At 37.7% G+C, this 72,089-nt stretch overlaps 2 protein-coding genes across 2 annotated transcripts; one reads left to right on the top strand and one right to left on the bottom strand.

The window, feature by feature from the left end:
- Positions 1–43,846: 43,846 nt before the first annotated feature.
- Positions 43,847–44,800, bottom strand: LOC141660487 (ubiquitin-like-specific protease ESD4). Its single transcript, XM_074467473.1, has 3 exons — positions 44,744–44,800; positions 44,322–44,594; positions 43,847–44,143 (listed from the first exon to the last, which is right to left on the bottom strand). Exons 1-3 carry the CDS (start codon positions 44,798–44,800, stop codon positions 43,847–43,849), a joined length of 627 nt encoding a protein of 208 aa, XP_074323574.1.
- Positions 44,801–48,717: 3,917 nt separating this feature from the next.
- LOC141724637 (alanine--glyoxylate aminotransferase 2 homolog 2, mitochondrial-like) lies at positions 48,718–53,292 on the top strand. Its single transcript, XM_074526851.1, has 9 exons — positions 48,718–49,057; positions 49,546–49,776; positions 49,922–50,092; positions 51,146–51,289; positions 51,390–51,569; positions 52,225–52,450; positions 52,534–52,647; positions 52,749–52,835; positions 52,926–53,292. The coding sequence occupies exons 1-9, from the start codon at positions 48,815–48,817 to the stop codon at positions 52,967–52,969; spliced, it is 1,440 nt and encodes a 479-aa protein (XP_074382952.1). The 5' UTR covers positions 48,718–48,814; the 3' UTR covers positions 52,970–53,292.
- The last annotated feature ends 18,797 nt before the right edge of the window (positions 53,293–72,089 follow it).

The following is a 72,089-nucleotide window of genomic DNA, read 5'->3' as shown; positions in this document are numbered from 1 at the left end:
GTAGCATCTATCAATGTATTTATCCTTGGCAACGGGAAACAGTCCTTAGGGCATGCGTCATTCAGATCGGTGAAATCCACACACATCCTCCATTTTCCATTAGCCTTCTTTACATCACAGGGTTCCCTAACCATTCCGGAAACTGTATCTCTTCAATGAAACCAGCCTCCAAGAGCTTCTCTACTTCTTGTTTAATAGCTTTTTGCCTCCCTGGAGCAAAGCTTCTTTTCTTTTGCTTCACAGTCTTTCGATTTGGATCCACATTCAGCTTGTGAGTGATCAGTCCCGGATCTATACCTAACATATTAGCTACCGACCATGCAAATACATCACTATTTTCTTGTAAAAATTTCACCAACTTCCCTTTAAGGGGGTCCTCTAGTGTTGCTCCAATAAAAGTCACTTTTGCAGGATCCTCGGGAGCTAAAGGAATCAGAACCAAATCTTCTGCTGGCTTCCCTCTTTTCTCGTCATTCTCCCGGATATCGAGGTCTTCAATAGGCAAAACCTGCCCCCCAACTCCATCTACCCTAAGAGAGGCCACATAACAACTGCTTGCCATCTTTTGGTCTCCTCTCTCTTCTCCAATCCCATTCCGGGTGGGAAACTTCATCACTGAATGATAGGAAGAAGGGACTGCCTTGAAGGCATGTATCCTTATTCTTTCCATGATCGCGTTGTAAGTTGAACTAGCCTTTACCACCACAAAGTCCAATATCTGTATCGCTTGTCTTGGTTCATGACCTATGGTCGTTGGAAATTTAATTATCCCTTCCATGGGGCACTCCACTCCTGCGAACCCATATATCGGCATATCGGTCGGGGTTAATTGAGAATTATTGTAACCCATCCTTAAAAAGGTATCACGGAGTAAGATGTCCAACGAGGCACCGTTATCTACAAGGACCCTCTTCACCGGGCTGTTCCCTATTATCGGTCTTATGACCAGCGGGTCGTCATGAGGAAATTTCACACCTTACAAGTCAAAATCATCAAATGCCATTGTCACTCCCGTCCTAGCCCTCTTTGGGGCTTCCCCAATAATATGCATAACTTCTCTAGTATATGCTTTCCTTGAGTTCTTGGATGAGCCAGTAGCAGTTGGTCCTCCAAAGATTGTATTTATCACAGGCCCTCGGGGTCACGGTCCTCTAAAGATCATATTTATCATCGGTCCCCTAGGCTAGGGATTTCGCCCCTGATCGTCTTGATCTCTCCTTCGATCATCAAAGTTCTTTCTCCCAATGTTATTCTTATCTCCTCCATCTCCAGTGTATTTGCTCAACCTTCCTTTTTGAATGAGAAACTCTATTTCATCTTTCAATTGTCTACACTCATCAGTGTCATGACCAGCATCCTTGTGAAATCTACAATATTTGCTCTTATCTAGTTTGGTAGGATCGGTCTTCAGGGGTTTAGGCCAACGAATATCTCTATCTCTCTCAATTTCTATCAAGATCTGGCTTTCAGGAGCATTCAGCTTAGCATACTCAGTGAACTTTTGTCCAGGTCCTCCCTTCTTCGGGGTTGAATTATTGATTTGCTCAGTTCTAGGATACTTGTCCTTGGCAATATATTCCAGATCAGTCCTTCGCTTCTTGCCACCAGTAGGCTCATTATTAACTACCATTTTCCTCATACTTTCCTCTACTTTGAAATACTTTCCGGCCCTATCTTGGAGCTATAACATGCTTTCAGGAGGGCGCTTGGCCAACGACATCTTGAAGAACTTATCCCTAGTTCCCTATTGCAGTGCTATCATAGCCACCTTGTCATCAAAATCCGGGACCTTCAAGGCTTCCTTGGTGAAATGATTCAGATAGTCTCTCAAGGACTCTTTTGCTCCTTGCACAATGCTCATGAGGGATACTGAGCTTTTCTCGTGCACTCTCTCACTGATGAACTTCTTAATAAAAGCCTGACTTAACTCTCTGAAAGACCCAATAGAATTCGGAGGCAAACGGTTATACCATCTTTGAGCCATTCCTAACAGGGTTTGAGGAAAGGCCCGACACTTAATAGTGTCGTTCACGGGCTACAACAACAGTGCATTAGAGAACGTCCTGACATAGTTAGCGGGATCTCCAGTGCCATCATAAGATTTGATGGTGGACATCTTAAACTTCCTTGAGATATGGGCATTCATTATTTCTTCAGTGAATGGTGGAGTAGGATCATCAGGATCTCCCAGGGGAAGAAGATTGCTTAGATCAGCCCTTGGGACAACAGTTGTAACGCCCCAAATCCGGGGTCAAGATTTAGTGTTACTTAACCATTATTACATAAAGTAAAGAAATAAATAAATAACCCCTTGAGTCCGGATCTTTTACAGGTCATGGTATGAAACAAGAATCTAACCTTCTACAACTCACTTCAACTATAATACAAGTATATATACCTTTGAACTAATGCTCTTGTCACATTCTTCTAACACCTTCAACTTCTCGCAACGGAAACTTCTCTAACTTCTGCTGTCTATTAAAGCTATTCACTTTAATCCTTATCTGTTTCTGGCAGAAATAAGAATTGACAAAGCAAGAGTGAGCCAAAAATGCCCAGCAAGTATATATTTTGAGTTTCAAGCATTAAAATCAAAGAAAACTTCCGGATAAAATCTCTGAAATATTTTAAAGAACGAAACACGAAATCATTTAAAGGATATACTTTATCAACTTAAAATCAATTTGATTTGCATTGCTATAAATCACATAGGACATAATGACATTTTATAAGAACTTCAGAGATCGCGTGTTTTCAAAATAGCTTCTGGTAACACTTCATACTTGAGCAACGAATGCAATAACTATTCATAGAACGACGTTCAAGAAATTCCTAACTATTCAGTATCCATCATTATCGACTAAGTTTCCATAGACTTAGCCTGCTAAACCAGCCTGATAAGGATGGGTTGAATAATTAAGAAGATCTCAATTCATTCAAGATTCTAACTATCACTGAGCAACTAATGCTGCAGCAACAATCTGAACCTCGAATTTATTTTGAAACATTGTAATTTTTCCGAAACTGAGTGTTAAGAAAGAATAACTTTAATTCATAATCACATTTTTCTTTCAAGAAGGAATGCCATTAATGGCGAACAACAATAAATTGGACTGAACACTAGAAACCAACATATGCACTATAACCTGCTGATCAGTCAGGAGATAGTGTGGATCTATACCCAACTGCATAGACCCAACCAACATATGGGGCACCCAGGCAACTATGGCCTAAAGGGTCCGGTCCATCTCCGGCCCATAGGATCCAGCTCATCACTGGTCCTCATAATAATCATCCAGCCCGTAGAGTATTTTGATATCAAATCATTCTGATTTCAAAACATCCCATATTAGGGTTCGCAAATAACCCGAACGAATGGGTATTTGCTCAAGAGAGCAATCGAATTATAGGAACAAGAATTTAAAAGAACTGGCATAATAAGAGTAATTGCAGCGAAATATAAAACAGTTAACTATTCTGAACTTAGAATAGGAGAGAATAAATATTTGCAGTATTTAAGGAGAAAGGTTAGGAATACTTGCCTCAATAAGCTTTAGCCGTTATTATTGGTTGACTTTGGTTCGACTTTGTCGTCCACCTGCTATTCTATTCTCAATACGATCCCAACATTCAGACCCTTTGGTTTGAACTTCGTTGATCTCGATGTCTAATTTTCTAGATCATTCCTAGTCTGATGTCACGTCTCGGGTCTTCCGTCTAAAACCTACAGGGTTGAAATACCCTAATTCAGATAACCGCTTAAACTTAACATCAAATTGTCATCCTATTCTACCCATACGATTTCATAACCGAATTCATATTTTTATGTATTATCGAAATACTCATAGCAGTTATGGTTCACATCTTCGAAATTCGGTTCGGTATTTATTTTCAGAAAATACGTATACTCGTCGTTTTGAAAACAGGGTAATCGATTATTTATAAATTATCTTGTCTTAATCGCAGTCCAGTTCATATAATATAATTGTATATGATTATTCGACGTCTCCGATAATTATAGGTTACGTTCCCGTATTTTCGGAATTAATTTCCCGAAAATCGGGCAGCGTTTCCTTTGTTTATCGGCCTACCCGTCGAAATCAAATCGACGTCCATCCACAACAACAATCCAATCACAACAACAATCACAACATAATTTAATCCACAATCCAATTACCAAGTCCCAAACTCCGATTCGCTTAATTATTAATACTATTTGTATTTTGCATTTTCATTCGTATTTTTATTTTATTCCCATTTTCGTTTCACAACTAATTTACCAACTATTTTTATTTAATTAATAACGTAGGACTCAGATAAAATCATCATCGCCCACCGTCGGCTCGCCGAGGCTCATCGCCGACGGTGGTAAAATTCGTCGGTGCCCGATAAATTCGGGTTTCCATACGAATTCCACCGATTAATCATTATAATTCCGTCCGAATTTACTTAAATCACGAAACATTAATCAGTTAATTCCTGCAGAATTAAAAATGATAAAATTTAATCAATTCGCACAACACCGTATCAAGCAACATTATCAAAGCCAGACATGACTCAGGCAGGGTCACCGGAAAATACACCGGTGGCCGGAAAATTGCAACAACAACAGCTGCAACCACACGCACACACACAGGATTCACACACGCACGCACACGACTCACACAAAACGCGTACACACATACATAACTACGTATACATACAGATACACACACGGAGTACTCACACGCGGCCTTTGGCCGGAAAAGCCGAGACAACGGCGAACAGAAGGCAAGAAAACGGCGGGGTGGCTTACCCGAGAGAGAACAGCCAAACACGAAGCAAAGAAGGGGAAAGGAGGAGGGAGAGAACAAAGATAAGAGGAGATGAGAAATCGTGAGAGAGAAAAGAAAATAGAGAGAGATCAGGGAAAGGTCGAGAGAGAGAGATTGAGTGAGAGAGATGTACATAAAGAGAAGAAGAGGTGGTGCTATGAAATAACAGGGGAGAAATCAATTGATAAGAATAAAACCCTAGCCTGATTACTAACCCGAACAACTGAATTTTGTATCGCAATTTATCGATTCAACGAGTATTAAACGGGTAAAATAACCCGAGAATTTATCTGAACATATTTTCAAAATTCTCGAAATAAATTAAAAGTTAATAGAATCGAAATTTCCATAATTTTTAAAGCATTTTCGAATTAATTACTGATTTTACAATTTAATGAACTCAGAAAATCATTTAAAATTAAATAATTAATAAATTAATTTCTAAATTTTTATAAACCCCTAAAAATAATAAATAAAATTATAAAACAATAAAAATAATTTTAGAAACAATTTTAGCATTTTTAAGAATAAATATCCAATAAAATCACTTTAAAATGAATTAATACATACATCTCGGTAATTAATTATAAAATTAATCTTCGCGTCCAACAAATCACAAACAATTAATAATACATCCATAGTAGCCGACAGACCCATCACATCTTTTATTTATTTAATAATTTGATAATTACATTTACAGATCGGTTCCGAAAATAGGTTACTTAGCCGCTAAGTAACTGAAAAGACGATACCATTTTAATACCAGAATTAGATAATTATCAAAACAGAGCTTCCTATAAAATTCTTTATACGAAATTAAGGTAATAATGTCTCGCCTTTTGAGAATAAGGGTTCTTATCGATATATAAAATGATTTGCGTATCGAAAATTTCATACCGGTACTCCTACAGGTCAAATCGTAACCCGGATCGAAAAAGTTAAAACACGGAAAATGTTCGGAATTACCAGATTAGGTTAGGAAGGAGTTTTCGGAAGAGTTTCGGGTTGTAAAAACGCAAAAACGATTGAAGTCGGACGATTCCCGGCTTTATAAAATAATTTTTATAATTAATCAGAAAATAATTAATAATTCATAAATCATCATAACATCATTTAACATTCCAAAAATTTTCCACAAAAATTCCTTAATTATCTATGTTTTATTCTGCATATATTAAAATTAACATACTCGCATCTTATTACATACGAACATCCAAATATTAGTATCAAACACCAAATAATTCACCAAAAATTCATATAATATTCACATAATAATCATATATTGATATAAATAATTACACGATATTTCCCGGATGTTACATCCTTCCCTCCTTAAAAGGATTCTGTCCTCAGAATCATGCTAAAGAACAGACACTGATACATTTTGAGTATCTACTTAAAATTTCTTAGGACTCACTACTCTAATCTCGTTTCAACGGTCTCCTGCCGTCATCAAATTTATCAGTTGCTTATGCAACTCCTAATTCAATCTTTTATTTCTCACATTGAGAGCTAAATTACTCTTCATAGTCATACACACATGAATGCCTTATAGATTCCTTATACAAGTGACAACAAGACCAACTCATCCACACTCACTCTATCTATCTCATTGCCTCAAAGGACTAACTTAATTCACACTAATCTTCTTCTTCTCTTTCCACTTCTAATAGTTCGTGTTCATGAATTTTCTATTTTCATTGACTGTTCTATTCTACTTTTCATGTCTCCTTCTATTCGATTAGCCTGGCCTATGATCGTTTCTAATCGTATTCAAGAATCTTTAATCGGTTTCTTGCATTTCCTATTCGTCTGCACCCGATGTCCTAGGTTCATGACATCTGATGCTTCGGAATGTTCTACCTCTAATTTGGAAACTAAAAAGGAAAAATCTCGACAATTGCATCTACTCACCATCTGGTAGCATACTTTTATTTCTTTCCAATCACTATCGAGTAGATTTATCGAGCGAGAATCTCTTATCTGAAGAAAGTACATTAATTTGAAATGGAATGAATCATAACTTTATTAAAAACCCGGTCTCTTGGTACTAATACTCATTTTGTTGTCCTATCAAATTAGATATCAATACGAACTTTGATACTCACAACGTTTCCTACTGAAGTTAACATCACTCATCTGCATTAATACCACCTTTGATATTCAACAACAAAGTAAGTATCAGCATAACCCAGAAGACGGATTAAAACTTATTCTTTAATTTCTAACTTTTCCAATTCTTTTAACCATTTCTCAACAATCTTACTGGTATTTACCCTTTTATTTCTATTTGAAACATCTATTCTTAAATGGACCTTTCCTGTTTGGAGTTAACCACACACCGGAGCTCATAATCAATTATAACCAGAATTCATATCTTTGAAGCTGAGAATCCAGCTGCTATTTCTCAATTCTTCGCAAGCATATCTTCAGGCGTTCAACTTGGTCTTCCTCAGTCCTTGAATTAGCGAGGATGTTATCAATAAATACAATCACACTATCCCAATACTCCTGGTACATTGTGTTTACTTAATCTTCAAACTTACAATTTCTGATAATCGACGCGTAACCTCATATCTCCATTCTCTTTTCCATGACCGCTTTTGTGCACGGCGCAAAATACTCTTTATTTCATTATTCTTTTTTTTACCTTTCTGAAGTTTTCCTTCACTTATTATCTCATCCCTATTAAGTTATACGATACCGGCTTTTGATATCAGCATGATTCTGTGCAGTCACTGACGAGAAATTCTTACCTCATTCCCTGAGGTAACCTTGGTAAATCATTTGTTCAAACCTCCGGGATTTCACTTTAATTTGAAAGAATTCTGACATGAGATTCATTGCAACTTTCTTCTTCAGCAGTTCGCAATCAATACCTTGGTCTAATCATTCCTGTTTACACGCATTCCTTGACTGAAATTCCATCTTTAATTATCGACATTCCACTTCATTTCCCAATCACTTCTGGCCCAACTGCAATTCATACCTTGCATAAATCTTGGATTATTTTATAAAATTTCTTTATCATCCTTTTGATTCCACTTCCTGTCTTGATTAGTTCTTCATTTTTATTATTTATTATCTCTCTTAAACATAACGATTTCTTAGTAATATTACTCTGTTTATTATTGGATAAGTCATTTCTGCAGTTCCCACAGGAATGAAGCCTTTTATCTGTACTATCTAAATTCTTACTAATAGAATTATCGAATTTCCTCGGTAGCTAGTTTCTTAACCTTGCTTGGCGTATCACAAATCGCGTGTTTGACTTCTCTTCATTGATTATCATCTCTTTTCCTGAGTTCACATGCGGACTTCATCAATCCCCGTCATTTATTGGATGCCTGAATTTGTGAGCTTTCCATTATTCTGCAGCAACTTCTATTCAACTGCCATTCAAAAGAAGTGTACATTCAAATATTTTATTAATTCGTCATTCAATATGGGTATACGCTCAAGTTCTTCCTGGAACGCTATTGCAGATGAAATATTTTCTTGGCTTTATCTCATACCTTCAGGTCTTGAAATATTCTTCTTACTAGCATGAACCAATAACTTCTTATTCTTTTTATTCATCAAAAAGAGCATATTCTTCTGGATCACACCTTGCACCTGATTACAATATCATCATGCTAATTGAACTAGGCCTTTTAATTTACGTTAACGTCATTACTTTCCAAATTTCTTATTGCTTTGATTTCGGAGCTGGAAATCATGTTAGAGCTTGACTCAATTTAATTGGAATCGATTTCCATTTAACTAACCATTAGTTGGCAAAGTGGTTCAATCAACTCCTTTAAATGATCACTTAAACCAAGTGATAACTAGTTAACTGGAATCAAAGACCAATTACATAAAGTCAGTTTGGTCATAACAACTTTCTCAAGAACCGAGATCACAATTATTTGGAATACTGACGAGAACGACAATATACTTCTTTGTTCTTAACTATAGGGTAATTTCTGAAAATTTAGGCAGCACTTTCCCCCCTACACTATTTACTACCATTCGGACTCAAGCCGACACCATCAATCAACCAAGTCATCCACAATCATATACGTCCACTTCCATCAACCAAATCATCAATTCTCACAATTCACCTTTGATCAGCATCTAACTAGTATAGCATATCTCTTTTTAATTGGGATTGGATCTGAAACCCACAATGATTAATATAGCCATACCTTTCTCAATTTTTTTTTTTTTTTTTTTTTTTTAGAATATTACGAATTGTTCTTAATGAATTTAAGGTTTGATTTCATGATTCTGTTAATTTATTTCTGACCATTATTAATCGGTTTATCTTTTAATAACTGCGCATGGTCTCCATTATTACAATCACAATCTGGTAGAAACTCAATCGTTAGATTATTATTTCTTGAAAAGTTTCACAATCGAGTCATCATTGCTTCATCTCTATTTATGGCTTCACATCGAACTTCCGTTACTGACCCGGGTATGAGCATTGGATTCATCATCCCTTACTTACGTAAATTAGAAAATTTTACAGTTTCTTGAAGAACACGTTCGAAGTTTGATTACATTTAAGATTTCTTCCATCTTGAGTCTTCACAAACAGTATCTTCCAGCGACGAAGGAATGTTTCACGTCGTAATTACATGTCTGAGTCATTGTTCGGAATTTCCTTGATCTTTGATTATCGTCCCGATACTTGTTTGCAGCGTCTGACGCACATAACTTTGCTTCCTTATTTTGTAATTAATGTACGATTCACTAACCATTCATTTCGCGTCGAAATCCTCTAGTTTGAAGTGCATTATTTATCAACTTACAATCATATTCTCCCTTGACACGTAATTCTACCTGTCGCACTGACTATTCTATTTCTTTTGGAATCGTCAAAGAACAGACTCGATGCAAGAGGAGAGTTTGTAAACATGATTTTGATTGAAAAACGGAATAAGGAATAACAATGCGACAACTGATTGAAGGAAGAAAATGAGTGAAGAATGAGACAACCATATTCATACTCAAGATGGCCAGTCTTTCATACTATATGGCATACAGCACATGATTAGGTGGCGTCCCACCCGACTTTTCGTCATTTCGACAAAACGTCATATCACAACACTGTTGTCTCAATCAGAAATCAATAGTTTGAGAAGAGAAACAATTCAGAAAGGATACAAGGATGTTCTTTCATTTTTGCCTCATATAATTTATCAACAGAAGAAGCTCCTACATATTCAAAAATCAAGAAAAACATATACTGTCGTATTAGAAGAAAGAATGTCAATGCCGATCACCTCCACGCTTTACTTACGTATGCCTTTAGGATCATGCGGATACAGGTTCACGATTCAAGTCACATCATTGTTTTGGAATGCTTCCTGGAATTGCCTTCACATCAATTACTTCAATAATTTAATCTTAATCGCGTCATTCCGAAGTTAAAATCACGGCTTCAGATTTCATCTATGACGTGTAAAATATCCGTCGATCACGCAATGCCTCAATTCCGTCGATAGAATATGATTCCTCTTTCACCATCTAGAAGATTCTGCCATTTCCTTCAATCATCCTTCATTCGTTCGATTCACGAATCTTGTTAAATTTTAGTAATCTTATAAAGTGGGGAAATAATATTTTAATACGTTGATTCAATTATTGATTTTATTAAACAACGTTTACTTTCATTCTTCACAGCAACCTTAAACCTTCTTCCTGCTGATGGGTCTACTTGGCCCTTTGAATAACAACACTGAGTCTAATTCCATTCTTCTTTTTAGATCATTTTCTCTTTATAATAACAAGAACATAAGTAGTAGTTTGACAAATCATTTGTAAAACTCATTTCATGCAAAAATCTTCTGAAAGTTGATTAAAAAAATCTTTTCCGAAATCTCATTTTTTAAAGTTTTGGAAATCAATTATTTTGGTCGTCATTACTATATACATTACTTGCTATTTTTATGGTTTACCACTAAAATATCTAATTGAAAGAATGTTCATATAAAGGTTCTTCTACTTCGGTACGCCTTCTATACTTTTCCTTCTATTCGCATTTCTTAGTCGATGAAACCTCATTTACCGTTGTATATCATTTTATTCATAGATCGACCCCAATGCTAACGCCTGTCCTGGTCTTTCATATTCTTGTCATCGTCCTTGACGTTATGCTTACAACCACGCATGCAATTCGAGGTTCTGTCTATAGATAAGGGCGCACCTTCTTGCTAGTCTTACCTTCATCTAGTAAGGTAGATATTATTCCTTGCGCAGTTTCCGATAAGTGATAAGAATCTTCTCGCAACGGTGGTGCCTTCGAAATGCGCAACATCATTTCTTCATCAGCTTCCATCAACTGGTTGCCTTTGACGTGGAACTCGTCCTAATACCTAAGTTAAATCGTGGCTTCTCTTACACAAATTCTCACAAGAATAGATCGCATATTTTTCAAAACCACGTGAAAAGTAGGGTAACATACCCAGTCTCCGTCGATCCGTCGATTTCTCATTATTGTATGATCTGAGGTTTCAATATACCTATGATGTTGTGATATTCGCCTTACACTTTCTCATCAATCCTATCTTACCAACTCCTTATCGGATCTGCTAACCCTAATTCGCACTCAACTCAATTTGTCCTGAATATACCTAGGGACTTTCCTATCTTGTACGACCTATCATTTCTATCCTACTCTCACCTATTCTTATTTCAGTGACCAATAACCTGCAGCTCTGATACCAAACTGTAACGCCCCAAATCCGGGGTCAAGATTTAGTGTTACTTAACCATTATTACATAAAGTAAAGAAATAAATAAATAACCCCTTGAGTCCGGATCTTTTACAGGTCATGGTATGAAACAAGAATCTAACCTTCTACAACTCACTTCAACTATAATACAAGTATATATACCTTTGAACTAATGCTCTTGTCACATTCTTCTAACACCTTCAACTTCTCGCAACGGAAACTTCTCTAACTTCTGCTGTCTATTAAAGCTATTCACTTTAATCCTTATCTGTTTCTGGCAGAAATAAGAATTGACAAAGCAAGAGTGAGCCAAAAATGCCCAGCAAGTATATATTTTGAGTTTCAAGCATTAAAATCAAAGAAAACTTCCGGATAAAATCTCTGAAATATTTTAAAGAACGAAACACGAAATCATTTAAAGGATATACTTTATCAACTTAAAATCAATTTGATTTGCATTGCTATAAATCACATAGGACATAATGACATTTTATAAGAACTTCAGAGATCGCGTGTTTTCAAAATAGCTTCTGGTAACACTTCATACTTGAGCAACGAATGCAATAACTATTCATAGAACGACGTTCAAGAAATTCCTAACTATTCAGTATCCATCATTATCGACTAAGTTTCCATAGACTTAGCCTGCTAAACCAGCCTGATAAGGATGGGTTGAATAATTAAGAAGATCTCAATTCATTCAAGATTCTAACTATCACTGAGCAACTAATGCTGCAGCAACAATCTGAACCTCGAATTTATTTTGAAACATTGTAATTTTTCCGAAACTGAGTGTTAAGAAAGAATAACTTTAATTCATAATCACATTTTTCTTTCAAGAAGGAATGCCATTAATGGCGAACAACAATAAATTGGACTGAACACTAGAAACCAACATATGCACTATAACCTGCTGATCAGTCAGGAGATAGTGCGGATCTATACCCAACTGCATAGACCCAACCAACATATGGGGCACCCAGGCAACTATGGCCTAAAGGGTCCGGTCCATCTCCGGCCCATAGGATCCAGCTCATCACTGGTCCTCATAATAATCATCCAGCCCGTAGAGTATTTTGATATCAAATCATTCTGATTTCAAAACATCCCATATTAGGGTTCGCAAATAACCCGAACGAATGGGTATTTGCTCAAGAGAGCAATCGAATTATAGGAACAAGAATTTAAAAGAACTGGCATAATAAGAGTAATTGCAGCGAAATATAAAACAGTTAACTATTCTGAACTTAGAATAGGAGAGAATAAATATTTGCAGTATTTAAGGAGAAAGGTTAGGAATACTTGCCTCAATAAGCTTTAGCCGTTATTATTGGTTGACTTTGGTTCGACTTTGTCGTCCACCTGCTATTCTATTCTCAATACGATCCCAACATTCAGACCCTTTGGTTTGAACTTCGTTGATCTCGATGTCTAATTTTCTAGATCATTCCTAGTCTGATGTCACGTCTCGGGTCTTCCGTCTAAAACCTACAGGGTTGAAATACCCTAATTCAGATAACCGCTTAAACTTAACATCAAATTGTCATCCTATTCTACCCATACGATTTCATAACCGAATTCATATTTTTATGTATTATCGAAATACTCATAGCAGTTATGGTTCACATCTTCGAAATTCGGTTCGGTATTTATTTTCAGAAAATACGTATACTCGTCGTTTTGAAAACAGGGTAATCGATTATTTATAAATTATCTTGTCTTAATCGCAGTCCAGTTCATATAATATAATTGTATATGATTATTCGACGTCTCCGATAATTATAGGTTACGTTCCCGTATTTTCGGAATTAATTTCCCGAAAATCGGGCAGCGTTTCCTTTGTTTATCGGCCTACCCGTCGAAATCAAATCGACGTCCATCCACAACAACAATCCAATCACAACAACAATCACAACATAATTTAATCCACAATCCAATTACCAAGTCCCAAACTCCGATTCGCTTAATTATTAATACTATTTGTATTTTGCATTTTCATTCGTATTTTTATTTTATTCCCATTTTCGTTTCACAACTAATTTACCAACTATTTTTATTTAATTAATAACGTAGGACTCAGATAAAATCATCATCGCCCACCGTCGGCTCGCCGAGGCTCATCGCCGACGGCGGTAAAATTCGTCGGTGCCCGATAAATTCGGGTTTCCATACGAATTCCACCGATTAATCATTATAATTCCGTCCGAATTTACTTAAATCACGAAACATTAATCAGTTAATTCCTGCAGAATTAAAAATGATAAAATTTAATCAATTCGCACAACACCGTATCAAGCAACATTATCAAAGCCAAACATGACTCAGGCAGGGTCACCGGAAAATACACCGGTGGCCGGAAAATTGCAACAACAACAGCTGCAACCACACGCACACACACAGGATTCACACACGCACGCACACGACTCACACAAAACGCGTACACACATACATAACTACGTATACATACAGATACACACACGGAGTACTCACACGCGGCCTTTGGCCGGAAAAGCCGAGACAACGGCGAACAGAAGGCAAGAAAACGGCGGGGTGGCTTACCCGAGAGAGAACAGCCAAACACGAAGCAAAGAAGGGGAAAGGAGGAGGGAGAGAACAAAGATAAGAGGAGATGAGAAATCGTGAGAGAGAAAAGAAAATAGAGAGAGATCAGGGAAAGGTCGAGAGAGAGAGATTGAGTGAGAGAGATGTACATAAAGAGAAGAAGAGGTGGTGCTATGAAATAACAGGGGAGAAATCAATTGATAAGAATAAAACCCTAGCCTGATTACTAACCCGAACAACTGAATTTTGTATCGCAATTTATCGATTCAACGAGTATTAAACGGGTAAAATAACCCGAGAATTTATCTGAACATATTTTCAAAATTCTCGAAATAAATTAAAAGTTAATAGAATCGAAATTTCCATAATTTTTAAAGCATTTTCGAATTAATTACTGATTTTACAATTTAATGAACTCAGAAAATCATTTAAAATTAAATAATTAATAAATTAATTTCTAAATTTTTATAAACCCCTAAAAATAATAAATAAAATTATAAAACAATAAAAATAATTTTAGAAACAATTTTAGCATTTTTAAGAATAAATATCCAATAAAATCACTTTAAAATGAATTAAATACATACATCTCGGTAATTAATTATAAAATTAATCTTCGCGTCCAACAAATCACAAACAATTAATAATACATCCATAGTAGCCGACAGACCCATCACATCTTTTATTTATTTAATAATTTGATAATTACATTTACAGATCGGTTCCGAAAATAGGTTACTTAGCCGCTAAGTAACTGAAAAGACGATACCATTTTAATACCAGAATTAGATAATTATCAAAACAGAGCTTCCTATAAAATTCTTTATACGAAATTAAGGTAATAATGTCTCGCCTTTTGAGAATAAGGGTTCTTATCGATATATAAAATGATTTGCGTATCGAAAATTTCATACCGGTACTCCTACAGGTCAAATCGTAACCCGGATCGAAAAAGTTAAAACACGGAAAATGTTCGGAATTACCAGATTAGGTTAGGAAGGAGTTTTCGGAAGAGTTTCGGGTTGTAAAAACGCAAAAACGATTGAAGTCGGACGATTCCCGGCTTTATAAAATAATTTTTATAATTAATCAGAAAATAATTAATAATTCATAAATCATCATAACATCATTTAACATTCCAAAAATTTTCCACAAAAATTCCTTAATTATCTATGTTTTATTCTGCATATATTAAAATTAACATACTCGCATCTTATTACATACGAACATCCAAATATTAGTATCAAACACCAAATAATTCACCAAAAATTCATATAATATTCACATAATAATCATATATTGATATAAATAATTACACGATATTTCCCGGATGTTACAACAGTCCTTCTCTATAGTGGACCATCCAGGTCTATGATTGGAGGAGGATTTCTCCCCCTAGAGGTAGTCGGGGTCTGGGGGTCTGGGGGTCTGGTGCGCCTCCAATTCGCGCTTCAGTCTTTGAATTTCAGCCTCGTGAGCCCTGATTCTCTCCCGCGGCCCTCGGGTACTCCTAGGATGTTGGTTACCATCAGGCATCGACTCTTTACCAGCACGCCTCCTTCTTGGGGCCACATCATCATCCAAGGATTCAGAGTCTCTCTCTGTGTAAGGACCAGAAAATTCTTGATCTTCCGGGATAGGAGCTAAACCACGTATATATTGGGGTGTATGCCCTTGTGCTTCACTTTGATTAGCATGCCCACTTCCTCCAACCTCGGGGTAAAGGGGCATCTCATAAGGGGGTTAGTGGTCACAATAGTTGAATATTCATACCCAACGGGTTGAGAATTCACAAGTGTATGTAGCTGTTAAAGTTTGGAATTCGTCCCTTGAGGAGCCGGGGGAATCGTCCCTTGAGGCTGAGGTTTAGTTGCCCCTACCTGGGCTCCTCCTTGGGTGGTGGCATAGGTCGAATGCGGAGATATCTCCACCATTGACAAAATCGTTTGGGTCATTCCAGATGGTGTTCCTCAAGGGGTGTTATTTCCACTCCATGTTCTCGCCATGGTTGTTTTTATGCTTCCCCACAGTCAGCGCCAAATGTTATGGATAAAAACTTAGGGTATATTAACTGCTATATTTATTACTAAGGTTCGGGAGCTCAAGGCCTTTAATGGCTGCTCTCGTGTTTCGTAGCTTCGCTCTGCCTTTACGAGATGCCTACGTATCTCTGTGAGTTAGAGAATCAAGCCAAAAGCGTAGTTCTGATTTGTGGGGGTAAGACCCCTTATATAGGCATTGGGAGTTTTTGAATTGGACTAGATCTAGGAGACTTGGTGGACAAGTCTCAGAATTAGAATGGACTTTGGAGTCTTAGAAAGTAGGAAACTGATTCCTTATCCTATTAGGTCCCTTGGAGGCTAATCTTCAAGGATCTATGCCCTCTCTAGGACTCATCTTAATAGTTAATTTATCCTTTATTAATTAATTATGAAATTAATTAATATTCAGGGTATTGGGCCCCTCCAACTGGGCCTAGCTATCAGCCCAATTCTGATATAATTAATGCGATATTAATTTCATACTCAGGGTTAATTTTATTCCCTATCAAACTTCATAAAATATGAGTTTCGATTTTTGGAGAATTCTGGAATTTAATATTGAATTTAACATTAAATACAATCAGAAAATCATTTAGAGATAAATATGAAATGAAATATTGATATCTAAATTTTATAAACTCCCAAAAATAATTACTAAAATTATAAAATCATAAAAAAACAATTTTAGAGACAATCCAAATATTTATGAAAATAAATCTATAATAGAACCACTTTTAAAAGTGAAAACAAATCAATACTGCTCAATAATTATTCACGCAAACAAATCTTGTACACCAAAAATCACACATAATTAATAAAACAACACACAGCTGACAGAACCCATATACATATCCTATTTATTTAATAATTCAATAATCACACATTTAAATAATACGAAATACACGAGTCGTTATATCCTTCCCCCCTTAAAAAAGATTTTGTCCTCAGAATCTTAACTAATTAAACAAGTGAGGATATTTGTCAAATATATCTTACTCTAACTCTCAAGTAAACCCTTCTACTCGAGGATTCCTCCAAAGTAGATTTATTACAATAGCAGACTTATTCTTGAGGTCTCGCTTTTACGATCTGGAATCTAGATTGATTCATACGCAATGTCTGGATTCGAATCGAGAATATAATTCTTTAACATAAAGATGTAAAGCATGCTATGAGTATGTTACAGTTGTGGTGACAGCGCTAGCTCATAGGTGACTTTACCTGTATTCTCAATGCCTCAAACGGTCCGATATTTCTAGGACTTAGCTTACCTCTATATTCTTCCTATATAAATCTGCATTCGCCCTTTGTATAACATGAGTTGATTTTACCCTTTTCCGAATCAATACTCCGTATTTATAATCTAGGGAATTAATTTAGGGCCTAACAATTCCCTTATTCTTTTCAATCAGCTTAGACTGAAAATGAACCTCGTACAGTGGTTTCTTATCACTTTCGGGTACTCGAACTTCAACTTCCACTCTCTCCAATTCTTTCATTAGCTCCTCAGTGATCTTAATTATATTCAATCTTTTCTCTATACGGAAGGCTTCTGTGACTACACTGGCTTTGCTTAGGTGGTTGTTAATGGAATAATTGGAATCTTTTGTTAATCTCAGCCAAAATTCATACTTGAAAGCTTGACGTATAGTTACTTCACTTGTAATCTTCATAGGGAAATCCTTGGGCGTTCTACACGGACTTTCTTAGTCTTTGAATAGCTGAGGATGTTATCAATAAATACAATTATTCTTATCCAAGCACTCCCTATATGCCATATTCATTTAATCCTCAGAGATGACTCGTACACTTGTTAATCAAAATAATATCACCAGAACTTGTGATGCTCATAACTTGTCCTAACCGCATTTTTTGATATATTCTCAGGCTGGATCTTAAGTCAACCTTTGAGAAATAACACGCTTCATAGATTCGGTCATATAAGTAATCGGTTTTAAATAGGGGTTACTTATTCTTATTTGTCATCTTGTTAAACTTCCGATAATCAGTACATAATCTTATAATTTCATCCCCTTTCTCCAATAACATCACTGGTGTACCCCATGAGGGTACATCTGGTATGATCACCTCCCTTTCCAATAACTTCTGTGATTTCTTAACTAATTCTTTCAATCCCACTGTCTATACAACATGGAGTTTGACACCGGTTTGGTTCAGATTACTATATTAATGAGGAATTCTATCTCCTAATCTAGGGTAATATTAGTGATTCATCTGGAGAGACTCCCGGGCATTCATTTACTACTCGAATTTCTTCCAGTTTAAGTACTTTCTTTTTCATATCTCTATAAATATGGTGGATCTACCTTATATCCTTGGCTTATTAACTCCTTTTCTCACATGATTGGAAGAACTTCTTATCTTGCTTATGCCCTTAGAAACTTACCTTAATATCGGCTTTCGCAGTATTACAATTTGCTTCTTCTGGAAATCAATATTTTCCTTATGACAGGACAACCCATCCATTCCTAAAATCACATCGAACTCTCCTAGCTCGAAGGGTGTCAGATCAGCTGAAAAGAATACTCATATATTCTAATTGACAGCTAAGACGCTCCTGACTTAAATAAAACTGTAACAGGTACGGAGTTGGGAGAAAGCATACCTGCAACTACGTCTGAGTCCTAAGCGTTAGATCTCTTGGTCACTTTGAAGGTTCTGGCTGTGCTGGATACTAGCCCGTAGGACGTGGTACCTTGAATATTTGTTCCACAGCTCCTCGTAATATGCGCAACCTTTCCACAATTATAACAAGTAACTCCTGGAATTTCTGGCTTGCATTCTGACGCATAATGACCCTTATAACCACATTTGAAGCATTGAACATCCTTTTTGCATGAACCACTGTGTCTCCTGCCACATGACTTACAATCCATCGCCGACTTCACTGACTGGGCTGGAGTGGAAGCAACTGAAGTAGCACTAGACCTAGCCTGGGAGAAACTTTGTCTCTTGAATCTTTTATTCCTGTCTCGGAAAAACCATTTCTGAAACTTCCGACTGGATTTTCCTTGATCCGCTTTGTCGATAACAACCTCAGACTTTCTCTTATTTTCACCCTTTTCCTTATCCTCCAGCCTCTGATCACCTTCAATTACCAGGGTGGCCTGAACTATGGAAGAGTATATCTTGAGTTGCAATGCCACAACTCCACCGTGAATTTCAGGCTTCAACCCTTGTGGGAACCTCCTCGCCTTCTGGGTCTCCGTACTTACATTCTCAGGAACTAATCGGGTCAATTCCGTAAACTTGGCCTCATACTCCAACGCACTTCTTTCATCTTGTTTCAATTCTAAAAACTCAACTTCCAACTGATTCCGTAGATAATCTGGAGAATATTTCTTCATGAACAAAATTCTGTAAATCTGGCCCAAGAAACTGGACCTTCTCTTTCCAAAGCACGAGTGGATTCCCACCAATAATTTGCCTCACCCTTAAGAAAATAACTCGCATAATCCGTTTTAAGATTGTCACTTACCTGAGTGAGGGTAAATGCCTTTTCCATTTCCTTAAGCCAATTTCTGGAAGCAACAGGGTCCACTTCACCTTTAAACTCTGGGGGCTTAACAGATTGAAAGGATTTAAAACTAGTAGTTTGGTTTGGCTCTCTTTACTGATGTTGTTGCTGCTGAATTTGTTGGATTAACTACAACTGTTGTTGTTATTGCTTGTGCAACAAATCTAGAATTTCATTTATAGTTGGACCCTCGGCAAAACTACTACTATTTTCTTTAGACTGGGTAGCTTTCTTGGGTGGCATTTATCTGAAATATAGCAGGAAATTTATTCAAAAATATAGATCGAATACATAATAGAAAATATCACCGTTCAAACGGTGCACCTGTGTCAGGAAAATGCTGCTCAATCAAAGCACCCATGTCTTTATTATCAAGATCCATTTATAAAAGATATCTAGATTAACAATACTAGCAATAATAGCAACAATGACAATAGCGAAATCAACAACAGTGCAGGAAAACTGGAATATAAAGATATTTGACAACACAGTATAACTTCTTAATATAAAAACAACTGATTAACATCCCACCACTACCTAAGTGGAACACTCATTAATCCGATATACCACATAACTGGTAGGTTATATCAGTTATCAACTACAAAAAACATCTAGTAACCTGAGTCAAACTTAGAGAGCTCTGGACTCTATTGAGCCCACATGTCCAAGTTTCAATAACCACTCCTCTGCTGAGTTAAGTTTCCTAAAGCTGCAACCTTCGCTATTGAATCCTTAATCATCTCTGCTATCTTCATTTCTGAAGTAGCGACCAGACATAAAACTTCTAATCCTCCTAACAATCATCTTTTGTTTACTTTCAATAACCCGGACTGTCTAGTTACAAAAGTTACTGACAAATTCATTGCCATGGAATATCAAATCGAATTTCAAACTCAAGGGATTAATGATACAGGGAGAAAAAGTGAAGAAGACATAAATATGACATAGAGCAACCATACAAGTACATAAGATGGCTAGTCTTAGTACCATACGGCTACAACACATAATTCAGTGGCGTCCCACCGGACCCCTTGTCATATAGACAAATAGTCAAATCATATGCATTGTCTACCCCAATCAAGTGATAGAATCACCGAGGGAGGAAGAATGTTTAGATAGAAAATACACAAATAGGAAGAGGAGATCTGATTTATGATAAGATCAACAAAACCTTAAGTTTCTTAATTCAATCTTTGACTTACTTACGGGATAACAAGCAACTTATTGGACAATAAAAAATTACTCTGGAACAAAGTACATCTCAAGAAATTTGGGAAAGGGTTGAAGATATAAACAATGGTACTGATCCACATATACCATGAGACATGGCTGTCATAGCAGCCGCTAACTACTAGCATTCCACCTGCACTCACCGAGGTCACACACTCGGTCCAACAACCTCACTTGACATAGAAAAATACGATATTTAGGAATAATAGTGGTGTCTCTTCAGCTGACACGTCAAGGATCCGCTCAAAAGCTGAATTCTCGCGATCAGACTCATTTTCTCGAGAGGGATATCTAAAACCTCTATCGGGCATTACCAATGATACATATACTAGGGAGACACAATAAAAGCTAGGGCAGTTCCAGCAAATCCTCAATAGACGTCAGGGTTACGCCTTCGAAACCCTTGACTAGAGTCTTAGACTTGCTCCTCTGATTGAGTTGCTGACTTACAACTTTATGTAAACCTTTCTACACTCCTTTGACTCTACTCTAACCTAAATCAGGGACTCAAACCTGTAACTCTGATACCAACTGTGACGGCTTCAACCCCGGGGTCAGGTGTTGACGTCATCAACAACAACAACAACCAGCATAATATAATCCACTTTAATGATAAAACATAAACATGACCCCTCTTACCAAGATCTTTTCCAGGTTTAAGTATGACTTAGGTTACAATTATTAAAAAACTAACTCATTACTAACAATCCTAACAATACTATCTTAATACAGCAACTCAACAAACCATCTTTGGTCTGCCACAACTATTTCAAAGGAGCTTGATACGGAAGGAACTGGAACCATACCCTGACTATAATGGAAAAGCCTCATAGGCATCTGCAATATATATATATATATACAAAACATTCTACAAGGGTGAGCAATCAATTACTCAGCAATACCACTATATGAATAACAAGTAAAATGATTTAAAATAAAACAGTTATAGGAACAGAATTCATAACATGTTAGAAAACAAGTAAAACATATATAAACTGGATATTCAAACCTAGCATGCTCTGTAAAATAATATCAACAGTCGTGTGTTGTGTATAAATACCAGAGTCCAATTTTAGCATGCTATTTTCATTTCCAAAACCATTGTTCCATTACAGGAACCATAAAACTAACTGTCCCATTACGGGGACCATAAAACCATTTGTTCCGTTACTGGAACCACAAACCGTAATCAGATATGTATTGTATGTTATCTAGGGACGGCTGATCAGGGCTCCACATAAGTTATCTAGGATAGTTGGCCGGGCTATCATATAAATTGTCTAGGAAAGCTAATCGGCCTTTCACATAAATTAACCAGATCCGCAGAGACTAGCTAGGTCTCTGATTAACTATGTTGGACTAATCGGTGAAGATAGGGTGCGCAACCGAATTAGCCACTTACACAACGTTATCCAATATCTTATTCGTTTTATCCAATTTTCAAAATCACTTTTACCTATCTCTTGTTAAAAACAATTCTGTCACAGCACACTATTCAAACCTCTTTCCAATTTTTAATAACATTTTATAGATATGTACTTTCAGTTACTTTTCCCCAAATCATATTTTAAACAACATTTTCAAATACAGGGGATACGTAACTTAAAACATTTCTGTCCCTATTCGAGAATAAAACAACATTTCATTAATATATACTGAACCATAAGAGTATGGTCAGGGGTACTTGCCTTGCAGAGCTTACAACTATCTTTGATTGACCTTGGACTGACTTGGATGCTCGACTTTATCACCTTACTATCAGACTATCCTAGATCCGACTTCAATAATCAGGTCCTTCGTTTGGAACCTTGCTGAGCTTGTTGACTGATGACTAGGTTATCTTTAGTCTGACGTCAACTTTCGGGTCTTCCGACTAGGACCTACAGGGTCGAACTACCTTATGTTAGACGACAGGCTATGCTTGATACATCCTCGCTACCAATTCTACCCGAACGATAACAAATTCCAAGTCGTATTTATATACATTACTGTAATACACATAGCAATCAGGATTCACGAATTCAAACTCGGTTCGATAAGCATTCTCGGAATATACATATACTCGTCTTTTCAGAAAGCAGGGTTGCTAACTATTTTATAAAATATTTTATCACAATATGCCAGTAGGTACGTACAATATTTATTTATAATTATATAACTATATACGTTTAACTGGTAATTCCGATAATTATAGGATAGATACCCGTATTTTCGAATTTATTTTCTCGAAAAATCGGGAAGCGCCTCCACTGTTTATCGGCCTACCCATCGAAACGTAATCGACGTCAAATCACAACAACAACAACAATCCATAATTTATATTCCCAACCACCGATACAACTCAACATATTAATTATTATTATTAGGACTCAGATTATATCATCATAGTCCACCGTTGGCTCGCTGAGGCTCATCATCGACGGCGACAAAATTCGCGGCTACCCGATTAATTCTGGTTTCCGATGCGAACTTCACCGATTAATTATTATAATACCGCATGAAATATTGATTTTATTCACGAATATTAATCATAATTTCCTGCAAAAATAATAAGAATATTTCAATCACGCACGAACTCATAACACAGCCGAACCAACACAATAACCAACATTACATATCACGCGCACACGCGCCTCCCCCAACACACACACTCACACACAACACATAAATTACACACATATTACACACACATACAGTTATATACACACATACGCGAAGCACACATACAACACACTGAACACAACCACGAACAGGATACAAGCCAAATAGAAAATCAAGGCGGCAACAGTCACCGGAAAACGAAATCACGGGGCGGCTGCTCACCGGAAAAATGAAGCAGCGGCGACAATCCGAGAAACAACAGGGAGGACGGAGGAAAGGATGGCACAGGGAAGATGAACAGTAGAGAAAGAGATAGTGAGAGAGAGAAATTAGAGAGATTTGAGGCGAGAGATATGAACATAAAGAGGGATAAATTTGATTGCATAATCTGTAGGCTGAGTTTGTGTTTTGCTATTATTCCTTTTATTTCTCTGTAAATCAACGATAAAAACGTATATATAAACCCTGCCACGCCTCCTCCTAGTATGCCATGTACTAAAAAAATTGCTACAACTTTCCTACAGCTCGATCCTGACCCGTATTTTGAAATTTAACGACCCAAACTGCGGGTGAAAGTATCCCAAATAATTACCAACAAAATTTTCAAACCGTTTCCGAAACGCACAACATACACGCATTTAACGATTGAACGAATCAACGCGCTGGTGAAATTAATCCCAAAAATTTCAGGAATAATTTTAAAATTCTCATAATATCATAAACTTCGTAAAATATGAGTTTTGTAATTTTTGCAGAATTTTAGAATTAAATTTTGAATTTAACATTAAATACAATCAGAAAATCATTTAGGGATAAATAAGAAATGAAATATTGATTTCTAAATTTTATAAACTCCCAAAAATAATTACTGAAATTATAAAATCATAAAAAAACAATTTTAGAGACAATCCAAATAATTATGAAAATAAATCTATAATAGAACCACTTTTAAAAGTGAAAACAAATCAACACTCCTCAATAATTATTCACGCAAACAAATCATGCACAACAAAAATCACACATAATTAATAAAACAACACACGGGTGACAGAACCCATATATATATCCTATTTATTTAATAATTCAATAATGACACATTTAAATAATACGAAATACACGAGTCATTATAGACTCCCAAGTCACACAAACACTTGTCGAACGAAAGATTGCCAATAGTGCAAGTTATCGTGAAGCTTCCTGGATCTTTAAGCTTAGGAGGTAACTTTTTGTTGCAGAACAACACTGCACGCCTTCGTTAGAGCAAAGGTGCCCAACTCCTCAAGCTTCAGCTTCCGAGATAGAATACCCTTCATAAACTTAGCATAGCTCGGCATCTGTTCTAGAGCTTCCGCAAAAGGTATGTTGATATGCAGCTTCTTAAAAACCTCCACAAACTTGGGAAATTGTTTATCGAACTTATGCTTTTCCAGCTTCTTAGGAAAAGGAGGTGGAGGATAGACCTGTTTTTCCCCTATATTACCCTCAGGAGGAGTGTGTTCCATAGTTTTCTTCCTTGATTCCACCTTAGCATCCTTCTGCACAACTTTTTCAGCTACAATCTCATTTTCTTGATTTGGCAAAGGTGCAGATGCACCTGCATTCTGGACAGAGTTTTTAGACTCTTCGACTTGCTGAATTTGGGGGCTTGCGACCTTTCCAGACCTTAAGGTGATGGCATTCACCTGTTCCTTAACTTCCCTCATTCCTGGATTGGCTTCTGTATCACTAGGAAGCGTTCCTGGTGGTCGATTCAATAAGGCATTAGCAATTTGCCCTATTTGGTTCTCCAGAGTCTTGATAGAAACAGCCTGGCTTTGGCATATAAGAGCCTGAATTTGGCACATAAGACTCAACTCCTCCAATTCATATTTTTCATTCGAAGATTGACCTGCACCTCCATGTGTTTATTGTTGAAGTTGGAGTTATTGTCTTGGTGAAAATTGTTGCTGAAAACTAGGAGGATTGAATTGCTTGTTTCCAAACTACTGGAACGGCTGTTGCATCGCATTCTGATTATTGCTCCAGCTGAAGTTAGTATAATTCCAGTTGTCAGAATGATAAGTGTTTGGAACTAGCTGTTGCAGCCTCTAAAAGTTGCTCACAAACTAAGCTGATTCACTAGATATAGCGCATTGCTCCGTCGCATGCGAACCTGCACATATCTCACAAACACTAGTTATCAGATTAACACCATAGTTAGCCAGAGAATCGATCTTCATAGACAACGCCTTTAGTTGAGCAGCTATAGCAGTAGCTGTATCCACCTCCATAAATTCATGCTACCTTGTCGTGAGGTAGTCTCTGGGTTGGATACTGATATTCATTAGCATTTATCAGTTCAATTAGATCATAAGATTCATCATAGCTCTTTGCCCGTAATGCTCCACCTGATGCTGCATCGACCATGGGTCTTGACTGTGCTCCCAGACCGTTATAGAAGCAATTGATGATCATCCAATCAGGCATTCAATGATGCAGACACTTTCTCAGTATCTCCTTGTAGTGCTCCCAAGCCTCACACAAAGATTCTCTTGATTGCTGCAAATTGAGTAAGAGCGTTCCTGATTGGAGCTGTCTTTGCCATAGGGAAAAATTTAGTAAGAAACTTCTGAGCAAGATCTTCCCAAGTAGTGATAGAACCTGCAGGTAGAGAATGCAACCATCACTTAGCTTTATCCCTCAGAGAGAATGGGAAAAGCCTCAGCTTTATAGCATCTTCAGAAATATTGTTGAACTTGAAAGTGTCGCACATCTCGATGAAATCTCTGATATGCATGTTGGGATATTCCGTTAGAGCACCCCCAAACTAGACTGAATTCTGTACCATCTAAATTATGCCAGGCTTGATCTCAAAGGTATTAGCTGCGATAGCTGGCCTGACAATGCTAGATTGGATATCATTGATCTTTGGTTGAGAATAATCCATCAACACTTTCGTTGCTTCTGGTTCTCCCATTGCAATAAAAACTAGAGTACCTGAAACACACACAAGTAAACCGTGAAAGTAAAAGAATTCGAGTCAGTGAACTTTAACGACCACTAATGTCAAGCACATAAACTAAAAATTAAAACTGAGTCCCCGGTAGCGGCGCCAAAAACTTGTTAGGGCAAAAACACGCGCTAAAATTACACGCAAGTATACGCGTTCGCAAGTAGTATAAGATATAAATCAGATTCATATCCACAGAGACTCTTTTAAGGTAACTTAAGATTATGCACCTATGCAACAATGGTATGACTATCGCTCAATTTTAAGACAATAACAAGTTGAGATATTTATAACTAAGATTAAACTAACATGCAATTAACTAAGAATAAAAGTGATTGAATTAACTATATGAGACAACCATGGGATTCTAACTTCAATACTAGTTCATTCAAAGTCATTGTTCTTAACCTTAGCATGTAATGATGATGACAACTAATCAGAAAATACGAAACTAGTAAATACCAATTTCCGTTGTACGAATACCCTACTACCATACATCCACAAAAGAGATAGAAGCTGAATAGACACCAATTATGTTGAGACCCTATATGTCTATAGAATTTGACAACATAAAGGTTTAATGAACAAGTTATTTATCGTGATTATATAGGGCAAGTAAGATGGTTAAAATTACCTACGAATCATGCATAATAAATACATGAACCTATGCTAGCATGGCAAGTTCTAAATCTTTATATTCACTGTCGCTTCAATAGAGATTAACACGATATCTTATATGTTAGTACGCACATAAGACGAATAAGCACAACCAATACTAGGATATCAATAAATCACCACACACCAAGATATTGAAATAAATTAACTATAGAAATCCATAAGTAAATCCGTTAGAATGCCATGATAATGATTAGTTCATAACCGAACTCATCATCACCATGGGTTCCAATGAAAACATGATAATAAACAATATAAGAGTACTAGGGCTCAAAGACAAATCAAAAACAAGCATCCAAGTATCAACTATACTAAAGAAAACAAAAGTCTTCTTCTCCGTAGCCATCTCGTGCTCTCTAGGTCGTCTTATTGCTCTCCCCTCACTCCTTGTTGTTAAAAACGTCTTTTTATTGGTATATATAAGCCCCTAGTGGACCTGGACCCTCAAATTCATCAAATTCTACTAAAATCGGGATTCTGGGGCAAAAAGGGCGGGGCGGCCGCGCTAAAATCAGTGCAGGCGCACTGTTTTTTGGGCAGAAAGGTGGGGCAGCCGCACTGGTTTTGGGGGCGGCCGCGCCTGACTTCTGAACATTTCTGTAGTTTCTTCTTTTGGCCGTCTCTTGAGTTCTGCTCGTCAGAATTAGGCGATTCAACTGCCCACGCAAAGCTAATGAGATTATATTCAACTTGAGAATATCCCAGGCTTCCAATTCTTAGCTCTTTTCAGCATATTTCCTTGAAAAGCTCCTTTCTTCATTTAACTAATGCCTAAAATGCAATAACACAAAAATATATTAAAAATACCAACAACTTGAGTCCAAAACACCAACTTAAGCCTGCAATGAAACGTTCTAAGTAGATTTAAAATCCAATTATCAATCACCAGCCACCCCGCCTCGAACTGTCCTTCAAGGGTAGGAGAAGATAAATGCGGACAGCCTCCTTGAGTTTCCTCTTGCCAACAGAGATATCTGAAAACTCATAACGACCTCGAACCTGGTCACATATGGGTTCTTGAAGGAAAGGGTAAGACTTACCCCTCAGAAGAAGAAACCACAAAAGCAAACCAGAAAAGGTAAAAATACCAGGCTCGCATATGCGAGCTCATGTGCTCGCGCTTTATATTTCCTACACGCGTCCCACTTTATATTGCACTTTTTATTTCTTTTATCTCTTATCTGCTCGCATTTTTCTTTAAATTCTTTGTGTTAAACCTTTCTCCAGCTCGCACCTAGCTGTAACTAATATATCGTTTGTTGTTCATTTTCAGAAATGGCAATCTCGCTCATTCCCTTCATCGAGGATGCTGAGCAAGCCGCGGCCTCAGACCCTATGTAGCCCGCTAATGTGAATACGGCGGCCCACACCCAAGTAATTCCTCCAGCTCACATGACAACCCTCACCGAATATCTCAAGAGCTAAGGGCCCTCTCCTTGGCTAAAAAGATATCGCAGCTCGAAGAAAGGGAGGACAGGCGAGGCTGAGCGGAAAAGGAAAGTCATTCTGGCCCTTGTTGATGTCCATCTTCTATCTTCCTCTTCTTCCAGCGCAGTCATGATCATATTTTCCCGGCTCGCACAAGCCAACATCAGTGACTAGGATGTTAAGGACTGGACTTCCACTTCTCTTGAGGCTAACAATGAACCCTTGACCCGGGCCGTTGCTGAAGTGTATTTTCACCAGCTCTCCAGGACCCGGGAATTTTGAGCTATTGGCCAGGCTAGCATGAGGTTGGATGTTAAAGTCAAATACCCTCAAAATCAGGCAACGAGCACGGGCAGGAGAAGGTTAAGCTTATGAATAACTATAATCAAAAGTTGTTTGACTTATCTACTGCTCATGAGAAGGCGTTGAGGGAGCAAAAGGAAGCCCACGAACTAGCCACGGATGAGTGGAAGAAGGAGAAAGAGGCCTTCGAGAAGAAGGTGGTGGAGCTAGAGGGGTGGCTTTCTGCCCTGACTGCGAACCAGGAGGTCGCCCTCGCGGATGCTAGGAACCTGGGGGCTAGAAACTTCATAAAGATTTTCATTAGCAAGGTTCCTGACTTCGATTTCAGTGCTCTATGCGCAGGTACGGCTAGGCATACAGAAAAGATGAAGTTGGAGGTGGAGAGGGATGCTCAAATTGCAGAGGAGGCTCGTGTTGCAGCTGAACTGGCCCGGCTCGCGGCTGAGCAGGCCCATATGGAGGCTGAGGCCAACAACTCTTAATTTAATTTAATTTGATGAAATTTTTGATGGGACAGTGGACACCCTATTTACCTCGCATATATATTTATAGTATCTTGCCTTCGGGCCTCAACTCTGAACTATGGTCATTGTAAAAGTTTCCAAGTATTCTATGCTCGCACTTACATTTACCGTGCTAGCTGATTTCCCTTGTTAATTTTCTTTATTTTTTGTAAGTTTAATGTGCCCCTACTGACCTAGATTATCATAGCCTTGGCCGCGTATGGAGGTTATTATACCTTGACAGTGAGTTGAGCCCACTAGCTCGCATCACCTTCCTGTGTCTTGTTTTATACTTTTATGTGCCCGTGTTACTTTTCATGTAACGTAAGTAAAATTAATGATAAGTTTAAGTAAAACAGACTCACATCGCTGCTAACTCATAATTGTTGCATGTATACTTGTGTTAGTGAGCCGGGCCCATGGGCTCGCATCTCGTTCTTGTATTATTTCTTCGCATAATGCGGGCTATATAATTCAAATCAGATTTGCTCGCATCCTTCTTCCTTTGTTAGAAATCACCTTTTAATGTGATGAACTTTTACCACTACTGGTCTAGAGTTATCACAACCCTGGACGGGCATGGAAAATTCGTTTATTTGATAGAGAGCCGAGCCCATCGACTGGCATCCTTGAGCTCGCGTTGCCTTTTTAAATTTAAAATACATAAAATATACTAATGATAAACCTAAGGAAGACAAACTCGTATTACTACTGGCCTATTATTGTTATCTGGCCGCGTATGGTAGGTTTGTTTCCCTAGAAGCGGGCTAGGACCACAAGTTTTAACAAAGGGGACGTGAGCCAAGGATACAGGCTCGCATCGTGGCTATCCTTAAACTTTAAGTCAGCTCTAATCTCACATGGCATGCTTTTAGGTGATCTTGTGGGCACCTATTTCTACTTTCATAGTTTTACCCTCAACTTTAACAATCCATTTTATGCTCATTATTTCCAAGCGGGCCGGGGCCCAGCTCGGTTTATAGACCTTGTTGTAGAGCGGGCCGAGGCCCGGCTTGACTTATGATTTTAACATGTTAATGAAGCAACTATTTTATCCTCGCATGAGCTCCCAAGAATGGGCTTCGCTGCTGGTATTTTAATCTATTAACAAATGTCAAAATGCCAAGACAACAAATAAATATCAATCATTCGTTCATAGATAATGGAAAGTAAAAAGATTACATATTTGTGGTCTTAGGGAGGAACCTATATGGCACTACCCCCCGAGACTTAAGAATATTTTAAGATAATACTAAGTCTGAAAAGAATAATATTACTGATAATACTTGCGGGATCAACTTATCCTACATATCATTGAGGTGGTATGTTCCCTCCCAAAGTACTGATTTTATCATGTACGGGCCTTCCCAGTTTTCCTCAAAGACTCCATGACTCACTACCTTGGTCTTTGGCATGACCCGGTGCAGAACCAAATCTCCCACTTTGAAAGCCCAGGCTAGAACCTTGTTGTTATAGTGACGAGTTGTCCTCTGTTGATATGCTGTTATCCTGATCTGAGCATCCTATCGATTCTCTTCGATCATGTCCAAGTAGAGTCGGTGATTAACTTCATTTACCTCTGAGTCATAATTATTTCTCTGAAAAGATCATGTTCCCACTTCTACCGGCACCATGGCCTCACACCTATATACCAAAGAGAAAGGGGTCTCCCCAGTTGTAGTCTTAGGGGTCATGTTGTAAGACTAAGGGACCTTTGTGAGCTCATCTGGACAATGTTCCTTTATTCTCCTCAAGCTTTGCCTTAAAGGTGTGCTTAATAATTTTATTAACAGCCTCCGTCTGCCCATTGCTTTGGGGCTGACAAACTGCACTAAATCTCTTTTGAATTCCCAGCTTTTCACAGAACTCTCGCATCTCTTTGCTATCAAACTACTTCCCGTTATCAAATACCAACTTGTAAGAAATACCGTAGCGGCATACAATGGTTCTGTACATAAACTCCTTGAGCTTCTTTGCTATGATTGTGGCCAAAGGCTCGGCCTTTGCCCATTTAGTGAAGTAATCCACCATAACAACTGCATACTGACACCCCCTTGGCCTTCGGGAGTTCTCCAATCAGATCGATTCCCCATATATAAAAGGGCCAAGGGCTCATGAGGGATGTGAGAGGAGCCACGGGGCTGGTGTAATAATTGGCATATCGTTGGCACTTATCACAGGCTCGAGAAAATTCAAAGGCATCTTTTTTAGCATTGGCCAATAGTAACCCTGACGGAGGACTTTCTGAGCTAGGGAGCTACCCCCCGAGTGATTGCCACAAATGCCTTCGTGCACCTCCCTTAGGATATAATTGCATTCACCCCCATCTATGCACTTGATGAGGGGTAGACTGAACCCTCTTCTGTATAGGACCCCATCATATATCATATAGAGGGATACCTTGTACTTTATTCTTCTTGCCTTATTTTTTTCATCTGAAAGTGATCCTTCCTTTATGTTAGCTAAGATAGGTGTCATCATGTGGGCCGAGGTTGCTACCAATGTTGCCCACCTCGTGTTCGGGCACACTAGGTTTCTCTGTATATCAAGGGGCATGACCCCTAACAGAGTAGTCTCACGGCGCAAGCCAAGCTTAGCCAGCTCATCCGCCCCTTTATTCTGCCTGCGCGGAATCAGTTCAAGCCTCACCTAATTGAACCTTGCAATTATCCTCTGTGCACACTTTAGGTAAAACTCTGTTCTAGCCCCTTAGCTTGGTACCCCCGTTTATCTAATAGACCACAATCATGGAATCGCTGAACACATTCAAATTCTCCACCTTAATTTCCAAAGCTAGCTTTAGACCGTTAATCAGGGCCTCATACTTAGCATCATCATTGGTTGCATGGAAGGCCAGATGGGTCACACGTCTGATCTTGTGGGCCTCCGGGATGATCAGCTCAATTCCAGCTCCTGCCCCATCTCCATTAGAGGCTCATTCCACAAATATGCTCCACTATATGGCACTATTTTGGCTTTCCAGCCCGACCACCTCTGCACTAGGTAAGACAACTAGGGATCCCTGCTCTACTTCCTGATGTGGAGGAAATTTTAGGAAAAATCAGCCAGTGTTTGGCCTTTAATTGCGGTCCTTGGCTTATAATCCACCTCGAACTAGCCAAGCTCAACCGTCCACTTCAACATTCGACCAGAAGCCTTCGACTTGTGCATTTCCTTTCTTGAGGGAATAAGAGGTTTGTACTTCTATCCTATGCGCCCGAAAATAGGGTCTGAGCTTTCGGGAGGCCAGGATCAGAGCATATGCTAATTTTTCGAGACTTGTGTACCAAGTCTCTGTATCGTCTAGCCTCTTACTCACATAGTATACCGGGAGTTGGATACCATCTTCCTCTCGGACCAATACATCACTTACTGCAAAATTAGAGACGTCCAAGTATAGGACCAGAGTCTCGCCTGCCTTTGGGTTGGACAACATTGGGGTACTGCTGATATGCTTCTTTATGTTCTGAAAGGCTTCCTCACACTTTTCTGTTCACTCAAAATTTCTCCCCACTCATTTAATTGCTTTGAAGAACTCCTGGCATTTGTCAGAGGACTTTGAGACGAAGCGGTTTAGGGCAGCCACTCGTCGTGTTAAGCTTTGAACATCCTTCACCCGTCGTGGGGATCTCATCTCGAGTAAAGCTTGTATCTTGGCGGGGTTGGCCTCAATGCCCCTATGATTGACAAAAAATCCCAGAAACTTCCCAGACTCGAAGCCAAACACACATTTCTGAGGGTTGAACTTTATCCTGTACTCTTGCAGGATCTGGAGCATGTCTGATAGGTGGCGGACATGATCCTTTGCTTCCTTTGACTTCACAAGCATATCATCCACATACACCTCCATAGTCTTTCCCAATTGGTGCTTGAACATCTTTTTTACCAGCCTCTAGTAGGTTGCTCTAGCATTAAGGAGTCCAAAGAGCATCCCAATATAACAATAGAGTCCCCAATCAGTAACAAAGGATATGTACTCCTGATCTGGACCATACATCATGATTTGGTTATATCCCGAATAGGCATCCATAAAGCTAAGTAATGCGTTCCCAGCTGTGGATCCAACCACATGGTCGATTCATGGTAGAGGATAATTATTCTTAAGGCAGGCTTTGTTTAGGTCAGTGAAGTCCATACATGTCCTCCATTTTCCATTTGGTTTCTTAACAAGCACTGGGTTGGCCAGCCACATGGGGTAGAAGGCTTCCCTTACAAGCCCTGCCTCCATCACTCTATCCACCTCTTCTTTGAAGGCCTCTGCCCTCTCTCCACTAATTGGCCACCTCTTTTGTCTGACTCCCTTCTTTTTTGGATCTAAGTTGAGCTGGTGGCACATGACATTTGGGTCAATCCCCACCATATCAGAGTGTGACCATGCAAAGACATCCAAATTTCTCCTCAAGAATTGGGCCAGGTCTTCTTCTCAGGTTGGGGCTTAAGTTAGAGCATATTATGAGTACCTTGGAAGGATCATTCGGGTCTACACCATAATTGGGATTGTGTCCTCTGCGGCCACAGCCCTCTCAACCATTGGTGGCATTCTCGGGTCCAAGTCTACCCGAGCCTCACTAGTTTCTCCCACTTCTGTGATTGTCAAACCTTTTGTGTCCTCGAGCTCGGGCTGGTGAACTCGAACTGGATTTATCAAGCGTTCAGAGGTCATGGCGACCGTGCGAGTGATTCCGTTGGGCAGATCTATGGTTGTTATCCTTTCTTCGCGTGCCCACTTCCCTTTTTTGAGTCTTGCAGTGACTTGTTTCGGGCTTTCTTCTTCACCACTTGCCTCTTCTATAATCCCCTCCTATACCAACATGATGGGCTGAGAGGCCTCCATTAGTGACATGATCTTTTGCTTCCTTTGACTTCACAAGCACATCATCCATATATGCCTCCATAGTCTTTCATGATTGGTGCTTGAACATCTTGTTTACCAGCCTCTGGTAGGTTGCTCCAGCATTAAGGAGCCCGAAGAGCATCCCAATGTAATAATAGAGGCCTCAATCTGGACCATATATTAGGATTTGGTTATATCCCTAATAGGCATTGATAAAGCTAAGTAACGCGTGCCCAGCTATGGAATCAACCACCTGGTCGATTCATGGTAGAGGAAAACTATCCTTGGGGTAGGCTTTGTTTAGGTCAGTGAAGTCCACACATGTCCTCTATTTTCCATTTGGTTTCTTAACAAGCATTGGGTTTGCCAGCCACATGGGGTAGAAGGCTTCCCTTACAAGCCCTGCCTCCATCTGTCTAAACACCTCTTCTTTGAAGGCCTCTTCCCTCTCTCCACTAATTGGCCGCCTCTTTTATCTGACCCCCTTCTTTTTTGGATCTAAGTTGAGCCGGTGGCATATGACATTTGGGTCAATCCCCACCATATTAGAGTGTGATAATACAAAGACAACCAAATTTCTCCTCAAGAATTGGGCAAGGTCTTCTCTCACATTGGGGCTTAAGTTAGAGCCTATTATGAGTACCTTGGAAGGATCATTCGGGTCTGCCATGATTGGGATTGTGTCCTTTGCGGCCACAACCCTCTCAACCATTGGCGGCATTCTTGGGTCCAAGTCTGCCCGAGCCTCACTAGTTTCTCCCACTTCCGTGATTGTCAAACCTTTTGTGTCCTTGAGCTCGGGCTAGTGAACTCGAACCGGATTTACCAAGCATTCAGAGGTCATGGTGACTGTGCGAGTGATTCCGTTGGGCAGATTTATGGTTGTTGTCGTTTCTTCGCGTGCCCACTTCCCTTTCTTGAGTCTTGCAGCGACTTGTTCCGGGCTTTCTTCTTCATCACTTGCCTCTTCTATAATCCCCTCATGTACTAACATGATGGGCTGAGAGGCCTCCATTAGTAGGGCCCCTGGGTGCGGTTCCACCTGAATCCCTATGTGCTTGAAATAGTCATCTGGAAATTCCTCGATTGAGTTCATGTTGCAAGTCTCATGTCCCTCAGGACGTACTCTTTTCCTGCTTTCTGCCTCTTCCATGAGGACATCACTTTCACCTGGATTGGTCGTCTCTTTCGATGTGTTCCCTAACTCTACTACCTTGAGTGCCTGGTTGTAGCAAACTCTCGATTCATACGGACTGCTCTTCAAGAAGCCTACCCCCGTAGGAGTCAGAAATTTTACTATCATATGATGGATCGAGGTCACCATCCTCATTTCCCTCATAGGGGGCCTGCCCACTATAACGTTGTAGGCACAAGGCTGATCTACAACTGTAAACATGACGATCTGGGTGGCCACACAAGGTTCTTCTCCTAAGGTCACCGAGAGCCGGATCATCACTTTCACTCCCATTGAGTATCCCGTGAACCCGTAGAGGTGCTTACCTATCGAGTTTAGTTCTCTATCCAACAACCATAGTTTCTTGTAGGCATCGTAGGTCAAAATGTCAGCCGAGCTTCCGGTATCCACAAACGCTCGATGAACATTCACTGTCCCAATCTTCATTTTTATGACCAGGGCATCAGTGTGAAGGTAATGCACCCATTTAGCATCGTTCTCTCTAAACACAATGTCATCAGCCTCCCATTCAAAGAGCTCTGGGGGCCTTTGGCCCAGATGGTTGACATTGGTGAGGGGCTTGTCCTTTGCTTCCCGGGCATACATGTCCATCACTTTCCGGCTGTCTCCTTCGATATGAGACCCACCTAGAATTATATGTATGATGTTGGCTTGAGGCACTCTCTCCTTCTCTTCTAGGGGTGGAGGGGGGACTGTATTATAATATGTTATGTTCTTTCGAAACTCCTTTACAACCCACTCCGTAAGCTTTCCTTGACGAATCAGCATCTTAATCTCATCTTTGAGCTGTCTGCAATCAGCCGTATCATGTCCCTTAGCCTCGTCGTATGCACAGTACTTCGAAGTATCCCTCCTGTTGTAGTCCGTGAGGGGGGATGCCTTCCTGAATACCCCTTTCCAGTATAAGTAGCATATATATGGTCGATGAAGGCCACAAGAGGGGTGTGCGTCTGCCATTTGCTCGTATAGGGTCTCCCCAAATCCTTGGTCGTCTCTTTTCCCCGGGAAGACTTCTTTGGGCTTGAACTACGATGATATGTATTCCTCCTCTCATTAGGGCTCGAGGACTGGTCTTTCTTATCTCGATAGTTCTCGCTGATTTTTAGCTCTCTCATTGACTTCTCCACCCTCTTAAAGGGTTTAGCTTGCTCATAGAATTCTGCCAAGGTCCTTAGCTCGCTAGCTTGGAGGCTTTTCCAAATTTCGACCCTTCTTTCAACCCTGTAATTAAATAGTTCTTGAAGGTCTCCTTGTTGGCGCCTCTCACCTTAGGAACTTCGATATTGAACCGGAGAAAGTACTCCACCAGAGGCTCCCCCTCCCCCTGCTTGATATTGGCTAGTGTGGCCACGGGAGGTGAGTAGTGGAGGGTGGACTGAAATTTCCTGACGAACAGGTCCTCTAATTTCTGCCATGTCCTTATGCTAGCCGGTCCCAACTTGGAGAACCATAGTTGGGCACTCCCTGGGAGTGATGCTGTGAAGAGTCTGCAACGGGTTGGCTCCGGCACCTGATAGACCTCCATATCAGTGTTAAACTTTATAAGATATTCCAGCGGGTCGTCCTCGCCATTGAATAGAAGATCTGGGTTGTGTCTGAATACACGAGGTAAGGGAGATGATCGAATAGAGGTCATGAATGGAGAAGGGGTCATCGAGGTCAGGGGCCCCCTCTTCTCCCGTTCCATCTGGTCTAAGATCCTCCTTAGGTCTCCCATTCTGTCGACTTCTATCTCATTATCACCATTTGCATTACTCGAGTGGTGGGAGCCCTAAGGTCGCTCATGGCGCACCCCTCCTCTGGCTCGCACCTGCGACTCCTCTTCCTAATTGACTACGCGTCTTCGTTGTTCCTCCCTCCTAGGTGGGTGCGTTGACGTCTTTGTGGAGGATTCGCTGCACGCTTTCTTTTTGAGTTTTTTTTATCTTCGGGCTACTTCTCTTCCCTCTCTCTTTTGTAATTTTCTAACTTGAGCCTGAGATCATGCTCACTTAGCTTCTTGCCCACGCGGTATAGCACACTAGTCGACCTCGCCTCAGACGAAGCTGGCTTTTGCCCCGATCTCTCAGAGATCTGGCTGCCCCGCTCGACCCGATCCTGGGGTATCTCCTCCCTCTCTTGTGATGCGTCTTTCTGCTTGGTCTCAGTTGCCGCCCCATCAAATTCGTGGATCGGTCTTTTTTTAGGACCCTTGCCCTACCAGCTACGCTAAGAGACCTTGAGGCGGCTTACCTTATGTTTAGCATTTTGGACTGAGCTTTTCTCTATCCTGGATATCCAGGCATTGATCTTGTTCATCTAGTCGGCTAGCCCCTCGAGATATGTCATGACCGCCTGCCCGTCCACGGTTGCAGTCGGTGGTGCCTGATTCTTTGAGGGTGTGTGCTCGACCCCGTTTTGGTCCTTTTTCTTGCCCTGCTTCCTGGTGTCACCACTAATTTGCTCTCTTTGGTCATCTTTTCTCCCTAAGATGAAATCCCCCTCCTTCTAGCGCCAAATGTTATAGGGATTATTTTATATAACAGTATTTCTATGGTCGGAATAAAGATCAAGGGTGGTGTTTTGAGGGCGGAGTAAGGTTGTTTATGGTGGTGACTGAGCTTGTAAGTTAACTCCCCAAGAAAGAATAGGGTGTTTTATTATTCTTTACCAAGTGTCGATTCTTGTCTCATACAAGTGCCTACGTACACTATTTATAGGGATCAAGCCTCACGTAGTTCTTGGGGAACAAGTCATATAGGATAGGGTTAGGGTTCTTCGACCCGTGCAGCCCAAGCCAATGATAAAGTCAGGCATTCAGCCAATTAGTCACGTAAATCTCGACCGGCTCCACACGCTTCCTATAATCTTGCGACATCTCCGTATTTCTTCTCAGGATTGTAGGAATACCCGTGTCGGCCCCGAAATTTACGAGCACCTCAGTCATCTATGAGTCACTTTCCATGTTACACACAAAGTCCTCAAACACTGGCCGGCCTGGTCACCTCGACTCGCACTGCCCTTTCTATAAATTAATAAATAAGATGTCTATTGCATTTTCCATAAGATGTGGGCTCATGGGCCCAGCTTACATATAAGCACACGAGCCCAGCCCACATATAGTCACATAAGCTCAACTCGCATATGAGCACACGAGCCCAACCCACATATAGTCACCTAAGCTCAGCCCGCATATGGGGAACGCCGCCCATCAATCCGGATTATGAGTTGATGTTAGCCTACGAGCCCAACTCGTATGTGGGATCCCAGCTCGTACCTGGGGGTCCGGCTCGCACATGAGAGCTCAGCTCGCATGTGCTAGCCCAACTCACATATGAATCTACAATTTTGGCTCACATGTGTGAGCCCAATTCTCCAATACACCCACATGGACCTGTTTAGGGCCCATGACCGAAAGCGGGCATAACAGACATCATCATCATCATCATCGTACCTAATAATACCACCTATGGCAGTGTCTGGGGAGGGTATAGCGTACGCAGCCTTACCCTCATTCTAAATAATGAAGAGACTGTTTCCTCAAAAGACCAAGGCTTGTGTGTGCATAAATATGTGTGTTATAAATAAAAAATAATAAATAATAATATATAAAAGTAAGTAAAAATAAGCGAAATAATACCTCCGCCCATGGTTTTATTCACATGGGACTTACCTATTCCGTAAAAACTCATCGGCCAAAAGTAGTTATCGTAAGTCCCCAATCTTTCCCCTAGAGATCTCGCTCGCTCCAAACTAAGGGGAACGGTCTACAACAACCGTTTGTTGTAGACCAGTTCATAACAAACACATTCTGAGCCGTTGGATGGGGATTGGGCGGCTGGGATTAGGGGCGGACCGCGGAAACTTTCCGCGGTTGGATGGGACGGGCCGCTGAAATTTTCCACGGTTGGGGGTATTGCTCCCTTATCCCCAACAACCTAACACCCTACCCACCACACAAACCAACAAAAAATCCCCAACAAAAAATCTACTTGGAGAGTGATCAATTTAGGCGAATTTTGTGCATTTTTATCAAGAAATTCAAGTACTTTTGTCAATTCAAGGTATATTTCTTGTCTTCAATTTCACATTTTCATGGCTGATAAATTATTTGCTCGTATGTTTAGTCATAAACTTCAAAATGTAAAAAAGGCTATTGATCATAGTTTACATCTTGATGATTTAAATACTAGTGAAGAACCTAAAACCCCTGTATATATTGAAGATGATTTTGTAGATAAAAATGAGGAATTTATTAATTTAGATGACAATTTGGTTGATGTTGAAGATGAAAATGATGAAAATGAGGTTGAAAATGATAGTGATAATGTTGAGGGTGAGGATGAAGATGATAATATAGAGGATGCAAATATGTATGAAAATGTTGATGGGGGAGTTCCATATTTGAATCAAAATTTTCAAAGTGTGGATGAGGCTGGTCATTTTTTTAGGGCTTATGCTTTACGAAATGGATTTGTATTAAAATTCAAGCGAGCCATCGTAATAAAGACAACGAGATATATGGTCGTTTATATGTTTTTAGGCTTTATGGAAAATGTGTCGTCACCGAAAGTAGTCAAAATAAATGGCGTAGAGAGGTTCTTCCTGAAAGTGAGTGCAAGGTGAGGATGTATGTCAATTATCAAAAGAAAAAACGTGTTTGGGAGGTAACTAGCCTTGAATTTGTACACAACCACGGTCTTGTTTCCCCTAGTAAGATGAATTTGGTACAACACGAAAGACATGTCAACACCGCGACCCGTAGTTTGATTAAAATGCTTTATGGTTCAGGGGTTCGTAATTGTCAAGTGATGAATGTGATTGGTAACATTCATGGAGATAATGATAAAGTTGGTTTCAATGTTCAACATGTTAGGAATGTGTTATGAGACGAGAGGAAGAAAAGGTTTGAGATTAGTGACGCCCAAGCGGGGTTGGACTTGTTGCATAGGTTGAATGAAGAAAGTGGTTCTAAATATTTTATTAGGACCGAAGTTGATGAAGAGAATCGCTTGAAGTGTCTAGTATGGATTGATCCGAGATGTATAATGGCCTACCAAAATTTTGGCGATGTTATGGCTTTTGATACCACTTATTGGACAAATAGGTATGCAATGCCATTGTCCCATTTACCGGAGTCAATCATCATTATCAATCGGTAATTTTCGGGTTTGTATTGATGCGGGATGAACACGCGTCAACTTTTGAGTGGATTCTTCGTACTTGGCTTGAAGGTGTGGGGAATAATCCTCCATTGACTATAATCACGGATCAAGATCAAGCCATGGCAAGCGCTATAGCGGTTTTACTCCCGAATACTACCCATTTATTGTGTTCTTGGCACATTAGTCAAAAATTCCCCAAGAAATTAGCTCATTATTATTCGGCTTTTCCGGAATTCAAGACGGACTTCAACCATTGTATTTATAAATCTCTCACCAAATGTATTTTTGAGGCTAGATGGGCGTCATTTATGGAAAAGTATCACTTGCAAGAGCATAAATGGTTAAATGGGTTATATGAGTTGAAGCGCAAGTGGATTCCTGCATATACTAGAAACACATTTTCGGCATTTCAAAATAGTACATCGAGGAGTGAGGGGATGAATTCTTTCTTTGATAAGTATGTGAGTTCGGCAACGGGTTTGAAGGAATTCATTGGAAATGCCTAAAAAGCATTGGTAAGGCAATTCATGAGGGAGAAGGAATAAGATTATGTCACCATTAATCTAAAACATCCCATGAAATTGCATACCACATCGGAGTATCATGCTTCTTGTATCTATACTACGGAAATGCTTAGAAGATTTCAAGATGAATTTGTTAAGTCTTCAAAATACTTTGTTGAAAACGACCGACGAGCTAGTGAAGAAGGGGATAGAATGGGGGATGTTTATACATACTATAGTTGTTATAGGCCCATGTACGAGCCTACGAGAAGAAATTTTTATTTTGTGGCATTCGAGAAAGCAAGCTTTTTGGGAATGTGTACGTGTAGAATGCTTGAACACTTGGGGCTACCTTGTAGACACCTATTGGCGGTCTTCACTAAGAAACGGGTTTCGGAAATTCCCCTGTATTACATAAACCGGAGGTGGACAATGTATGCCAATAGAGTTGATGGTGTGTTGCCTTACGATTTGGATGTTGTACAAAGTCATGAGATGACCTCAACCGATCGATTTAATAGCATAACAATGTTAACCATGAGTTTTTGTCAAAGTAGCATTGCATCCAAGGAACGGTATGATTATACCGTTGGAGTGATGAATTGAGAAATACCAATTCTCGAAAGAATGAGCGTTGATGGAATTAAATCTTACGAAAGAAATTCTCATGCTCCAAATGCAAGTGCTCATGAAGAACCAATTCTTGACCCTATTATGTCCCAAACTAAAGGGAGGAAGAAGGACTTTCATTTCAAAAGTCCCATATAATCAATTGGTAAAAAGGAGAAGCTGCCAAGAAAGTGCACCTATTGTCAAATGGAAGGCCATGATAAAAGAAAGTGTGCTAGTAGACTAGAAGATCTTAAAAATGTTCAAGAATCGCAATATAATTAGTAGTGTAGCATTTGTAACCGAATGTTGTAATCTTTTTATGGATTTGAATTTTTAGTGTTTAACATTGCTTTATTTTTTGTTTTGTTTAATTGTCATATAATTTCCAATTATTGTCATATAATTTTGTTTTATTGTGATAGGTAAGATGACTAACGAGGATAGTGGTGCCAACAACTACGATCATATTTGTAATTCGGTTTCCCACGTTAGCAACACATTCTCGGACTCCCTACCAAGCGACTCGTGGTATGAGGACAATGACGAGGAAGATGTGGTCTCACCAATCTTTAGTGATATGGAAGATGCATGTGCCGAGTTGATGCCCCTTGTCGACAATGACAAGCCGCCCCATGTGGAGGAAGAGGAAACAGACTTGTACACACCCGATGAGGAGGCTTATAGGGCCAAAAATTGGATCGAGGCATGCAACTGGATGGAAGGTACTGAACCGTGGAGATTGGTGAACTCTCATCCAGATCCGTACTTCCTTCCGATCTTGAATTTGGGCAACAACATGCCCGATGGAAAATGGAAAAAATCCGGATGGAATGGCGGTAAGCTTGTTAAATGTGATCGGATCGCCGATATTGTAAACTTGAGGCCTCGTGAGGGTTGTAATATGGACCAAATGTGCATTGAATATGTGAAGGGTTGGGTTTCACACCTAACGGGAGGGACGGAGAGGGAACGCATGACATGTTTTGCAAGATTTCGTTTCTACGATGGCTCGAATATGATTCCCGTTACCATTTGGAACGACTCCAACCCTTACCAGTGGAAACTTACGGAAGGGCATATCCGTGATGGTTGTGTACTTGTTCTCTACCACATGCTTCGTGGATACTACGTAAGGAGTTGCTCAACATCGGTTATCCGGTGGTCTTTCTAATATACTAGGTATTTTTGGTTAGGATCAATATATTTCGAAAAATATAGTGGATTGTATTGATCGTGTAATTTTCATTCAAACCTATGTACTCTTATAATTTTCATTGAATTTGAGCGGGAAGTATGTATTTTCTATGAATTCAAGTATGAATATTAAGATTGAAAGTCTACCTATAAATTTAAGATTGAAAATTAAAATTTACAAGTCCAACTATACATTAGAAATTGTTATGAAATGTATTGAAAAGTTTTTTTTTAACATTTGGACAAAATGTTGACTTTAGTTGACTTTTTAAGGAATTTTCAAATTAATGTAAAAATAGAAAAAAAATCACTCATTACCATATTTTATGACTTTTGAGAGTGGTTTCGATTTTTGAAACTTAGTTTAGGACCAACTTCCAAAAATTAAAAAATTTCAATAGAAGGTTACTTCCCTTACTCTGTTTTCACTCTGTTTTCTGCTATGTTTTTTGGGCAAAAAACCAAACACACCGACCGCGAAAATTTTCCGCGATTGGGCTGGAGAGGGACCGCGGAAATTTCTGCGGTTGGGTCTGAAATTTATTTTTTTTGCAGACTAAAAACAGAGTAGAATCCAACCTGCAAATTCATAACAAAATTCTCCAAAATCATAATCCAACCTGCATACAACCAAACCAAATCCAAATTCACAACAATCCACCAAATTCACAAAAATCCACCAAATTCACAACAATCCACCCAATTCACAACAATCCACCAAAATCCACCAAAATTCACAACAATCCACCAATAGCCACCAAAATTCACAAAAATCCACCAAATAAAATCCAATTACATACGAAATAAAATCCAACTACATACAAAATAAAATCCAACTACATACGAAATAAAGTCCAACTACATACGAAATAAAATCCAATTACATACGAAATAAAATCCAACTACATACGAAATGAAATCCAACCACATATGAAATAAAATCCAACCATATAAGTACTACGAAGCTTCGTGATGCCTACGCATACGAGTCCCGGGAATCCCCCTTGCCTTCCCTAGCTGAAGCTCCTTGGCTATCCGATACCTAAAGGTATCCACCTCCTCTTGCGACCAATTCGGTACCTCGGCTAAGTCATATCCTTGTGTGAAGTAGTCCATGTACTTTATCACATAAACACCGCAATCATTGGAGTTTCTTTGCTTTGGCCTGGACTGTAGAGCTAGGACCTCGACTGAAGTAGGGTCCCGCCCCTCGACTGGTTGTATCATATGCAATAGCCTCGGCAACAACTGTGACTGCAATGAAATTATGATCCGAGAATGAATACAATATACAATTGGTAAGGACTATATAGAAGACAGTAATAGTAGATGAAGATACCACCACTCGTATATCCTCACGATAATCTGGCTCGTCATTCATTGAATCTATGATAAGACCTTCAAATCATCTAGTACCAAATATGAACAAAACCCAATGCACATCTCCGACACAAAATGGGATGAATATGTAGTCCGCCTCGAGAACAGAAGGACCAACACTAGCAGTGGCAAAACTAGTAAAACTACGTAATTCTTTATTCCATACCCTCTGCAATGTATCTCCACCGACCCTCGATGATTTTCTGATTTTCTTCACATGTCCTTTCCCAAGTACCATGAAGTAGGGATCCATGAAGTAATAGACGGGTTTCCTCTCCCATATACGTCCAGTGTGAATCTCCTCCTCCCGACTCCTTAGCAATCCCTGAAAATAAATATGAATGCAACAAGTAAAATGAATGCAACAAGTAAAATAAATGCAACAAGTAAAATGAATGCAACAACTAAAATGAATGCAACAACTAAAATGTATTAGAAAACTAAAATGTATTAGCAACGAGTAAGGAACAATACCATATAAGTGTATATGATCCTGTCATCAACCCATGTTCCTGGAGCCAGACTCTGCATAACTGATGGATGGACGTGATAGTCCTAAACAGTAAGACCACCGGGAATCCTCGGCTCCATCCCAAAACCCTATCCCCAATCTGAATATATAGCATTCTTCTTTGTCATGCTGAGACTCTTAGTGATACTCCACTTCTCTTCTTTCATCCTACGGGATGCAAGCTTCGCGGGCCTACTAGATGAGGCAATAGTCTGGGGTGGCTGAGACACATGCTGGGATGGTTGTGTCATGTCAACGACATCCTGGGCAGGAATGGCTGGAATGTCAAAGTCGTCAGCCGAAGGTGCAATGAAATCTGGTTTTATGTTCTGAAATGTGGGAGGTCTATAGGCGGGTCCTTTGATCTTCTTCATCAACCGAGAGAATGGTGTGAGGAAGGTACCAGAAATCCTCCCAAACTCCTCCACAAACTCTGGAGGAACCCTAACATCCAGCTGTTTCAACATATTAAGCCCGGAAACCATCTACAAATAAAAACAAACAAATATTTTTTCATTAATTCCAGAAGGATATCATATGTGCAAGATGAAATACGTGTGAATACAAATTTGGTAGTGTGTGGTGTAATGTGAAATATGCATATTTGTAAAACACTTACAACTTCATATCCCTCGAGGCTATCATACAACTCCCTTGTCTTGTATAGCTGCTGAGGCTGTGGATCCGGCTTCCCTATGCGCATACGAGATATATCAGCATACCACGCCATGTAATCAACCTCTGAAGCTATGCCTACCGAGTCATCAACAAGTCCATCCAAATATGAACAGAACCTGGCCCATTTGCCAATATTAATAAACCACCGTACAAGCCAATCCTCCCCTGCAAACGTGGCCTTCTTAGCCCCCTGTAGCCAGCCATGTTCACCGTCGCCCGTGGAATCTGGGGACTAACACAAAACTGTCTCGACACCCTGTCTGGATGCTGCAACTCGACCACGTCATAACATACAAGGAAACTTCGACCGCACCCAGCTAATTGTGCCTGTATCATCTCACTGTCCATAACATCCTCGAACCTAGCATATGGCCTCCAGACCACCTCATCACCAGCAACACCATCAAACTCACCCTTATAGAATGGTAAGTTGTGGTGAGGACCTGCCATCCTGCGCTTCTTCGAAACCCCCACATGAGTATCACTAGAATAGGCCCATCCCTCAGCAACTGGATAATCCTCCTGACCGGGAGATCGTAAAGGCACGCCAATACGAGGAAATCTCTCATAAGACTAAACCTGTAACACCCAGACACAACAAGCAATGCTCTTGCTGCCCTTCCTTGCAGCAATCTCCAAACCCCGGTATATATGAGCTAACACAACTGCACCCCAAGCATAATAAGGAATCTCCCGCATATTAATCAATGGGTGCATATACCGAACATGAAAAAAAGACCGGTTGATGCTAGGGAAGAGGATACAACCCATCAAGAATAGCAGATACGCCTTAGTATGTACAACTGTGGCCCTCATATTGTTCTTCTCAGGCTTCTGTGCACCATATCTCTCAAACAACCACCCTAGCTTGATGTTATTCCGATACAAAGCCTCCTTCACCTCCTCCTCGGCCAAAGACTCAAACCAGTTATTAACAAAATACACAGCCTTGTTCTCTATCACCCCATAATTCAGTGCATCCCCCTGAACTGGCAACCATAGAATAAACCCTACATCCTCTAGTGTAACAGTCATCTCCCCTTGCCTCGTGAAGAAAGTGTTGGTCTCAGGCCTTCAACGCTCTACCAAAGCAGATATCAACCGAGTGACAGTAGCCAAGACAACAGCAGGGTCTGCAAAAATCCCAAACCCAAGCATGTGTAGCAATTCCCGCTGTGGTCTCCTTAACTTCCACAAGTGCAATGACTTGTTCCCCGAATAGCTCTGCAACTCATCTCTCCCTGCACCATCCCAAACATTCTCACTAACATGATACCGATTATCCCAAATAACATTATGCGCGTTCGGACCCGGCCATATTCCCGAAATCACCAAAATTATCCATACCTAAAAATATTGTCAACATAATTCATCAATCACCACAATAAAAATACCACCACGTACACAACATAAACAATTACCACATGTATAATCACCAAGTACACAATACATTAACCACTATATTCGCAATTCGTAATTATACATCCCAAAAATTAATTACATCCCAAAAATTAAGCACAAAAATTTAACCCCTAAATAAACCCTAATTTCATAATTATAAATTCTTAATATAATTCAAATTTAACACCAATTTTATCATTAAATTCTATTTTTACACTAAATAATTCGAAATTAACACTAATTCATTCGAATTTCACACTAATTTTTTTATTAAATTCGATTTATGCACTAAATTAATTCAAAATTATCACTAATTATTTTTGATTTTACCACTAATTTATCCTAAAAATAATTTGAAATTAAAATTTAATTAAACGAATTTTAAATAAATGAAATTTAATTAAACGAATTTTAAATAAATGAAATCTAATTAAACGAATTTTTACACTAATTTTATTCGAATTTTATAATAATTCAATTCGAATTTTTACACTAATTTTATCATTAAATCCTAAAAAATGAATTAAAAAATTCGAAAATAACACTAATTAATCCTAAAATACGAATTAAATTTATCCTAAAAAATGAATATTTTCCAAATTAAATCAATTCCAAATTATGAACCCTAGAAATTCAAAAAATCAAATTTAATCATAGTACAATTCATACGTTAATTTATTAACAAAAATCATAAATTTATATCAATACTACAATCATACTAAAATTAGATCTACATCAACAAAAAAGCATAAATTTGTATCAGTACAACTATAAATAATCAAAAGGAATATACCTTAATTACGAAAGAGAAGAATGATTGAAGGTTTAGTGATGGTGGGGGGTGATTTTTTTGGCTTCTCTTGTGTTTTTCCCCTCTTCCCCTGCTACGGCTGCTGCGTTTGTTTGTGTTTTGTATTGAGGAGAGTCTCTATTTGCTAGGTATAAGGCAAACAAAAAACGACACCAATCGCGGAAAATTTCGGCGGTCCGTGGGCTAGGGGTATTTTCGTAATTACCCCGGACCGCTGAAAATTTCCGCGGTCCGCTTGTGATCTCAGCCCTCCAATCCCAGATCCAACGGCTGCAAATGTATTTGTTGTATACCGGTTACAATAAATGTTTGTTGTAGACCGGCCCCCAAACTAAATATTTTGAATTTATCCCCTAAATAAATCTGTTCTACCAAAAAAGCCGTAATTTTCACAAAACTTAATTTTTTCCCTCTTTCACTCCTCTCTCTAGCATTGCCAATCTCTCTCTCCGATTGATTCAATTTTTCATCGTTAGCCCACTTTTAAGTCTAAAGTAGACATACTACGAAGAAAATATATTATGATTGAGTTATAATACTGATGTCGAAACGCTTTTGTTAAACGTTAATTTCATCGGATCACCATATATGACAAGAGTTTGATTTTCGCAAAATTATAGTTAGAGGAACTTGGAGGGAAGAGGAACCTGATCATTAAAGGGTGGTTGGAAAAAAATTATACAGGCAAGTATATAATATTCGAGTATTGGTTCCCTCGGTGAAGTTGCTGATATGTTGTAGGTGACCTGCAAAATTAAAAATGAATATTATTCGGGTCTGTTTGTTTCATTACCCTCTACTTTTTTGTTCTATATTTTAAGCACAACTTTTCTTAAAAAAAATATATTATAATTTATCCAAAACAATATCTTTTTCGAAAAATATTGAATGTGATTTAAATTATTAACCATTTACCGGGCTGTAACAAAAAAATTGAACTTAAAAGAAAAGGGTCAGTATTTTGGTAAATAGTTTGGAAAGCTAAAACAGGCACGTGATACAATAAATGTAAATGTAAGTGTATATATACACATACACACCCTGTACAAAATCATATCATCTACATCATCTGTGTCGTGTTTGTTCCATCTTCTAATTACTCTCTCAAAATCCTCTCACTCTTCTGAAATCATCCTGAAACAAAATGATGCGTAGATTTGGATCATTAAAAAGAATAATCTCATCGTCGCCGGAAAAATACCTGCAACGACGTTGTCTTTCGCCACCAGAGGCAGCTACAGCCCAGTTACTGTCCACCGAAAATGAACCCAAAATGCCGGCGTTTGATTACACCCCTCCGCCGTACACTGGCCCCACCGCCGACCAGATCTTAAGCAAGCGTAAAGAGTTTCTCAGCCCTTCCATGTTCTGCTTTTACAACAAACCCGTAAGTACCATTTTTATACATATTTTTCCGATTCTGTATAGTATATGTATATTTCATGTTAACTTCTTTTTTCTTTTTGTAAATGAAATTAGGTCAACGAATCAAGTAAGGAATATTCAAATTTATTTTTTTACAACTGGGAGAGTATATTACAAGTTGAAAGTGTGATGTAAGGTTTCTAACATTCGTGTGTGTGATGTCACACGTGCTATACTTTGAAGTGGTTGAGTTATGTTGGTTTAATCAAGTATTGTTGTCCAAAAACTTTAATTAGTTAAGGATTCGGGATTAGGCTAGTGGTAATAAAGGTTTATCTCCTGGTCACTGATTTTTAATCCCTTATAAGTGGTCGGGCCTTTTTTTAACTATCCGGCGTGACTTATATTTGAGGCAGATGTATTCAAACATTTAATTCTGATTCATATGTTTAGTTACCTTGATTAATTGATTTCTTCATTAAGTTGATGTTAAATTGTTTGGAACAACAGCTGAATATAGTAGATGGGAAGATGCAGTATTTGTTTGATGATAGCGGCAGACGATACCTTGATGCATTTGGAGGGATTGCTACAGTTTGTTGCGGCCACTGCCATCCAGATGTGGTGCAGACAATTGTTAACCAGACCAAAAAATTACAGCACTCCACCATTTTGTATCTAAATAATGAAATTGCTGATTTTGCTGAAGCTCTGGCTTCTAAGTTGCCTGGCGATCTTAAGGTGTGTGGATATTCAATGTCCAATTACTCTAATCTGAAGCTCTGCGGTTTATATCTTTTATTATTTTCAGTAAATACAACATTAGTTTTGTAAGAAAACATGTTTTGGTTATCTACACTTCCCCTATAATCAATTTTATATGTAGGTTGTGTTTTTCACAAATTCTGGGACCGAAGCAAATGAGTTAGCAATGATGATTGCAAAGTTGTATACGGGCTGCAACGACATCATATCTGTGAGAAATGCATACCATGGAAATGCTGCAGGTACCATGGGGGCAACTGCTCAGTGTAACTGGAAATTTAACGTTGTTCAGGTAAAAGATTCTCATTTTTTATAAAAAAAATTAAGTTCAGATGCATAATTTAGTTTGCAAGAGAAAAGTATTAAGCAACTTGCAGGATGCCTAATATTTTGCCAATCACTCTTTTGCAAGGTTGAGTTTGTCTACAATAATTTAGTAAATTTTAAAAATAAAATTATATCTTTTTTAGTGATGTAAGTATGTAAGATGTCAATTGTTTTTCAACTTCTCTTGCTTGCTGTGGTCCTAGTTTCCTTGATGACAGGTCTTTTAGTGCAAAAATAGTTTGGTATCACATTTCCTTTGATTAAGACATTAACTTTATGAGTTTAGACCTAAAATGTGTTGTTTAAAGAAAACTATGTATTTCTTTAAATTTTTGTTGTCATTTGAATAAGATGCCATGTTTTCTTTGCTTTTGTTGGTATTATCTTCATGAAAAATATTTAATTCGTGTCTAGCAGTATGATGACGAACTTAATCACTATCAGTGAAAGGTGATTTATTGGTAATTGGTTTTAATAGCTTGTATGAGAGCAACAGGTAATTAAAAAGTGGGAAAGCTGATTGGACCACTCTTTTAAATTATTAATTTTGCCTTGTACACATACTAAGAACACAATCATAATATAAAAGAAATATGTGCCAGTATGTGAACTAGTGAAACTGCTGTAAAATATAACCTCTCACAAGTAATTAATAATCCTCTGGGCTTTGTATGAACAGATTAACCTGCAGGTGTCATAAGATGCTCGTATATCTTTTTACAGTCTGTTATAATTTGGCACCGACAAATGAATTGTAATATACTTGATATTACATTAGCATACTGCTTTCAAATTTGGTATTTCTAGGTTATGGCCGTTACTTGTTTTTCAGTAAACTTTACATTATAGGACGATGGTTTATAAATCCAGGACAGTATGTTATTTAACGATGAACATAATAACTTCGAGGAATTTCTCTTTCTAGTACAGGATATGTATGTTCCGTGTTGACCACCCACATTTGAATATTTAAAATTACATTAATTGTATTTTTCTGATTGTGTTTCTTATGCAACAGACTGGAGTTCATCATGCCATGAACCCAGACCCATATAGAGGAGTTTTTGGTTCTGACGGTGAAAAGTATGCTAAAGACGTTCATGATCTCATTCAGTTTGGTACTTCAGGCAACGTTGCTGGTTTTATTTGTGAAGCAATTCAGGTAACCTTATTGATATATTTTAGCTTTATAGTTAGTTCCTGCAAATTACAAAACAAATATTCTGTGACAAGACAACTGTGGCACCTCCTTTTGGTGGCAGGGAGTTGGTGGTATTGTTGAATTGGCTCCAGGTTACCTGTCTGCGGTACATAGCACCATCAAGAAAGCAGGAGGACTTTTTATATCTGATGAAGTTCAGTCAGGATTTGCTAGGACAGGAAGCCATTTTTGGGGATTTGAGTCCCATGATGTTGTGCCTGACATTGTTACAATGGCAAAGGTAGGATAATTTTTATGTTTTAATTTGTTTTTGGAAAGCATCTAGGATTTGTGCAATTAAATATCATGTTGTCTAGCACATTATATATGATTTACAAGTGTTCATGTAAGTCGTTACTATACTGTTCCCAAACACACTTTTATTTTGACATCTAGGGTTTTTCTTTTAAAAAAAATACTAGCTAGTAACCATGCATGGAACTGATATATGCTATATTTATAGTTGAGAACCAAATTACAACAAATTATCCCCTACTTTGCTTAGTATAGATCTGGAATTTGATATATGCCATATTTAGAGTACCTTCTATATCTGACGGTTTCCGTCTTCAATACACTTAGTGTTCTAGACTTCTAGTTGTTTGGATGTTAATTATAACAAGAGATAGAAGCATATCCTAAACTTATTTGAGTGACAAGTAGTTTTATCTGTTCAAGTCTGCTTCTTCGGGATCAAAGCATATATGTGAGGTACCATGGTGTTAGCTCTTATGTCTTACAATTTTCATCAAATTTAATGATTTACTGGCTTCTGCTGCTGTATTCGCGGTCTGTTTTTTTTTGTCCAAACCTTTAGTGGTTTTGAACAACATTTTAAATAATTAAAAACAATTACCTGTCCTCAAATTTTGAACTTTTCCCTATGTTATCTGCAGGGAATCGGAAACGGAATTCCCCTTGGTGCTGTGGTAACTACCCCTGAGATTGCCCAAGTTTTAACTCGCCGCAGTTACTTCAATACCTTCGGAGGAAACCCTGTATGTACTGCTGCAGGGCATGCTGTCCTGAAAGTTATTGAAAAGGAAAAACTTCAGGACAATGCACATGTTGTGGGATCCTACCTGAAAGAGCGTCTTAATGCCCTTAAGGATAAATATGAAGGTGAGTTGTTTCCCCTCCTACCTGTAGTTATTTCTTTATTATCTGATAATTGCTGACACTACTATGATGGCGAATAACTACAGTTATCGGAGATGTAAGGGGGAGAGGTTTGATGCTGGGAGTTGAACTTGTTACAGACCGCCAACAAAAAACTCCTGCAAATGCAGAAATTTTGCATGTGATGGATCAAATGAAAGGTACTTGTATATTTATATAAAAAAATATGGGAAAATAGAATCTAAAGGCATATATTTAGTATACTATTATTTAAATTAATCGTTTTTGCACCTTTGTGCAGAAATGGGAGTATTGGTAGGCAAAGGTGGGTTCTATGGTAATGTTTTTAGAATAACACCCCCACTCTGCTTTACTAAGGAAGATGCAGGTCGGTTCTCGGGCTCTCGCTCATGTCTGGTTTTCATCATCTACTTCAATTTAGTGAAGTTCATTCTGATGCTGTCCCTTTTTTTTACAGACTACTTTGTGGATGTTATGGACCACGCAATGTCAAAGATCTAAGCGTGATATCAGAATGCAGCAGCTGAGGTCTACCATTGCAAGCAAATATAATCAGTACAATCGAGTTCTATGATCGAAACAGCTATTTCTTTCACTTACTGCATCTGATTTTCATTATGTTTGTTATGGAAAGTGTGTGTAAAAAAATAAATTATCTTATTAAACTCTTGCCATCAGAATGGTGCATGCAAGAAGCCAACAACTCGTTGTCTCTTGCTGTGTGCTTATTTGTGTTTCTTATAAGTCACTTCATTAGGCCTGTAATATAAATGATCTACATTTCTGAAGATATTTTATATATCTATACTCCTATTTCACTACTATTTTTTGTAAGTTGTGTTGCTCTGGGTGAGTTCTTTGTGATGTTTAGTATTTGCGGGTGTTTTTTTTCTATTCTGCTCTTGGTTTTGTGATGTTGCTTTAAATTTTGGAGGAAAAACGAAAAAAGCACCCATGATTAGGTTAAGGTATTATCAAAAACTGAGTTTTCTCTTTTTTTTTTCACAAGGCAGGAACTTCGGTTGTGATATCAGTTGCAACCTGCAAAAACCCCGCTTAAGCATAATCAAGTTGTGATGTTGCGCTTCGGTTTATAAAAAGTGTGCGGATTAGGTGCTTGCTATTATTGGTTTAAAATAAGTCGGTAGAACCGGACACTCAGTTAAGTCCCGATTTATATTATTTTTGTAATGTTAAAATTTGGGTAATAAATCGATTCCTATAACTCATGCACGCAAAAACTACTGAACCGTTATAGGATTATCCACTTATCTTGATTATTAAAATAAATTAATTAATGTTATTAAATGTTAAATAACTAGACATAATCTCCTTATAATATTAAATTACGATAACAATTTATCATATTTTTTTATTATACATTATAATTATTATATATTTATATAAACATATCAAAGTTATTATATGATCTGATAGATAATTTTTATAAAATGTTTAATTATTTACAAGAACCCATGCATCGCACCAGATTTAAACTAATATATATTAAAAACTCCAACATGAATTTGTCGATTAGAAAATTTATTCACGAGCTAATTTACTTATGTGAAATGACTGATTCATAATTTATTTATGTGAAATGACAAATTTACCCGTATGCTTATTGAATTTTTAAAAATATGTTATTCGTAGGAATTGAACTGTGTCTAACCATTAACGTGCACACATTTTTATTACTATGTCACTTATTCATAATAGTTCTAAATGATGCACTAAATATGTGTGTACGTGTGTCATGAATCATTTTATTCATATAATCATGACAAATTTATTCATTTTTTTATTTATTTTATATAACATGCTATTTGTAGGAATTGAATTAGGATGTAGCAATCAACATGCAAAACTCAATATAAACATACAATTTACCCATATTAGTATTAAGTCAAGCATTTACTATGTGTACATGCGCGTCACCTGAATAGAGTAAAATTTAATATTTTTATCATCAGGATTTATAAATTAATATTCTTCCGTCCATGTTTTCCTTTTTACATTTTATTATTCATTTTCAGGTTATATTACATTTTAGAATAATAAATGTGGTATGAAATGCACACAGAGGGGGGTGAATGTGTGTTTCTTGATTATTTTTTAAAGTTTATGAGTTACTTTCAAGAAAATCAAGTTTTGTTTAAGTTTCGGAACTCAACAATATGACATTTGCGGTGATAATCAATTGACTATAAGAGACACATAAAACAATTTTCAAAACTTACTTGTTCTTTATATTAAAAATCAATTTGGCTGTGTTCTTTAATGTTTTATAACACAGCTACTCATTGAGAGAATACAAGAAATTCTAGACTATTTTGTTACTTCCTGCACTAAGGACCTATGGACATGTTTTATTGATCAACATGCATAGTTTACAGAAATTGCATTAAAATAGACTAACATATTTTCTAAAGTCCTTTTGTCTATTTCTACTTTGAGTGCTACAAATCTGCATATAATCTTCAAGGTCGGTTACCCTCCTTTGTCCGGTTCATCTTGCCCCTTGATCTTACACTCTTCAACCTGCATTTGTAGACTTTCCATTTTAATGATAAAATGGTTTGTTGACTGATAATCTTGAATGTTCAGGATAAATGCATTCTGTAATTGAAGTTGTTATCGAGATCTTTAATGTATATAGAGATGTTTGTGTTGTGATGTGGAATAGCTTGTCGATATCTCCACTTCTCTACATGTATAAATGGCTTGTCGATATCTCAACTTCTCTACATGTGTAAATGACTTGTCGATATCTCCACTTCTCAACATGTGTTTTGACTTATCGATATCTGCACTTCTCTACATCTGTAAATGACTTATCGATATCTCTACTTCTCTATAAGCCAAATTGACTTGTCGATATCTCTACTTCTCTAAAAGCCAAATTGACTTGTCGACATCTCCACTTCTCTATAAGCTAAATTGACTTCTCTACAAGTAGGGTGACTTTTCAATAAGTGAAGTGAGTTCTCTACAGGCCAAATTGACTTCTCGATATACTTCTCGATATAACTTGATCTGTGACTTCTTGACATCTGACTTGGAACATTTTTCAATCTACAAAATTATTCTTCACCAAAATGTTTATCTTCATTCTAATCCATGATCAGGCTTCATCTTCTTTCAGAGATTTATTCCTATCTTGTTGGATATTTACTAAAAAATACTCTAGTTTATTCTATTCAAACATTTTTACAGAAGCAATAAATATCATTACTGTTAGATATATTTGATAATGTCATGGCTAATGTGATTTATGTTTAGTTTTCAGATCTTACTTAAACAGGATAAATCAGTACTTACTGGAAGTCAGGACTTAAGGATATCAGTACTTATATTATGAGGAGATAATCATCTAAAGATGGATATCAGAACTTAAGTACTGAAGGACGTTCAGATAAGGAAGTCAGCTGGTTAAAGGAAAGAAGACCGAGACAAACATAAGAAGAGATATGCATGAAGAAGGAATTCTATGAAGAATAGAATACTTGGAAGAAAAGATATCTGATTGATATATTTTAGGAAGCAGAATTATATTCCATATCAATTAGCGATTATCTTGTAACTGTGTAGTATATAAACACAGATATAGGGTTTACACTAGAAGTGTTATCACAATCGAGAAGATTAATTATTGTAACCCTAGCAGCTCTCGTGATATTTGTTCATCACTGAGAGAGAACAGTTCCATATTGTAACAGAGTTTATTGTTCCAATAAAGTTTGTTTTCTGTTACTTGAGTTATTAAAGTTCGATTTGATTGTACTATACACTGTATTCACCCCCTCTACAGTGTGTGTGTGTGTGTGTGACCTAACAAGTGGTATCAGAGCCTATCTGTTAACGCACAAACAGTTTAAGATCCAAACACAATCATGTCTGAAACAGAAACTCCAACTAAGCCCACCAAAACTGAAGAACCTCCAAAGACACAAGTTCAAACCCGATATGAGACTATTAGAGTTCCCATATTGAGACCATCTGAATATGCCATATGGAAGGTGAGGATGACCATGTTTCTGGAAGCTACAGATCCAAAATATCTTGATAGAATCAAGAAAGGGCCTCACAAACCAACCAAGCTCGCAGTTGCAGTTGCAGGTGAAGCAGCAAAGTCTATACCAAAGGAGAAGAGTGATTACACTGCTGAAGATATCGCATCAATTGCTAAGGATGCTAAGGTACGACACTTACTGCATAGTGCTATTGATAATGTAATGTCAAACAGGGTAATAAACTGCAAGACTGCAAAGGAGATATGGGATGCTTTGGAAACAAGATGTCAAGGAACGGATACGATCAAGATAAACAGGAAGACAATACTCACTCAAGAGTATGAATACTTTTACTCAAAGGCTAATGAGTCATTGACTGATTTATATGATAGATTTGTCAAACTCTTGAATGATTTGTCACTTTTTAATAAGGAGTATGATCTTGAAGATTCAAACCTTAAATTCCTGTTAGCTCTTCCTGAATGCTGGGATTTGAAGGCAACAACAATAAGAGACAACTATAATCTTGATGAAACAACTCTTGATGAAATCTATGGAATGCTCAAGACTCATGAACTTGAGATGGAACAAAGAAGCAAGAGGAAAGGAGGAAAGTCAAGGATAGTTGCTCTTAAGGCTGAAGAAGAATCCCCCAAGGTAGCTACCTCAAGGAAAGACAAGGGTACAACTCTCTTCACAAAGTCTGATACTGAGTCATCAAGTTCTGAAAGTGATGATGAATCAGAATCTGAAAGCCTGCCTGAGACGGATGCTGATGAAGAGATGATGAAGCTGTGTGCTCTTATGGTGAAAGGGATCACAAAGATTGCATAAAGAAAGTTCAGGAAGGGAAAGAAGTTTTCCAGGAAAGGCACAAGTTCTGATAAGAAGAATTCAGAAAATCTGAAGGAAGAGGAGGAAAGTCTGACAGAGGAGATTATACAAATGTCAAATGCTACAACTGTGGTGAGAAAGGCCACATATCTCCTGATTGCAAGAAAGTGAAGAGTGACAAAGGCAAGACTCTTGTCACAAAGAAGAAAAGCTGGACAGACACCTCAGATTCTGAAAGTGAGGAGAATTATGCCTTGATGGAAAATGCTGATAAGGCAAGTGTTGAAAGCAGTTCTGAAGCTGCTGAATTAAAGGTACCATGTTCATTAGTTATAGAGATCAAACTTTAACATGTGAAAGATTAACTTCTGAAAATCTTGCTTGTAAAAAGAGGAATGATTATTTAGAAAAATAGTTAGTCATGTTCCATCAAACTCAGAAAGATAGAGATGATGCATTCTATGTTAGGGATGAAGTGCTTAAAATGAATGAATCTCTAAAAGCTGAGTTAGAAAAAGAAAGAGAGATTATCAGGACTTGGACTAATTCTGGAAGAACAACTCAGAATTTGTTAAGTAGTAAAAACTGGAAAGAGGGCTTAGGTTATGGAGAGGATAAGAATGATAAAGGAACTGTAGATGTTAAGCCTATAGCTGCTAAATAAAAATCTAAGTTAAAGCCTGTTAAGTTTGTAGCTGTAAAGTCTGATAATGAGAAATCAGAAGTTAAAAAGGAATTAACTTCTGACAAACTAAAACAGGAAAAGACAACTGAAGTAAACGTAGGCTTAATGACAAAGAAGCAGCTTAAGCATAAGCTGAAAGATGTTAAGAATGCAAACAAGGTAAAATCACCTAGGAAAAATAGGAATGGAAAGGAAGGTGTGAATAAAAGCAATGATTATAAGCCTGTTCCTGAAGCTCCTAGGAAAACGTGTCATAACTGTGGAAGTTCTAACCATTTGGCTTCTTTTTGCAGGAAGAATAAGAACATAAACTCCTTACCTTCAAAGTCAGGAGTTAAGAGTCAGTCTGTTAGATATAAGCCACAAAATCCTTATTTTCATTGTGGTAGTTTATGGCATTCCATTTATACTTGTAAGAAATATCATAGTCTGTACTATGATTATTATCAAATAAAACCTTCTTTAAAGAAAGTTACCATTGTTCCTTCTAGTGTAAGTTCTGATTTAAAGTCTGATAGTGTAAATTCTGATACGAAAAATGTTAACATAAACTCTGATGCTAAATCCGCTGCAAATGTTAACAGACTTAATAAGGCCAAAGGATCCAAGCATGTCTGGGTCCTTAAAACTAATCATTAGTGGTCTTTGTGATTGCAGGGCAACAGGAAAAACATCCTAGTTCTGGACAGTGGATGTTCAGGACATATGACTGGAAATAAAGCCCTGCTATCAGACTTTGTGGAGAAGGCTAGCCCAAGTGTTTCTTATGGAGATGGCAACATTGGAAAAACATTGGGATATGGCAATATCAATCTTGGGAATGTCATCATTAAAGAAGTAGCTCTGGTCTCAGGACTTAAACACAATCTGCTGAGTGTTAGTCAAATCTGTGACAGAGGTTATCATGTGGATTTTTTTGAAGAACACTGTGAAGTTGTAAGTAAATCTACAGGCAAAGTTGTTCTGAAAGGATACAGGAGTGGTAACATCTATGAAGCCAAGCTTTCAACAAGTACTGATGGTTCTGCAATCTGTCTGATGAGTAGAGCATCAATTGAAGAAATCTTGAATTGGCACAAGAAACTCTCTCATTTAAATTTCAATAATATAAATAAGTTGGTCAAGAAAGATCTTGTGAGAGGACTGCCAAAGTCGGTATTTGCTCCTGATGGTCTTTGTGATTCTTGTAAGAAGGCCAAACAAAGGAAATCTTCATTCAAGAGCAAGACTGAGTCATCAATTCTTGAGCCTTATCACCTACTACATGTTGATCTATTTGGTCCAGTAAATGTCATGTCTATTACAAAGAAGAAATATGCTATGGTCATAGTGGATGAGTTCACCAGATACACATGGGTGTATTTCTTGCACACAAAAAGTGAAACTGCATCTATCTTGATTGATCATGTCAAGCAACTGGATAAATTGATCAAGGACTCAGTGAAAATAATAAGGAGTGATAATGGTACTGAGTTCAAGAATTTGATAATGGAAGAGTTCTGCAAATCCATGGAATCAAGCAGGAATTTTCTGCTCCTGGAACTCCACAGCAAAATGGAGTTGTTAAAAGGAAAAATAGAACTCTCATTGAATCTGCACGTACAATGCTTGATGAAGCAAAGCTTCCAACCTATTTCTGGGCTGACGCTGTGCAGACTGCTTGTTTTACTCAGAATGCAACACTCATTAACAAGCAAGGAAAGACACCATATGAGATGGTGAAGAAAAAGAAGCCAAATCTGAAGTATTTTCATGTATTTGGATGCAAGTGTTTTGTTCTTAAGACTCATCCTGAACAGCTATCCAAATTTGATCTAAAAGCTGATGAAGGAATCTTTGTTAGATATCCACTTTCCACAAAAGCCTTTAGAGTTTATAACTTGAGAACCAGAGTGGTCATGGAATCTATCAATGTCTCTTTTGATGATAAGAAGATTACTGGACTTGAAGATTTTATTGATCATGATCAGCTGAGATTTGAAAATGAAGACTCAAATTCTGATATTGAAAATCCTGACAATCTAAATCCTGAAACTGTAAACTCTGATGGATTAAACTCTGATGTTATTAAAACTGTGGTGACTACGCCAAAGGTGAAAGGAATATGTCCTAAGTCCAATCATGTATGAGGATTTAGGAATAACTTTTATGTAATCTGTTTTGATTTCATTGATATTAATAAAAGACTTGTTTTGTTTTTATTACGGGCTCTATCTATTTAAGTGTTTAAATAAGATATACCATAGTTTAGAGTAAAGCTTTTTATGGATTATGATGAGATCATAATAGTGAGACCTAAAAGATGATAACTCTAAACTTAAATAGTTCCTGGTCGTATGATTACTAATTGGTAATTAATAATCCGCAGAGATCGGTACATACTATGCTTGCTTCATTATGAAGGATGTCTGTTCTCATAGACATTTGTGTGGTGACACTATAGCTAGTATGTAGGTGCTTATTATAGAATAAGTTCACTGAACATGACTCGCACAGCTGAACAACTGATGGAGTTCACTCACGTGTCAGCAGTTGTTCACATAGTGATAGTTGTACAAGTATCCTTAGACTTGAGGTCATCATAGTCATCTTGTGTACACTGAACTATGCTTTGGTTTAGTTCTTAGTCTCCAGGGACAATTATTAGGGCTCTACTGGGTATAAGAATTTGTACACGAAGATAGTGTATGATCAATAAAGGATCTACCCCTTCCAGTGAAGGAAGCGAATGTTCAAGGCTGATCCACTTATGCTAGTTCAGGAATCTCTGGCCAGAGTGAATGAAATTAGAAAGGAGTTTCTAATTTGCATAAAACTAAGCATAGTAAATGGTAAGCAAGTGATTAAATTAGATAGGCTTGACACGAGATCCATGCCTTGTATTTAATCGGGACATTGTAGGGTAGAAGGAGTTTATTGTACGGTAACTATTCACTGAATAGGTTCTTGGTATTCTAAGCAGTGAATTCGTATTATCCGGATAGTCGCGATATGCTGAGAAGTATCCCTCACGATGTAGAATAAATGTGATTAATTAATTAATCATATTTAATAAATTAGAGAATTTTTATAAATAATGATAAAATAGTTTTATTATTATTTATTTCTACTACCGGCTTAATATTGAACCTATAGGGTCACACCATAAAAGGAGAATGATTTAATGGTGGAGGAATTAATTAATAATGGCTAATAATTATTTATTTGTGAAATAAATAATTAATTGGCAAATTTAATAATCAATTAAATGAGATTTAATTGATTATAAATTAATTAAGAAAAGTTCTTAATATTATTAATTAAGGATTTAATTTTTTGGAAATTAAATCAAGAGAGATAATTATTTCTAAAGTGTTTAGAAAAAGGATTAATAATTAAAAGGTGTTTTAATTATTAATGAGAATAATAAATGGAATAATAATAATAATATTTATGGAAAATTTCAGCTGAAAATTTTGCCAATAAATATACTATTATAAACCCTATATTTTATTCTAACCCCAATTTTTATAAAACCTAATTCTCTCCACCTCCTCCTCCTCCTTAACGTCGTTTTCTTGGTGGATACCGGTGGAGTGCTTCACGTTTGAGGAGCAGCTGCTAAGGATCTCCGATCGTTGCTTTTGGATCGCATATTAAAGGTTATTAATTGATCCCTATGTTTTTACCACGATTTATATGCTTTTATTTGGATTATATGTGTAAAAGTGTTTTACCATGCCTCCGCTGTGATTAAAATCCAACAATGGTATCAGAGCAAGTTTGTATGCATATAGATCTGTGGTAAAAATTTCAGAATTTTATGTGCTTGTATGAATTAATTATGATTTTTACAAGTTATATCATGGATTAATTTTGTCTGATGAGAAATTGTTTCTCAGAATAATTTTGAATGTTGATCTGGGTTCTACAAGTGTTGTAGATCGTCTGAGTATTTTTTTCATAATTTTATGATGTATAGATTTTTTATTATGAATTTTTGAAGTTCTTGAAATTAAATTCGTAATTAAATAAGTATATATATTATTTGTTAGTATATATACATATATACCTCTGCTATACATCTGCTATTACCTGTTTGATTGCACAGAGACGAAGACAGACACACGCTGGTCAACGGTCAAGCAATGCTGATGTCATGCTGACGTCAGCGTAGGGTTTTGGGCGCGTGTGGCGCGTGGGCGCGTGGGCGCGCGTGGGCGGCGGTGTGACACGCGTCTGTCAGCGCGTGTGTGCATGGGGGCGCGTGGGAGACATTCTTGTGGCGCTTGCGGGCGCGTGGCAACTCAGAATAGGGTGATTTTGGTGTCGTTTGATTCGTCTTTTCGAGACGCTTCTAATGGTATATTATACGATATTTTATGAAATTGTTTTGAATTGTTTATAGCTAATAGAAGTGTTTTAAAGCTGTTTTTAACTGTTTTAACTGCTTTTAAATGCTTCATGTGATACATAGAGATGTATAATGCTTAGACTAATGTGCTAGATGATGTAACATGCCTACCTTGATGTTTATTCATGTTTATATATGTGATATATGCTTAGTTTATCATGCGATGATAGATTTAGGTGAACTTAAATGAACATAAGGCGTTTGTTAGACAACCTAGTATAGTGAAATTGTTTCATAACCTTAAGAATAATATTATGAATACAATCATGAGATTCTTGTGTTTATGAAACACGTAATTGAATATGAATTTTTGATATGAGAGAAAGGATGATTCTGTCAACAACAGATTTCTATCTGTAAGAAAGGGTTATTAAGTGACGCCTCTTGACAATGCTCCACCCGATCTGGGAATCATCTGATTATCGATTATTGATTTGAAATATTTAATTTAAAAGGAAGAATCTCTTTATAATATGATTATGATTGTAACGTAATATAATCCCTCTAAAATTAAATAATATCAAGTAGTAATTGGCCAATGATACAACGGGCTTGTGTCGGTCATAGCCTTCCAACATGATAGAAAAGTAGTTCTTATTTTTGAATCATTGTCGGTTCGTGCTACAGCCGAGGGCTTTGATTTCGAAATAAGAAATACTTGTCTATTACATAGAGATGTGTACATTGAATAAGAATCTAAAGGTCAGTACGTGCCACAGCCGTGGGCCTTTAGGGACTGATTCAATTGTACGGAATGTTGGGTTAGACTTGACTTAGAATATTGAGTTTGTCGTGCCACAGCCGAGACTCAATTATTCAAGAGGCTAAAGTTTGATTAGGGAATAACATAAGATGTAATTGACAAGAGTTGTCTGCCTATTGAACATTACATGGCGGTTCGTGCTACAGCCGGGGTTGTGTAATGGAATGTAGGATCCCTATTCCCACTAGCATTATGAATGCTTAATTTTTTCACGTAGGGGGTTGAATAAATTAGATAAACTAGTGGGAGCCACTTATGAATAAAGATCCGATTCATATAGTGTTTTAAAATGAAATCGAATATTTGCTGAGTGTTGTTAGGTGTTTATCATTTACAGATTTACTATATTATGTCTTCTGCACTATCACTCAGGAGCATACTAGATGCTCACAAGTTGACTGATCCTAATTTAGCTGTATGCTTTCACTGTAACAAGTTAGGGCACTGGAAGAGAAACTGCAAGGTTTACCTTGCAGAATTGAAGAAGAGGAAGGGTAGTAAGACTACCGCTTCTGATTCAGGCATGTTCATGATCGAAGTTAATATGTCACTAGGTCAAATTTCTACTTGGGTATTAGATACCGCCTGTGGTTCTCATATTTGCAATTCGTTGCGAGGACTAAAGGGAAGTAGGAATCTTGAAAAAGATGAGGTGATTCTACGTATGGGCAATGGAGCAAGGGTTGCGGCCATAGCTGTAGGATCATTTAGTTTACATATGCCTAAGGGCAAGACTATTATTTTGAATAATTGTTATTACGTTCCCTCTATTATGAGGAATATTGTTTCTATCCCTATGTTGGGTTTGAATGGTTTTTCATTTATTATTAAGAATAATGAATGTTCTATCCTTAGAGATAATGTTCTTTATGGACGTGGAATTTTAAATAATGGTCTGTATGTATGTGACGTAGAGCATGATTTACTTCAGATTAAACAAACTAATAAAAGAAAATGAGATGATGAAAATCTAACCTATTTATGGCACTGTAGGCTAGGTCATATTAGTGAAAATAGACTTCGGACATTGCATAAGGAAGGGTTACTAGACCCCTTTGATTTTGAATCATATCCTACGTGCGAGTCTTGTCTATTGGGTAAAATGACCAAATCTCCATTTAGTGGACATGGAGAGAGGGCTGCAGATTTGCTAGGATTGGTACACACAGATGTATGTGGACCAATGTCTACGCAAGCCATGGGTGGATTTTTTGTACTTCATTACTTTCATAGATGATAGATCTAGATTCGGATATGTGTTTGACGAAACACAAGTCTGAAGCCTTTGAAAAGTTCAAAGAGTATAAGTATGAAGTGGAGAAACAACCAAACATAGTATTATAACTCTTCGATTAGATCGAGGTGGTGAATACTTTAATGGAGTGTTTCTAGATTATCTCAAAGTAAAGGTAGAGTCTCCCAGTGGACTCCTCCAGATTGGTATCTGAAAGGAGAAATGAAACTTTGTTAGACATAGTTCGGTCCATGATGAGCTATGCAAATCTTCCAGTATTCCTATGGGGTTATGCATTGGAAACACCTGTTCTGACTGAACAACCTTTTGTGGAACAACCCATTCATAGGTCAGGGAGAGTGTCTCGCCAACCTGGGAGGTAATATGGCCTTGTCATTGAGAATGACAATGAGTTGTCGATCATTGATGATGACGACCCTGTGATCTATAATGAGGCTATGAGTAGTGTTGACTCAGAGAAATGGCATAGTGCCATGAAATCCAGAATGGAATCTATGTATAAGGTATACAAAAGATAGATTAGAGCAGATGGCCAGGTGGAGACCTATAAGGCCAGGCTTGTGGCAAAAGGATTCAAACAAAGGCAATGGATTGACTTTGATGAAACCTTTTACCAATAGCCCTGTTAAAATCAGTTCGGATTTTGCTTGCGATTGCTGCTTACTACGACTATGAGATCTGGCATATAGCCAGATGGTTTTCTTTCCAAGGGAAATGAAAACCTAGTGTGTAAGCTACTGCGAACCATATGTGGTTTAAAGCAAGCTTCTCGAAAGATGGAACATTCGTTTTGATGAGACAATCAAAGAGTTTGATTTTATCAAAAACGTAGATGAACCATGCGTCTACAAAAGGGTTAGTGGGAGCGCGGTAACATTTCTTATATTGTATTAAAATAGATTTGACACACATAACAACATAGCAGACCCACTCACAAAGCTACTTTATGAAAGTCACTTTGATCGTCATAAAGACAAGATGGGTATTAGATACCAGAGTGATTGGCTTTAGTACAAGTGGGAGATTGAAAGGAATATGTCCTAAGTCCAATCATGTATGAGGATTTAGGAATAACTTTTATGTAATATGTTTTGATTTCATTGATATTAATAAAAGACTTGTTTTGTTTTTATTACGGGCTCTATCTATTTAAGTGTTTAAATAAGATATACCATAGTTTAGAGTAAAGCTTTTTATGGATTATGATGAGATCATAATAGTGAGACCTAAAAGATGATAAATCTAAACTTAAATAGTTCCTGGTCGTAGGATTACTAACTGGTAATTAATAATCCGCAGAGATCGGTACATACTATGCTTGCTTCATTATGAAGGATGTCTGTTCTCATAGACATTTGTGTGGTGACATATAGCTAGTATGTAGGTGCTTATTATAGAATAAGTTTACTGAACATGACTCGCACAGCTGAACAACTGATGGAGTTCACTCACGTGTCAGCAGTTGTTCATATAGTGATAGTTGTATAAGTATCCTTAGACTTGAGGTCATCATAGTCATCTTGTGTACACTGAACTATGCTTTGGTTTAGTTCTTAGTCTCCAGGGACAATTATTAGGGCTCTACTGGGTATAGAAATTTGTACACGAAGATAGTGTATGATCAATAAAGGATCTACCCCTTCCAGTGAAGGAAGCGAATATTCAAGGCTGATCCACTTATGCTAGTTCAAGAATCTCTGGCCAGAGTGAATGAAATTAGAAAGGAGTTTCTAATTTGCAAAGAACTAAGCATAGTAAATGGTAAGCAAGTGATTAAATTAGATAGGCTTGACACGAGATCCATGCCTTGTATTTAATCGGGACATTGTAGGGTAGAAGGAGTTTATTGTACGGTAACTATTCACTGAATAGGTTCTTGGTATTCTAAGCAGTGAATTCGTATTATCCGGATAATCGCGATATGCTGAGAAGTATCCCTCACGATGTAGAATAAATGTGATTAATTAATTAATCATATTTATTAAATTAGAGAATTTATATAAATAATGATAAAATAGTTTTATTATTATTTATTTCTACTACCAGCTTAATATTGAACCTACAGGGTCACACCATAAAAGAAGAATGATTTAATGGTGGAGGAATTAATTAATAATGGCTAATAATTATTTATTTGTGAAATAAATAATTAATTGGAAAATTTAATAATCAATTAAATGAGATTTAATTGATTATAAATTAATTAAGAAAAGTTCTTAATATTATTAATTAAGGATTTAATTTTTTGGAAATTAAATCAATAGAGAGAATTATTTCTAAAGTGTTTAGAAAAAGGATTAATAATTAAAAGGTGTTTTAATTATTAATGAGAATAATAAATGGGATAATAATAATAATATTTATGGAAAATTTCAGCTGAAAATTTTGCCTATAAATATACTATTATAAACCCTATATTTTTTATTCTAACCCCAATTTTTATAAAAACCTAATTCTCTCCACCTCCTCCTCCTCCTTAACGTCATTTTCTTGGTGGATACCGATGGAGTGCTTCACGTTTGAGGAGCAGCTGCTAAGGATCTCCGATTGTTGCTTTTGGATCGCATATTAAAGGTTAGTAATCGATCCCTATGTTTTTACCACGATTTATATGCTTTTATTTGGATTATATGTGTAAAAGTGTTTTACCATGCTTCCGCTGCGATTAAAATCCAACAAAAGGAAGATGCACCTATGTAGGGGGAGCATACTCAAGATATAACCACATCTCAAGAAGCATCAGAACATACATCTGGCTCTTCAAGTTCTGATTCGTCAAGTTCTGATTCATCAAGTTCTGATAAGCCAAGTTCTGATAGTTCTGAAAATCTAAATTCTGAAGAATCCAACTCAGAGAGCATAGTTTCAGGGGAAGCATCAGAAAATGTTAATGAAGACAACATGGATCATGGGGGAGCATCCAGTTCTAGAGAAAATCTTCCATCTGCAAGGAAGTGGACTAAATCACATACACCTGATTTGATAATTGGAAATCCTGATGCAGGTGTCAGAACTAGAACAGCTACTTCAAGTGAATGTCTTTACAATTCTTTTCTTTCTCAGACTGAGCCAAAGAAAGTGGAAGAAGCTCTTCAAGATGCTGATTGGGTGCAAGCAATGCAGGAAGAGTTAGATGAATTTGAAAGAAACAAAGTCTGGACCCTAGTGCCAAGACCAAAGAACAGATTTGTTGTTGGTAAAAATGGGTATTCAGAAACAAAACTGATAGTGATGGCATAATTACAAGGAATAAAGCAAGGCTGGTTGCAAAAGGATATTCTCAATAGGAGGGAATCGATTATGATGAAACATTTGCACCAGTTACTAGATTGGAAGCCATAAGGATATTTTTGGCGTATGCTGCTCACAAAAGTTTACTGTCTTTCAAATGGATGTGAAAAGTGCTTTTCTCAATGGAGAATTGGAGGGAGAAGTATATGTTGAACAACCTCCAGGCTTTGTAGACTCCAAATATCCAGATTATGTCTACAGGCTTGATAAAGCACTTTATGGACTTAAGCAAGCTCCAAGAGCATGGTATGAGACTTTAGCTCAGTTTCTTCTGGAAAGTGGATTTAACAGAGGAACTATAGAAAAAACACTGTTCTACCTCAACCATGGAAAGGACTTACTTTTGGTCCAGATTTATGTTGATGATATCATTTTTTGTTCTACAAATGACAGACTTTGCAAGAAGTTTGCCAAACTAATGCAGTCAAGGTATCAAATGAGTATGATGGGGGAACTTAGCTATTTTCTGGGCCTTCAAGTCAAGCAGAATGAAGAAGGCACTTTTATTTGTCAAACTAAGTACACCAGAAATTTGCTGAAGAAATTTGGAATGCAAGATTGTTCAAGTGCATCCACTCCCATGGCCACTGCAACAAAACTGAACAAGGATACTGGTAAATCAGTAGATATTACTGATTACAGATGTATGATTAGCTCACTACTCTATCTAACTGCTAGTAGCCCTGATATCATGTATGCTACCTGTCTTTGTGCAAGATTTCAAGCAGATCCAAGAGAACCTCACTGAACAGCTGTGAAAAGAATTTTCAAGTGCCTTAAGGGAACAACTGATCTGGGATTATGGTATCCCATAGAATCAGATTTTAAACTAATAGGTTACTCAGATGCAGATTTTGCAGGTTGCAAAATTGACAGGAAAAACACAAGTGGAAGCTGCCAATTTCTTGGAGGCAGATTGGTTTCTTGGTTTAGCAAGAAACAAAAGTCAATTTCCACATCAACTGCAGAAGTAGAGTATATTGCTGCAGGAAGCTGTTGTGCACAGATTCTTTGGATGAAGAATCAGTTACTGGATTATGGGTTAACATATTTCAAAATCCCTATTTACTCTGATAATCAAAGTGCTATTGCTATGACAGGTAATCCAGTTCAACACTCAATGACAAAGCACATCAGCATCAGGTACCACTTCATAAGGGAACATGTGGATGAAGGTACAGTGGAATTGCACTTTGTTCCAACAGATCAACAACTAGCAGATATCTTCACAAAACCACTGTGTGAATCTAATTTTACAAGATTGGTAAATGAACTTGGAATGGTTTCAGGTTCTTTCTCTAAATCTGCTTAGTTTTTTTCTGCTGTATCAGACTTTATGATCAGTATTTATAGAAATTACACTCTTTGTGTATACTGTGATTAATTGAAAATTGCTTAAGTACTGACTGGTGTCTGATGTGACTTTCTAAACTCTGATAGTGATATGTCTGTTTAAGTAACTATTCTATCCTATGAAGATACATGTGTTAGATGCTGACCTAGTAGTCTTCAATAAACTCGAGATCCCATGTTAGAAGTAATTATTTCTGTGGAAATCTACTGACACAAGCAAATTCTAATATTGAGCTTAGTTGAGTTTACTTTGTCTATCTTATTACTAAGTCACAAACTAGAATAATTCTTCTCATCTGTTAAGTTCTGATGCTAGTAAATATGTTGAATGTACTAAGTGTTGATAAACCTCACTTATCAAAAGAAAAAGAAAAAGAATCAAGGAATTAAAATCAGGTACTCCTTTGAGATCTAGAGTAAAAATGTGGAAGGGAAGACCCAAGTGCATTACTGGTATTAAGTAATTTGCATTAGAAAATCAAATACATATTTTTGTTGACTTTTCACACTCTATGATTACTGGAGAAATACTCTGATAATAGCATAAATTCTGATAAGCAGTCGTGACTCACTTATACTGAGAAGCCACTATCAAATGGAATTTAAAAAGATGCACAAAATTAGCACAAAACAGTTGAGGTGGACTCAAGCATGAACTCATTCAATAGTAGGCTTCAGAATAATGACAGATTTTTAGTAAAGTTTTAGTTATGCCTTATTTCTAAGATGTACTGAAGTGAATCAGACTTACTCTTTGTCTGATATTTCACTTAATGCACACACTAAACACTCTATATGAATGATGAAAATTACTGTGGTGATCTATGTTATTTTAGATGAACAGTTTATGTGTCACATTACATAATCTCTGAGGACAAGTTCTGTTAAACGTTCTGATGATTAAGTTCTAAAGAATCTATATCAGAATTTGTGTGAAGAATTACAAAGATAGGCATTCATTTTTCGAGTCAAGAAATCATGTTATGATAAATGTTAAGTTCTGATATAAGTCTAAGTTCTGATATTCACTTCTGATCCTTTACTTGACTTATTTGTGGATAAAATCTAAAAACATTCTCATTTTAAATCAGAATATGTTGGGACGGAATATTAACAGTCAATATAATTAGGAATATTGGTACACGTACTTGCACAGTAATTTTTACTTATTTCTTGTGCGCATTAAACCTAGTTTTACCTTTCCAATGACTGTTTTTCGTCTTCCAAGTCTAGGAAGACGAGGTAGAATTAATTCTACCTATCAGCATTAAATTTTCTTGCGTCTCCTGGCATTCTCTTGCCTATATAAACAAACACTTTGCAACAGCCTACACATCAATTCTTCTCTCACAAACTCACCTTCATTTTCTTCATACAAACAAAACCATGGTCAACTACAACATGTTTTTGAACTATGAAACATTCAACATGGAGCTGAGCTGTGAAGCCTGGCAGCAGGAATGGCACGTCACTGCCATTCTTGATAAGATTTGGGACTCGGTTCCCCGGGAGGTTCTGACCCACCTCCTGTTCTTTTACATGGACTACCATCGCCATCTGGAGCGATTGGAGGAAGAAAGGCTGGAAGCTCTCCGCCAGCAAGAGCGAATCATCAGACTCGCTATTCTTTTTGTAGAGAGTAGGAAGAAGAAATAATTTATTTTCTTCCTGTTTTTCTTCATCGTCAGCCTTGCCCTGCTTCTTGAGCTAGGACAAAGGCTGTTGATGTTAGGTTTAGAAGCTTAGGACAATCTTGTAAAGTTCTGATGTAATTTAAATTTCATGAATGTATTCTCTTAATATATTAATGGAATTTCTACTTTTTGCAAGTTTTTGTCTCTGAGATGTTTGTAATTTAAATGCACTGATAAATCCTGATAAATCCATATTCTGATGACCATTTCATTTTAATTTAAATTAAGTTCTGATCTTACAATATCAGTACTTATTTACTTGATTTAATTTTGGTCATTCTCTTGAATTTCTTCTCAGAATATTGGTTTTGCAGTGAAAAATAATTGACTAAGTGGGAACAGTTTCAATTTTGAATTAAAACTGATTTACCTCGATTAATGGAATTACTGGGTAAGTGGAACGGTTTTTCCTTGAAAAACTGCAAGTGGGTAAGTAATGATTACTGTTTTCCCGTGCATATTAACTATTCTCTATTACTGCATGTCTGACAGGTGTCCAACGGTTATATTTTTTTTAAGTATAAGTAAGACAGAGAGAAGATTTTCCAATCTTTTATTTACTTTTACACTTTATCTCTCTTTCTTTGCTTTTACTCTCTTTCATCTCCTGACGTTGGTTTTTCATACAGACATTTTCTCAAACACCTAACAGGCAACTCTTAATTTTTGATTTTTCTCATGGCACCTAAGGATTTGATCATTGATGGAGCTAAGTTTGTTCCAAATAACTATGCTGCAATTCTCAATCATGCTGAAGCTCCGTCTGAGTTGCATTTTATGCAAGTTCTTCTTGCACACAGTGAAATTGGGTATGCATTGACCCAACCTTCAGTCTTTTCAAGCCAACAAGTTCTAACGTTTTGGCGGACTGGGCACTTTGATAATGGTGGTACACATGGTACTCCCAGTATTGTTTTCGAAGTGGATGATTCTATACATTTGGTAACTCCTGGTACAATTCGCAAGGCCCTCCATTTACCAGAAGGATGTACTTTTTCAACCCCGGAGGAATTAGCTCTTCAGGAGTTAATGGCCAGTTTGGGGTATGAGCAGAGTTTGGCTAAGCTTGGGCAGTTGAAACGGGCTCATATCAGAAAGGAATGGAGCTTCTTTTTCGACTACATCACTAAAGCGTTTAGGAATAAGTGTTCCAACTTTGATGCCATTCCTATAATGAGTCAGCACATCGGGTATGCTATCATTAACCAAACTCATTTTGATTTTGTAAGTGCCGTGATAGGTTTCATAGGGGATAGGATGACAGAAGATAGAAATGTAGTTTATTTTGCTAGATTCTTTCAGCTTATATATAACTTTTGCTGTACTAATCCCCCTCAACT

Source organism: Apium graveolens, chromosome 5 (genome assembly GCF_009905375.1).
Source record: "Apium graveolens cultivar Ventura chromosome 5, ASM990537v1, whole genome shotgun sequence".
Classification (NCBI taxonomy): Eukaryota; Viridiplantae; Streptophyta; class Magnoliopsida; order Apiales; family Apiaceae; genus Apium; species Apium graveolens.
This window is presented reverse-complemented; position numbering and strand designations above follow the sequence as displayed.

What these genes read in the sequence shown, in the direction of transcription:
- LOC141724637 (XM_074526851.1), top strand. Translation starts at nt 48,815, where the DNA reads ATGATGCGTAGATTTGGATCATTAAAAAGAATAATCTCATCGTCGCCG. An exon ending in GGAAATTTAACGTTGTTCAG is followed by an intron (nt 50,093 to 51,145) that starts GTAAAAGATTCT and finishes CTTATGCAACAG; the next exon opens with ACTGGAGTTCATCATGCCAT. An exon ending in CTTTACTAAGGAAGATGCAG is followed by an intron (nt 52,836 to 52,925) that starts GTCGGTTCTCGG and finishes TTTTTTTTACAG; the next exon opens with ACTACTTTGTGGATGTTATG.
- LOC141660487 (XM_074467473.1), bottom strand. Translation starts at nt 44,800, where the DNA reads ATGCAGAGTCTGGCTCCAGGAACATGGGTTGATGACAGGATCATATAC. An exon ending in GGATCATATACACTTATATG is followed by an intron (nt 44,595 to 44,743) that starts GTATTGTTCCTT and finishes ATTTATTTTCAG; the next exon opens with GGATTGCTAAGGAGTCGGGA. An exon ending in GTGTCGGAGATGTGCATTGG is followed by an intron (nt 44,144 to 44,321) that starts GTTTTGTTCATA and finishes ATTTCATTGCAG; the next exon opens with TCACAGTTGTTGCCGAGGCT.